The 61,002-nt window shown below is 40.2% G+C and overlaps 1 protein-coding gene and 1 long non-coding RNA gene across 2 annotated transcripts; one reads left to right on the top strand and one right to left on the bottom strand.

Moving 5' to 3' along the window:
* Positions 1-881: 881 nt before the first annotated feature.
* On the bottom strand, positions 882-12,192 carry LOC119890814. Its single transcript, XR_005442309.1, has 3 exons — positions 12,139-12,192; positions 7,856-7,944; positions 882-6,547 (listed from the first exon to the last, which is right to left on the bottom strand). It is a non-coding gene; the product is annotated as an uncharacterized LOC119890814 (long non-coding RNA).
* A 1,651-nt stretch (positions 12,193-13,843) lies between these two features.
* LOC119890410 (collagen and calcium-binding EGF domain-containing protein 1-like) lies at positions 13,844-47,650 on the top strand. Its single transcript, XM_038701676.1, has 11 exons — positions 13,844-14,363; positions 16,118-16,198; positions 39,346-39,398; positions 41,071-41,205; positions 41,697-41,834; positions 42,143-42,276; positions 43,937-44,051; positions 44,392-44,531; positions 45,075-45,110; positions 45,604-45,639; positions 46,352-47,650. The coding sequence occupies exons 1-11, from the start codon at positions 14,251-14,253 to the stop codon at positions 46,538-46,540; spliced, it is 1,170 nt and encodes a 389-aa protein (XP_038557604.1). The 5' UTR covers positions 13,844-14,250; the 3' UTR covers positions 46,541-47,650.
* Positions 47,651-61,002: the final 13,352 nt, after the last annotated feature.

The following is a 61,002-nucleotide window of genomic DNA, read 5'->3' as shown; positions in this document are numbered from 1 at the left end:
AGGGATGTTGTATAGTTTGCTGGTAGTGTGAAACATATAAACATGTTAACTCTCTTCCAGAAACATTTATTAAAGGCCGACTCAACCTTACAATGTCGACAAAATTAATATCAAAAAGGCATTAGGGACTTTACAAAAAGTATTTCTGTGGGGAGGGGGCTGAAACGCATGTTTAATTGATGCAATTTGTTCAACCAATAATAACTAAAAGTGATTTAAAATGGTGAACTTTAAACCACAGCCACCAAATTGCTTGGTTTGTCTTCTTTATATATCATTTCATCTACTCTATTTTAACCAACCGCTAATAAATAAATAGTTAGCACTGTAACCAACACTGTTACCTTTAGACTAAGGGTGATGAAAGAAACTAAAAAAAGTCAGAATGCAAATGCAACAGGTGTTACAATCTACATTGTATATTCATACACATATCTTCATCAAAACAAACTGTCCCTGCTGTGCATTCAGTAGGACAGCATGGTGCACAACTGCAGCTGCAGGGGAGGACTGGTGAGAACTACAATGAAGATGTGTTAAAGACTGCAAGACCCAAATATTCCAGAGCAGCTGGACTCAGTGTGCCTCTCTCTTCTCCATGTAAACAATGGGCCCTGCAACGTTAAGTAAAAACACATGAGACTCGTTTCTGTTCAAACTATCTCCGTTGTTGTGTTTGCTGACAGGCTCTTCTGCATGAAGCGCATTTTTGAACTTCTGAAGGGTGCTGTGAAAGGGTGCTATTAGTGGTGTTTCAACCCTGGAGAATTTCAGACCATTCAATGACCACATTTTTTCAGCTGGAGCCTTATTTTCTAGATTCTTTATCATAAAAGGAATAAAAACGAACAGAAAACTGAGACTGTGACCACAAATCGATCCAGATTAGTGTTATTATTTGAACATTATGGAGTCAGTCTGATGTCAAAATCAGCAAATGTCAATGGTTTTCCTTGGATTGTTCTATTAACAGTGAAAGAAAAGAAAAGACACAGAAGAATGATAACAGTGGACAACAGATTGATCAGTATTGATACACTGTATACTGTAGCTCTATATTTTTAATCACTGCAGTATGAGACATGCTTTTTACTCTGCCAAGCTGTTGTCCTCTGCTTTTACAGCTTGCTCCATGGGCTACACATCACTCCCAGCCAGCAGACTCGCCTGCCAGGGGAAATAAATAGAATAATGGAAGTCAGATGATTATGTGACAATGATGTTATGGGAAATATTTCAAGCTCAACATGTTTCCAAAGTGATATAGATTGATTTGTAAAAAGAAAGAGAAAACAAAGAATTACACATTATTTGATATCTGCAGTAGGTTCTTAACAGGAGTCTCAGATCAGTCACGGCACCCAGACAAGGGATGAAGTTTCTGTCACACAATAATCCATTACACAGAGAGGCCAAAGATAAAAAGCTAAATTTAAATTGGCTAAATAAGGCACTTAATGTGACATACTTTGTGTCTGTTTTCATGACTATGTTCCTATAGACCTGAAAGAGCCTGTCCCAGATCCTATTAACCCCTTTGTTCCTTATCAACCCCTTTTCTGCCAATGCTCTATCTCACGGTGGGAGGTTAACGTCAGGTTGCACAAGGACACAGACCACACAGATGTGCCTATTCATTCAGAAACACACACACACACACACACACACACACACACACACACACACACACACACACACACACAGAGCTGGCTGTTTCTCATAAGAGGTGCCAAACTCTCAAAAACAGCCCTTTCGGTGAATTTATGTTATTAACTTCAGTCAGTGCTCATGTGAGAATGCTATCTCAGTTTGACAGAACTGGAAAATCCCTTATTTTCTCCATTTCTCTGCTATCTGCCTCATTCTTGTAAAGCAAATATTGTGTGTTGCTAATAAAATAAGGAGCCATCCACAGCCTGGTGATTAGAGAGGAGGGGCATTTGAGGTATCTGGTTATCAGGCTCAAATTTTGATGAATTTTAGCTAATGCTACAAGAAAAGTGGGTACAACTGCTGCTGAATTGCCCCAGAGCATTAATTCTCTAAATCTCCTCTGGATTTTTCCACTGAAGAGACAGGGAGCCCTAACAGTACAAGACAAGAAATAAAGAAATTATGGCAACAGTATAATTGTTGCAGATAGGCATACAGTATATTTTACATTCATTTTGTAGATAAGGAAAATGACATAGAAAAGTCCTTATTTACCAAATGAACTGTATTTTTACTCCCACAGGACATCTTTACCAACAACAAAGAACAGATTACTATAGCAACCAATTTTCAATACGATATAAATAAACCTTAGAGGCAAATTCAGTATTTAACAAACCGAAACCAGGGACATGCACAGACATTTAATGGGCAGTGTCCACATCATACATCACATACTAGCATTGTTACAGCACCGATCACGTTACTGAATAAATGTATAACATCATTAGTGCATTCTACAATAATTAATTGATTAATGCTAATTAATTGAGACTAAACTTGTACTGTAATTTGCCTACTGAATATTTCCATTGGCCAATGCCTGAATAGACTGTAACAAGTTGTGTACCTCTTGATTTGACTAATTGGTGCCTTACAGTGTAAAAGTGCTCCGGGGAGTTTTCATATTTTTTCTTGCCTTTCTCACTTCAAAGGTAGAGAGTTAAAAAGACAATTACATTGTGTTACAGACCTCCACTGTCGGCTTTCAACAACAGATAGTTCACTCTTCAGCCCTCTCTGCAGTTGACTGACTTGTTTGTCATCAGATGGTTTTGATTAAAGTAATGAGATTGAATACTTTTAATTCATCCCTGCTTGCTCAAATCATTGTTTGTTCATGACACCATCTCCTTGGTACTTGCATTCTGCATTTTACCGTGATGACGACCTTCACAATTCCAAATTTACAGGGAACAGTAAAGACAGCCGAATAACAAAAGCACGTGTTGGACATTTACACAGAGCAATTGAGGGCTTTACCACAAGAAGCTTGCCCGCTGTCCCCATCTGCTCCTGCTTACTGGTACCTTTACAGTTTTAAAATCACCACTTCCCAACCATTTCCAAACAGCCTGTTCTGTAGAATAAAGCCCACCTTGTTAAAAACTCCAGAATTTATTTGTTGCCTGAAGTCCAATTTGTTCAGTATTTGTTTATATTGCATCTCAAATATCTTAATTGGGCCCTCAGTGCCTCTGTCAGGTCTCAAGGTTAACCTGTATGTCTGCACTGCCTAATCGTCCTCATAAAAGAATTGTGAACGATGGCTTTTTATTTGGGTCAGTGACCAAGGGAACACACCCGGTCTGTCTTATATTTTCTGCATGTATATTCTTTTAGCAAGGCGAGGTAAAGGAAACTGTAAAACAACAGGTATTTTCATCCAAACAGTTTGATTGGCCAAGGACGTGTTCCAGCCATACTTACAATTCCTCATAAACAAAGCTGATGTTACTTTAAAAACAAGAAAGTGGTTGTAAGGCTAAGTTCTTGTGGTAACCAGGAAACCTTTGTTGATTTTAATGTCGGTTGTAAATCCCTATTTTGATCAGCCACCCTGTGGTGATTAGAGAGGCAGTTTCAACTGATGCCTTTATGTTTAGGGATACAAAAACGTTAACCCGAACTGACGTTTACCACCAGTAGTTTTTCATTATTGAAGGCTGTGATACAGCCTCTTCATTCTGAATAGGATTAAACTACAATAGCTAGTAACGACTCCAGGTTTCTGTTGATGGGAATTCAGTGTGTCCTGTCTTATACTCCTGTCCTGCTCTGTGTACACTTGTCTGTAGACTGTCCTCAACTGCAAAAAGACATCACCAGTTTGTTCAAATGCTTAAAATGATAGTGTAACCATTTTCCAGAGAGGTGAACTCTTGAGTTAGTGCAAAAACATGAAGCAAAGAAGCAGCGAAAACTGTGGCATGTCATGTCATAATGCTTTTATAACGCTGTAGTACCTTGTAAGAAGGTGTATGTAGGTGTATATCAGGGATACAAAGTGTCTGAATTTTTGCACCATAGACTGTGGTTTGTATCCTGTCTCTTACCATTTCTTTCCACCACTGCTAAGCAGCATCATCACCCTTTGTGGAGAAAACATACAAACACACAAACAACACAACAAAGGCTTCCCATAATCCAAGTGACAAAAAAGAGGGGCTCATTGTAAATGGGTGCAGTGACATAAACTCTGTCACCAGACACAACAAAGGGGGAAAGCCCCTTACCCTAACCTTAACAATCATAACTACGTGCCTAACCTTAACCCTCACCCTATCCCTAATCTTACCCTGAAACCTAAAACCATGTCTTAAGGACCCTCTACCCTCAAAAAGCAGTCTCTACCTATGGGGACCTCAATATTTCCCCTCTAAGTCCCCATCGGTTAGTGAGCATTCAGGTTTAAGCCCCACTGGGATATAAAAACATGGAACATGCACACACACACATATATATCAAGATTTAGTGTACAGCTCTAATTAGAATTACCTGTCATCATTATTCATTCAGTTGATCAGATTAGCTCTGGGTTCCAAGGAAGCACATTGTCCATTTAATTAAAACATAGCGATTAACTTGGGAAGCCTGGTGCTGAGTGGACAGTGAGCAGACCTTCGCTTTGGCTCAGTGCGCCATTAATTAGAGAAAAAATTGGCCCCATTAGTCGCCCTGTCTATTTTCCCTTTGGGGCAACGTCACCTCCAAAGTCAGTGAAAACATAAAATATTTCCCTTGAGTGTGAATAGAATGATGAATAATGCTGTCTTTTCCATTGTGTGTGTTCTACCACCATCTCTGTAAGTGACTTACTGCGTGCAGGAATGTTTGTCCCGGGCCACACAGCTGTGCATGGTGCAGCCTGATTCATGACAAGGCTTTCACATTATCTTTTTAGAGCTGATGGTAGGCTGTAAATTAAAAGTCAGCTGTGCGAAGGGAGCGCACACTTTTTCATATATCATATCTGACTTTTGTCTGCATGTGGTCCCATTTAGCTAAAGTGGTAGATTAATACCAGGCGTATTCCTGATTCCTACTGTGACAATGCATGCTGGAAATTCAATGCAATCATGCAGTATATTTGTTTATGAAGTACTGTTGTGCTCTCGGGTCAAGTATTTAACCATTCCTGGCAAAGAGGACTAAATTATGGACATCCTGATGCAAAGAACTAAATGCAAGTGTTTTCCTTCCCCCCTAATCTACAGTATTTGTTTTGTGGGGCAGTCGGACTAGAGTCAGTCAGGGAGTCTTTGTAAACTTTGTAAGCCTGCATGTGCAGAAAATTTGTTGAGGGCAGCATCTAAAAGTCACAGAGTATTTTACTTTGTGGGCTTGTGATGTTGCTGATCTGCAGGTCTGACCGCAGGATCTGCCCAGTGTGTCAAAAAAGGTCCGTCTTCTCCAACAATCTTGTAATTCCTCCCGTCCGAGGAGGTCATGGCTATATTGAGAGGAATTCCAGGCATAGCCACCGTTTCTACCCCATTAAACTGATCACTGAACACACACAAAGTGTCAGCCCTCTCCGCCTGGCTGGGTCACGGTGCTACGCAATCCTCCTTTGACTGAGTAGGATGTAGTTGAGTGTTATTATACACAGCTTCTCATTTATCAAAATACACCCTCCCACTAAGTCAGTATAAACCTTTACTCTTACAGAAAGTACCACTGGCATGACTTATGTAGGTCATTTACGGGACAGGTGTTTTTTAGAAAGTAAAAGTAAAATTCCCTCCCAATTTCAAAAGAAGAACTGGGCTAATACTGTAGGTGTTGTCATTAGGGAGTATTTGTGCTATTGCAACATTTGCTGCAGGTGGTTTACCTCAGTAACTCAAAGTTTTATCTACCACTTGAAGTTCTTTAGTTACTTTCTGTCACGTTTCTCTCTGTAAATTAAAAGTGCAACCTTTAAGTTCCTTGCTTTCTGACTTTAGTGATATCTCCCTGCGTTGGTGTTTCTAATCTGCACTTCACTTCTCGGAGAACAGTGTTACAAATGTTGCATTACTAAAGGATTTGGGTTTCTGCAGGTAGTGCTTTTTTTATTTGTCAGCCAAGGTACTTCTATTGCTTAAAAGAATTATTCCAACTAATTCTTAATTTCAATAACTAACACTCTGGCATTCCTAGCAGCCTCACGGTAACATCAAGTCTCCAGGAAGTTTCTGTGCCTGGTCAAGAAATAGTCCTGCACATAACATCCGTCAACTTGTAATTTTTACACTTACACTATCATTAGATCACAGCCCATTGTCTCGTATCATCTCACCTGTGATAACACAATGGTCAGACTTGAAATAGACAGTTATTTTGTTCATTTGTCTCCAGAATCATTGGTCCTATTGTTGTTCTTTCTTCTTATGTAGGCTAATATATCACGTCATCATCCGCAGAGGCGAGCCAAATCCATCACAGTTGACACAGCTTCAGCACATGGCTGCAGTGCTACGTGGGGCAACATTTGTTGAGGTCTGAGTCCTGTCAAAGCCGGACTTGCTTGTGAGAGTCTGTGTTTTCAGCTGCTGACTGTTGGGTGCACCTGTGAGAGCAAAAAAACAACAAAAATGCTCTCCCTTTCAAAGCCTCGTACAAACTATAAATCATAGCTTGTGCGGGTACAATAGTGACAGAATTTAAAGGGGGTAAAATGGTACCATAAGTTCACTCAGGAGGAATGGTGTGCTCTGTGATCAAAACTTATAGCCGGAAACCAGCTTTTGATTATGGCAATTTTTCTCTGAAAGATTAGATGTATGTGGTGAGGTTAGGACAACAGCAGAGTTTCGTAATTTGTGTACTTTTTCCAACATTAGGCTACTCCATAAATGAGGATTTCATAAATTGTTTTGGCTAGGAATGTATTTCACACTGAATACAACTAAGGAAGCGTGCTAAGCAGGAGAGTAGAAAACATGTTGCCACTATGTCATGATAGCTTACAGAATATTGCACTTTTCTGTATTTAGAATTTAAGCAACCTGCTGGAAACCTGGAAAGTAAAATTACTCTTTATAGATGAATATGTATACAGCTGTCATTTACATTTCCAAAACTTTTTCACTACATACACAGCATATGCTGACAGACTGTCAGCATATCTGTCCGTTCTAGCTAACTATCATGACGCATACACATATGCCAGCTAGTAGCACTAATAATGCAAACAGAAACAACACAAATTTAGCTCTAGCAGGTAGTGACAAATTACTTCTATGTGTCCCAAATCATCAACAGGGGTCAAGGGTGAAAAGCACCAAAGCATTAGTTTTTAGCATTAAAAACAGTAACGTTAGTATGAAATCCTCTTGTTTTCTTGCAGCCCATGTTAAGAAGATAGAAGCCCCCTCAATCTGGATATTAACATAAGTATGTATGAACTTTTCAACAGTTTTCATTTCTACCTACTGGATGCATGCACCTCACAAAAATTTTGCTTGGAAACCTGTGTTTATAACCCCGACTTAAACCCGCTAGGGTGATGTAAACGAAAGACACGAGACTGGATTTTAGGATTGCTAGTGCTTGATGTACTGCAGACAAATGGGAAACTGAGATATTGGTGTGGCAGTAGTGACAGTTCCCCGGAAATGTGTGTAATTAGCAACCTGCAGTTAAGAAATATTAAAAACAACATTTTCCGAAAGAGGCTTTGTTCTAAAGCTTAAAGTCAGATGTTGAACAGCAGTTGGAAGGTGGGAGGACATAACTTTGTAAAGAAAACCAAAAAATAATTTTCCATTGGCTTCTCTAGAGCTTTTATGAGCAGGAAAGAAATCCCTTTTTTCCTGTTTCATGAATTTCATGACACAATAAGAGCTGATGCTGCTGTGTTTTTACAAGTTCATACCTTGTCCCAGTGGAGTCCCAGGTCCATGTCCAACCTGATCTTGTCCATGTCAGTGTGAAAATAAGGCATGTACCACACTGAAGCTCCTGCTGAAAAGTAACAATGAGACCTGTGGTTGTAAACCAACAAATTGTCAGAAGTGATGAAGGAAAGAAAATAAAAAAGCAAGCCAAAGCATTTGTCCAAAGGTCAGCCAAATGTCAATTTATTAACTTTTGTCTCTGCTAAACATAAACCAACACCAAAACATTTGAGTTGTGCAATCTAAGTCATATCACAAGAGTTTTTCCTTCCACATGATCTGTTCTGACATTGATGGATCGCTTCTATGTTATTTGGCTTGAACAGTCAGGTGTTTACTATGATAAGAGAGGCATGCAGCGCTCATATTTCCTCCGTTTCCAAGCAACAAACTACAATAAAAACAGAACTGCAGCATTGTATCCAACTGGAAGACATGAAAACTTTAGCCAGGTTTGTTTCATACAACTCCCTGTCAGTATTTTATTGACAAGCACCGTTCAGTGGGAGTGTTGCTAATGGCAGTGGAAGACTACAGTTATGAATAAATCACACAGATGAAGAGATGTTACAGAAATCTATTCATCTTCTGAGTATACATGTAAGTTATCTCTGTGCAGCTCTGTGACATGAGGTCACGATACTGTGTTAGTTTATCAGTCAAAAGAGAACTGAATATTTTGCCAACACAGAGACTGGAAAATGTTACTTGTCCAGTCTTTTCATGATGGACTGTAAGGACAAAAAGCATTATGAGGAAATAGACTTAGTCACAGTTTTTTTTAACTTGCTGTGTAAGATTACAAATATGTCTCTGATGTTTACTTTATGTCAGTTCTAATATGCAGCTGTTTCAATGGATTAAATATCACTAATAGGTAAAAACTGCAAAAGTGCATGCAGTATTGTATCTCTTAACTCTGCAGTGTATAAGACCATGTTTTTCTTACTTTACAACAAGGGTCACCGGTTCTTAAATTGACTGACAGCACAACACTGAAAGAAGCAATGGTGTTCTGAGACTGACAGATGGTTTGAGAGTATATTCAAGACAATTATTGCAAATTCAAGTCTACCGTATAATCTTCTTTATGAAGGTAACAAAATATCAAAACCATCCAATTTTTTAAAAAGAGAAACGCGTCATACCTAAAGCTCATCAGAGCCAAAGGTTAAAGACTGCAGTGTGTAAAAGAGACTGCTGGACATGCTTAGTCCTGGTGGGGGGAGTACTTTCTCAGATTCGTTTGAGTGAAGGTCAGCCAGAGGGTGGGATGCATTCATCATGTCCTTAAGCTGAGAGATTGCTGCTTCATTCCTTTGGGGCAGTACCCTCTTTGATTATCTAAACTTGCACCAGAACCATCAGTAGGTCATCCACTAGCATACTTATGTGGGTCAGTACTCTTAACTGACGAAGGAGCTTTGATTCCTCTCCACCATGTGACTTAAGAGTGGAGTTCCAAGACGGATAACTAGCCATTGGAGCCATAAACTCTCCATCACCACCCAGATACAGTAACAACAACAACAACAACAACAACAACAACAACAACAACATTAGCAACAACATGTCTCTAATGAGAGGAATTTGTAATTCTTGCCCCCTCCTGCCATTCGGGGTCATGTTCAAATGCTGAACTTCCACCTGCATGGACTTGTCTGAAAGAAGAGATGAGGTTTCTAGTGAGGCTAATGTCGTCCACATACTCAGCACAGATAGTATCTTCAAGGGCTGTGCTCCTTGAGCTAATGTAGGCAAAAAAGTTACACACATCAAGTACTCTCTCTGTCATTTGAGTCGAGTTGATGGTGTGTTGCTGCTAAAACCTGATTGGGTCCTGCAGTGACGGTACTTGAAAGTGGGAGAATAATGAAGTGTGGTCAAAAGCCTTGCTTATTAGTGTGTTTACCCAGGACTGGTAGGTTCTATTAAAGACAGTTGTGGTTGAGCATGTATGGTGGTGGACGAGTTGATAGTTAACAGCTAAAATGATCTTATTTTTATTGAATGCACACTTTCCCAGGAGTTTTGTTGTGATTCAGGCAGGAAACCTTGTCTGAAATGATTTCAGTTGATTTTGCCTTTAGGTATGACAATAGCACATATGCTAGTCATTACAAATTTGTCTTTGTGAACAAATGGCACAATTCTTGCAAGTTAGGGAGGAGCTTGCTTGTTAGCAAACATCATGTGAATAAGCAACCAAGACTTGCACTAACAATGTGACTTTATGCCAAACAGCATTTTTTTTTGTTTGTATCTGGAAATTTGGAGGCAAGGGATCCCAGAAACTCCACTAAACTTCCTGACCCACAGCTGCATCACTTAGTCTTTTACAGTGTTTCTGCAAATCCCTGTAGCATCACCAGTCAAATGTCACCCTAATCAAATCTTTCAGCTTTTAACCCCGTACCTCTCGTGTCCCATAGAAAATGAATAAAGCTGAAGTTTGTGCCGTACTCTGTTGGTCTGCTTGCATAAAGAAAGTACACGTTTGGCTGATCTAGAAAATGGCTTCATTTGAACTGTCATTTCCTAATTAAAGTCCCATGAGGAATAAGTGCATTTAGACATCCACATTTCTGCTCAGTGTCTCAGTAACAGGCATATGCAGTAATCAGATGAGTATAAACAGCGCATGTCTTAAAGTACTGGGAAATGTAGCTGTTAAATTAGCTGATTAGTAGAAATTAGATAATTGGTGTGCCTGTAAACATAATCATTCAATGCTACATTTCAAGCAATGCTAAGGACTCAGTGGTAAATGTATTCTACTTCAGAGTGGCTAAAGGTGATGAGCAACAGAGATGTTGCCCCAAATTTAAGTCCACTCTAACTCCTTCGGGAAGTTAAGAATAAATGTCTTTGCTTTCATGTGTTTCACAATTGGGCAGTTTTGTCCATGAATGACAAGAAGTTGGTAACAATACAGAATGTGGCCCCAGCTCTCAAATGAAAAACACATTTCTTCCAGCATGCTTACATGCAGATAGACAAACACCAAATAAAAACCACAACCAAAGTAAACCGAGAAAGGAGACTCTCCTTCATGGGAACAAGAGAAACCATGGCCTGTGTGGTCGTAATAATGAAGCAGAGGCTGCCATTTCTACAGCTGCCTTTTGCTGCGGTTCTTTAATAATGTTGCTTTATATATTTTATGAATTTATTTGATTCTAGAGGGAATGGAGCCAAAGGAGACTGTGCAGTTTAATTTGATGTGCTAGACCACATTACGGTGTGCATGCATGTATACAGTATGTGTAAGTGAGTGCATGTGTATTTCTAACATGATTCATTTGTGGTGAATAAAACCAGCTGTTTCTATTGAACAGTGGCCAAGAACCCCATGCACCAGGGGGAATAGACGGTGTAGGAGACCACTGAGTACAGAGTTACCTAACATCGTCTGACCGTCCACTGACCACTGCGCCGGATTTTCCACTGAGGTGACTATTGGTCAGATCTACTCCCACAACAATAGAATAACCCTTTATTTCTTTCAGGGGGTCATATAAAACTTCCCACAGAAACTCAAGTAATGTAACTGGAAATCAAGTCACCCTGAATAAAACCTCACTGCAACATTTGTATCATATTCAGGGACATTTAAAGTGTTTTTATGCAGGTAGGGACTTATGTGTGAAATTATAATGACCTTATGTATGCCATTATTAATCTCATATGACATCATTAGTGGACGAATGAATGCACTTACAATTTTGTAGGGGTATATCTGTAAAATGTCACTGAAATGTTTCTTCTCAGGTTCTGCAAACAGAAGATGTTAAGCAATACTGTACAATTCATCTTGGATTTCACTATTAGGTCAGACTCTAATTTGTATTAATGTTGTTTTATATTACCCATGTGTCAAGAAGAGAAATAAAGTTACAGCGTCTTCTAAGCTGGCCACCACAGAAATTTCCATTTCACAGTAATATGAAAGACCTGTGAAAGGAATGAAAAATATTCTTTTCAGCACTGATAAAAAGAAACTAAAATGTACAGTTAATAAGTTCATAAATGTCATTGATTCTAGATAGTTAATTTTATATTGCAATTCATCAAAATAATGGGGAAATACAAATTGTGTACACATTGTGCGAGGTTAATCAGATGCAGAGCAGTATGTGCAGTCCAGATTTAAAAGCTCATGACATACTAATCAGTAAAGTAATCAGGCTGAGATTGCAAGTATGATTTTAAAAAAACACATAAATAATGAGAAGATAATTATCATGCATAGAAAACTGACCTGGCGGTGCGGTGGTGCAGCAAGAAGGTCGTGGGTTCAAACCCTGGTTGCCCCGGCCTTTCTGTGTGGAATTTGCATGTTCTCCCCGTGTCCGCGTGGGTTGTCTCCGGGTGCTCCGGCTTCCTCCCACCATCCAAAGACATGCAGGCTAGGTTAATTGGTGTCTCCAAAAAATTGTCCTTAGGTGTGAGTCTGAGTGGCTGTCTTTCTATGTGTGGCCTTGCGACCTGTCCAGGGTGTACCCCGCCTTTCGCGCGATGTAAGCCGCTTATCCTGTGACTCTGTACGCAGGATAAGTGGTTGATGATGGATGGATGGAGAAAACTGACCTCTACATGGAGGCGTTTTTAAAAATCCTCCTCCCTCCACCTTTAGACTAATTTCCAAACCAAACTCGACAGATACTGTTATAAGGTTTATCTCATTTTTATCAAAATACATAGCAGATTGTGAGATCAGACATCAACACGAAGTAAAATCTCTTCTATTTGATTGGCTGTGAGTTTGAAAAAACATGCACTGAGCACCTCCTGGGTGAGACTGGGATTAGCACATCTTTCACTTCTTCCTAGTCCTGATGCTTGCGTGTGGTTCCAATAGCATTTTGGCAACAAGTGGACCCTACACCAAGTTTTGTTTCATCTGGATGCAGCACATTAATTATTGCTATACTTACTGCTCTTTTCTAACTTTTGCAAAGATCAGAGACAAATTGCTCTATTCTTCCTCAAAAATTGGATGAGTCTTCAGAAATGTATTGCACTGAGGCTGCCTGTAACCTGTTAATTGACAAACTGTCTTATAGATTGCCTGATAACATGCACTGACCAAACTCAGTAGGTGTACACAATTTCCTATAAAATGGATAAATCTTTGGTGCCAAAAGAAGAAAAACTAAAGCTCTCTGTCACTAAATCATCAAGGATTAAGTTCTGAACAGCTACCCAAAATTCATGTTCAAACTCGATTTAGAAAAGCTGATCCATGCCTGTGTTTCTAGAATACTTGTTATGATATCATATACTTGTTATACTTTTGTCTGCTCTCAGAAAGTTGCATCCCATTCAGCTCAAATCCTAAATCCAATTATCACATTTTTGCATCTGTCAAAGACCACATGTCAGGTTACTGCTCTTTTAAAAATCACAAAGTGGTTTGGGACCTTGGGGGTTGGCTCTGGTCTGGTTGTTCCCAAAATGAAATCCAAACATGGTGAAACTGCTTTTAGCTGCATGTATTTGGAACTTTTAGAAGAGTTGCCCAGTCTGGGACTTGCCTCAAAATTTATAGTTTTTTAATTAAATCTGATTGACCATGGTTTTTATTAAATTCGGGGCCAATTTCATATGTATGCTCTTATTTCACTCTTATTATTTTCTTGACTTTTGCTTTATTTTTCATTTAGTTTGCAATTTGATTCTCTTTTGTAATTTAGTCTAGTTTTAGTGTCTTAGTGTTTTCAGTAAGCACTTTGTATTAAATGTGCTACACATTAAATTTGAGGTAAAATTGTATTGTTATCCATAGAGTGTGTTGGCATTCTGTGCATTTGTCATTAGTCAGCCTTTTCTGTTTAATGACATTAACCCCATGTTTCAGGGTCCAATAGCGCCCACCCCCACAGTCAGAATTTCCTCCCACCTCACTGTGATATTGTTATACGCAACCATGAAATGTGTTGACTTAGAAAATATCAGCAGTATAAGATTAAGGGCGCCATTTAAGTTTTTTTTTTTTACTATTATTATAACGCAATACGTCATCACCACCGCTGGGCAGTGCGGCTGTATCTACTTTAAGTCTCTACTTTTAAGTCAGGAATGTAAATCCAGAGGGATTAGTGACAACACACTGGGCTGTAAACCCTTCAGTAGCTCTCCAAGGGGTCTCTGCTTCAGCGCGTAAAGTTAGGACGGGGCTCCCGACGCACAGCGCAGCACTTATTATCCACAGGCTCCATGTGCGTCACCTCTGCGGGATACTTGACAAGGATCCCTGATATTTTGATACCAATTGCCGCGCGGGTCACTGACAGATGAAAACGTCGGCGTGTTGCTGATGTGAAGTTTTTTTCACTTGAACAGATCATCTGTCCCGGAGCGCAGAGGGGACATGGGTCAACTTTATGGTGCGACTCTTTTACCATTTGGCGCTATCTGTGTTGTTTTCCTGTGGGAATCTGGTGCCAGCTCTATCAGGACGACGCTCGCAGTGGACACCTCGAGGTAAGTCTCATGGACTTGATTAGAGGATCCCTGAAAATATCTCGATCTTTTGAGAATGAACGGCAGCTGATGACGCACGTCAACCTCATCCATAATGAGTTTATTGGGGGATGTAGTGGTTTACAAATCTCGGGGATTTCATCATGCAAAACTCAACGAAAAGCCTAAAGAGAACGTCTCACAAACAACAGTAAAACCACAAAAGTCTGAATAACAGTTTACTGATGATCTAGAGCCGTTTTTAAGCTGAATATGAGACCAAAGTTTTGGGCAACACCCGCTCCACTTACATTAGGCTATATGTGTTGGCATTTCATTTAAACTCAAAGCACCTCGCTGTCAGATTAGCACACAGTGCCAAAAACCTAAAGTTTAGTCTATGTTTTACTGGTTTCTGCTATTGAGAGCAGGCTGTCAAAGAGGAGACCCCTGGATGAACCGCTGTAGCGCGTCTAATCTAATGTGATTTTCAAGGAAATGCAAAAGGCAAAGGGAAACTCCAAATGGTTGGAATCGGTCGCGGTGCATAGAGCCAAATGTTTCTTGTGCTCAGACATAACATGACAGATGCTATTAAGGTGCCCGGAGACGGTAGGTCAGGAGGTGAGGAGAGGATGTGAGTGGAGCACATGCACAAGATATTCTGAGGAGAAGAGGAAACTGCTGAGCAGCAAGTTAAACCCGACAATAAGCCAACAGTGTTGTTTTTAGGTAGACCTATACATTCTCTACACCATGTCAAAGTTACCTCATGCTTCAAAGGTTCAGTGTAAACTAAACCACGTAAAGTCTTCACATGGTTGAGCTGAAGACTGGAAGGCCTAGCTGTATTAGTGATTTTTCCCCGGCTGTAAAGTTAATAAATAAAATCAGACTTGTAGGTTTTATATATGTTATTTTGGTCTTGATATTCACAATGTATAATGTCATGTTCATGGCATGTCTTGCTGTATAACTACAGGAGAGACATTTAGTAACAGTGTACATTGCAGAGTTTGTCCAGCAGAGAGCACTGACAGGTTTTTCAGCTATAAAATGTAAAAGCCTAATTTCAGCTATTTTCTGGGCTGCACCTAACATTATCGACTAATCTGCCAGTCATTTTGATTGATTGGTTAATCATTTGGCCCATAAAATATCAGAATATAGTGAACAGTCATAATTTTGCTGAGGCCAAGGTGAAGTCAAAGGCAGTAGTCCAAAACCCACATTCATTTAACGCTATTCAATTTCCAGAAATCATCACATTGGAGAAGCTGGAGCATTTCAGTGTTTGGCGTCTTTTCACCCAAAACAATTGCTTGAACAGTTAATCAGTTACTAAGTCGATTGACTTATCGGTTCATCGATTAATCGTTTCAGCTTAAATGTGTTTTTGTTAAAAAAAATATATTGTTATCTGGTTTCTGAATCTCTTAAATATCTATATCAATATCAGCCTCAGATCTCCAGGATCAATCGGGTTCTAGTGTGATGCTATGTATGTGTAATAGTGCATTCTGTACAGAGAAAATGGGGACAATTTAGCCATTCGTGTCAAAGTACTATTGAGGTTTAACCCCCTGATGGTTTGGACAGCTGTTCAGAAACTATCGGGGAGCCCTGGTGGCCTGGGGATTAAGGCACCGACCATGAACCGCAACGTACCCTGTTTCCCTGTGTCCCCCCCCCCCCCCCCCCCCCATGAGTATGTGTAGACCTGCTGGAAAACTGTGTAAAAAGTGCCAGTCACATTTGTGTCTTTCTTTTGTCAGAACGGAGTGTCCAGATAATAAAATCTTGACCGTGGAGTATCCCTGTGTCAGAGCTGGGGGGAAGAACAGCACTTGCTTCAGGTAAGACTCACAACTCTCCCTTGTGGTGACCCACAGTGGTGCCCTTGGGTCTAATGAGTCTGACCCACTGAGTGAAACAGCAAGGAGTTACTGCACATTATACATATTTTGTTATTTAGCTGACTGCCTTTCCCAGAACAGTGATTTGTTCAAGGATACAGACGGGACAAGTGGTTGCTGATGCCTGATTGAACCTGAAACTTTCTTGGGCTTTGGAGCAGTTTCTGTAACCACTAAACCACCCTGCTGTGTCATTTCCAGAACTTCATGCAGTACACCCCCTTTTTGGAAACTATATATCCACTTGGGAGAGAATAATAATAATTTCCTGAAGATCATCACTCAGAGACTCAATGATGATCTTCACTGAAGAACTGAAGTTTGTTGTCATTTGTCAACCAACAGCAGCTACACTTGTTGTGAAATGTTCACTTATCTTGTCCTGCAATTTTCATCTGCACTGAACTGAATTCCACCCGCCTGGCTCTGTGACAGTAAAGGAGAATTTGAACTTGAGCTCCCACTCTCTCAGCTTGAGTCCAAAGCTTAAACATTTAGGGAAGGCTTCCCCCTCGGGGAGTGAGGCCTGCATCATAACCTAAAATGTAGAAGTAGTCTGACAGGGTTATTTTTATTGCACTTATCCATTTAGAGAAACCATGCTACAGACTCCATAAAGTGATTAACAACACCAAATTTGGTTGAACTGTTGACTCATCAGTGAATAGAGAAGTATTTTTTTAATTTAGAAAAGGGCAAACACTAAATAAATCAGGGAGGAGGGGAATATCGGGAATTGTTTCCTTTCTTACTCTTCTTTCTCTATTACTTACAGTCTCCAGGGTCTAATTTATTAACATATCCTTTGATATGAGCATCTTGAAATATAGGTCGAAGGAAATAAATTAATTCAATACAGACGTTGTGGAAGGTTGTAAGACTTTTAGCTCATGATACATCATACACAACATGAGAAAATCAATGTAAATCACTCATTTTGACGTTTAGATAACTTCGTTCTGGAGCCAAACTTTGGCATGGATTTGGTTGTAGGCGTAAGAAGATCTTTTTATAAATGAGGCACCAGGTCTGGTGTGAGTCCAGACCATCTGATCTGTTTACTGTCAAGGTTAGACTCTAACAGGTTCTGCGTCACATTTAATTTCTGGCTGTAAAAGAGATGTGCAGTGCTGGAGTAGGTGGATTAGATGAGGCTGCCGTTTTCCTTGCCATGTTTCTCAAGGCAGTTCAGCACAGACCTGGAGCAAATTGATTTTGCAAATAGCTTTAGGGCAATCAGCTTTATCTATAGCAGTTTTACTTTTAATTCATGAAAGTCATATTCATGAGAGCAGTGTGTTGTGTGGACAGGGCTGATGAAGTGGCCTTACATATTACAATCTTTTCAGACAGTCTGAATGTTTTAGTCTGTCGGGATGGATGTTTACTTCTTACTGTAGGTCTGAGGTCAGTTTCACAAAGGAGGTTTGCTGAGTTATCTAGATAATTGTTCTTTTTACTGTTCATGTTCCAGATTTGAGGAGGTTCTGCAAAGTACTCCAGACTCAGCTGACAATTGACCTGTAGCCTAAACCCTACTCCCCTCAGTGCATGTGCTATGCCTGTCAAGCTTTCCACTGCAGGGCATAAGCAGTTTGCAGTGATTTTTTGAGCATTTTTTAAAACAATTGGTCCGTGATTTCAGGCAAAGGAAGACATTCTCTTCTCATTGCTAGTCAGCAACCAGCGATTTTGCCAGCTAAAAGTCACTGAGTTTTATGTTACAGCTATCTCATTTTGAAACAAGAACCTTGTGAAAGAGGTCTTTAATATGCACTGGATGGCTACTTACATGAGAAAAAAACCCATAGTCTTCACCAGTTGATGATCAATGTAGAAGACATGCAAGACACACCATTGTTCTTGTATTAGTAAGTCATGTTATTATAACCAGACAAGGAAAAATATCACATCAAAACATTATTATGCTGCAAAATAACCCTGTTTGGCTTGTTATTCTTGGATAAAATTGGCGTGGGGTGTCGGAAAAATTCCCCAAATCTAATAAAGAGCAGATCAGAGCTGCTAATGTTAGCACAAACTCCGAACTCATCCATGTCTGCATTTACATAATGGGGAATTATTAATGCAGTTAGTTAATGATGTACTCATTGGCCTTGGAAGTAGGCTACTGCCTGGTTACTTATATAGGTAGTAAAGTATTTAGCTGGGAGCATCTTTTTTATAGTAGATTTCTTACACGTTTGCTTTTGTGTTGTTTGTTTTGAAGAGGAAATTTAAAGATCCCAAGTATTGTTTTACGACAGTAATGACTGCAATGCATGTGGTAAAATCCCAACCTTGACAGGTCTACTGTGCCTAGTTCCTGTTGCCAAGATATGATTGGACAATTATTTTGTAAATGGTATTTGACCCAGACCTGGTCAGTCTAAGAGTCTCTTTACCCACAGCTCTGTCGTGTCCAGACAGGCTGGACATTTTCCAATAATTTCTGGTTTTCTTCTCTTATTTCTTCAGCTGGCACTACTCTCTCAAACACTCTGGGAAAAAAAGTAAGATTTCTAGAGTTCTGATTGAAGATGATATGTTAAAAATTCACACCTTTCGAAAGAAAGTGGTCTTAGTTGCTATCAAAACAGTGAAGCAAATTATGGTACTTATGGTACTTAAATTATGGTAGCACTCAACACAAGACAGATCTTATGAAAATGATGCTTTGATGTTTAAGAAAAGTCTAACAGTCATATTTAAGAAATACTGAACAATTTCTTATGATGATTTATTTGCCCAAATAGAAACTGCCTTAATCCAATTATGCACTATGACTCTGACTCTTTCCACTTCTTGCCTTTGGTTCCTGATCTTCTCAGTCTTGCCGTTGTCTTCTTCTGCTTAGCGTGTGTTGCTGTGGACAAGACTGTTTGCTAAATTTAAAAAAAATGTAATGTGATGTCTTTGTCTCAGAGGGTTTTGTGGTATTGTGTAGAAGTAAACCCTCACTGCTCTCACGATCTAAACAACGGCCTTACTGGCTGTAGGTTTCATCCCCCTTCTCCACTGCGGTTTTCACGAGGAGAGTGAATCAGATAGATTTCTACATTTCTATTGTCCTGGCCTTTTCGTGTTTTTATTCTGTCTTCGCTGGAGGTCATATTTAAGCCGTGCCAAACCACATGGTGCGTACCCAGATTCTGAGGGATGTGAATATGTGTGAGGTTGCATGTTTATGTATGTGACTGTATTTATTGTTTCTGTATTGTCTGTGCTGGCTGTTACAACAAGTTTATGATAATGAGAGTTCATTTCTGCTGCTTTCTGTCTCTAAACACTGTCAGCTGTGGCATCCAAATTTGACAGAACTGATGGGCTCCACTAAACCATCCTTTCACTTGATTGCCATGTTGTTCTGGTTTAAATACCCTGCAGAGCTCATTACTGCAGTAGATAACACCATCATATTATGCTACAGTAAGTCTCTTACTCAGAAGTAAGGGATGATGATTGATATCACAGAGGCTTTTTATTGTTTCCATACTTACTACTTTTGTTGTTACAATGATCCATCTCTCCCAGTAGGATCATTTTAGTTTTGTATTCCATACTATCCTATAAGTAGTATTTCATAAGCAGTGTCATCTTCTGTTATAGTATCATCTCACAGCAGGCAGGGTGTCTTAATAATTTCTGCTAGTGATTTGAGTAAATTAACCTTTCACTTTTTCCATTTCCGCATAATACACTTGTGTGTTCTCTACTGTTGCAGAAACAGAAATGGAAAAAAAAGAAGAGAACAGACATTTTCCAGCACCTGAATGAGTCATCAAATAGCAGCGCTCACTGAGATTAGCAGTATTTCAAGTGTTCCGCATTTCACTGCTGTCAAGCTGAGTCAAATTTGAATTTTCAGTCACAAATCGAGACTAGACGTCATCCTGGCAGCTACATTTGAGCATGTGTGGGATGTAATGAGAGGAACTTTAACAACATCAAATTTCGATTATTAAAATGAATTGTGAGACTATGCAACTTTTGAAAGAAGAAATAACACGATTCAGTTGAAAGTAACATAAATCATTGACTGGAGACTGACAAATCCACTGGAATATGCGCTGTGGACGTTTTATGGTGAAAAATCTTCCCGAATGTACATGTTTGTCCTGCAGTGTCAAACACAGAAATTGAGAAATGCACAGGTAGAGCAGCGTAACTAAATCCTCTGAAAACCCTGTGTCTGATATAAAGATAATAAAATTTAGATAACAAAACAACATAGTAGCAATTTACAGCAATTTCTAAGAGCTGATGGCAAGACATCATACACAATTAACACCTATTAAGGTACAAATTCACTTTGTACTTTGTAACCCTTCTCTTTTTGTGTTACTGTTACGCTACATTTGAGCATTTTCATTATTCTATAATTGCTACATACATTAAAACCAAAGTGGCAACAGTTCAGCAAAAGTTACATTGGCTATCTTTAAACAAGAAAGCCAAATATTGTGTAGTTCCTGCCTCTAAATTGTGAGGATTTGCCGCCTTCCTTTGTCTTTTATGATACTAGTCAGGTTTTGGACTGATGGTCCAAGACAATAGTAATTTGAAAATGACACCATGGGCTTTAGGGAATTGTGATGGGCACTTTTCATATTTTTTGACATTTATAGACCAAAGATTAATCAATTAAGCAGCAGATTAATCGATGATGAAAATAATCTTAAATTGACAGATGTGATGCCTGTGTGGACAGTACAGTATGTTATATGTGCAAATACATAAAGAAAATATGCTGATCCAGGTGTGCAGCGATCATCAGAAACTGACATCAATTCAGATGAAGCTGGGGGGGGGGCATGTCATAACACATATAGTAATATCGCATCTGTTTCCTCGATTCTTCAAATTTTTAAAGCGTGTCTTTTTCTTGTGCCTTAACTGAAAAGATCTTACCACGTGAAGAAAGTTATTGAATTATGATGTGTCCATATTCCTCACACTTCTCCTATTTGACTTTCTGCAGTACGATGAAGTGCAGAGAAGAGTGGTCTGATGAAAACAGTACAAAAAATAAGGCTTAGAAAAAAAGCATTGCTTACAGTCAGTGTGTCTTTGCCTCCAGGAAAATCTCAAGGCTGAGTCACACAGGATTTGGTCATTTTGGCAGAATATCTGTCATAGATAGAATAGAATAAGTTTCTTAGTGGGGGTCTCTGATATCATTACACTGTTGGCCCATTCCACACATTTTTGTTTCAAATTCGCTATCCATCTGTTATAGATGAAGTACTCATTTTCCACACATACAGTACACAAATACAGCTGTGCTTACCTGACAACATCTTTACCAGCATCACTAGACAGTACGGCTCTTTGTTGTTGACATGATCTGTTTCTGATCTTGTGTGCCTACTGTACAAAAGAGCCCGACCGGTAAAAGGCATAATGCCAGCTTTAATAATGAGACGTTTAGTTTAAGTCAACCTCAGATTTGAACCACAACCACACCACTCATGCTGGGTTTGCCTCTGTGAACATGTGATTGCGTGCTGACTGTTGGTCAGAAGGCAGGAAGGCCTCTTTACAGCTGGCATTCACATGTGTCTCATATGTGGATAGTGTCCACATCAGATATGCTGCATTCTGTTTCTTCTTTCTGTTCAAAATACAGTCTGGATGCGTTTGTCTAATTTCCTCCCTTTAAAATGATACACATGTGTCCTGAAAATCCATTATATTAAAGTATTGTTCTATCCAAGTTGTTTTTTCCCTGTTTTTCCTGGTTGAATGTGGATGAAGAGTTTTAATGTGCCCAAAACCTTTAGTACTTATGCAACAAATGGTGAAATTGGAAGAATGCTGGCAATTTTTTCCCACATGAAGCAATCAAGTGAAGAACCACTGTTACAAGCCAAGGCAGAGTAAACCACAATTCAACCAGAACAATCCAACTTTCTCTGCAACTAAAGTGGTATTCTCAGGCAAACCATCAGTCCCAGACTGTGTAGCACCCCTCATAAGTTCCACCAAACAAGTTCGATTTTAGGGTTTCAATGTCTGTCTTGTTGGTGGGTATTTGAGACACACAAAACCTATATTGCCATTAAGTTTTGTAGAGACATTCATGGCTCCCTGAAGACAAAACCTACTGGCTTGCCTTTGGTGATCCCCTGACTTTTCCTCTTGTGCCACCATGAAGTTCGTGTTTGTGTTTTTGAGTGAAATATCACCACAAATATTGTAACTATGGCATTCCCACCAGTCTCAGCTGTAATTTTTTTTTAATGCTAATAAAGTAATGTTAGCATGCTAACTGGTAGCATGGTACATGGTACTTGCTAAATATAAGTATGTTAACATTGTCATTGTTAGCATGTCGGTGTTAGCATTTAGCTTAAAACACCGCTGTGCCTAAGTACAGTCTCAAAGATATACTAACATGTTATTTATGGTTCTATAACCAAAGAGAGACTGACTCAAAACGTTTTGTTGTCAGTTTGGCCAAGTGTGTCTCTAACCACCCATATAAGATATAATCAACAATCTATATATATATAAATTAAAGGTTTTAATTAACAGTCTGATCACTCACAAACTGTAAGATACAATATTGGCATCTGAAGCTTGTAAAGTAAAAAACGTGCTTTGTATGTGACAGACCCAGAACTGCCAAGTAAGCTTCAGATTTGTACTTGGTTGCTTTCAGTCTGTGAACATTGTTGATGGCTTGACTCAGTGAGTTCAAATCTTTCGTTGGGATTTTCTTATTTCACTAAGTGAACCACTGTGTGATTTAGACTTTGCTTTGTGTATGGCTTCCTGAAAGGGATTATTGAAGGTTAGCTATTTGTTTGCTGATCTCTCCAGCTCACACAATCATATTTAGTCTCGGACATGAAAGCCTGTCATGAAATGCCTAGAGAGTGGATACCAGTGGTTTCAAAGGTCATGCCACATGTTTACAGCATAATTTGAACATTCTGCCAAACTAAAGTTCAGCATGTTTCATTTGTTTTTTGGTCAGAACGTACAATGTACCATGTATGGAAACTCTGAAAGGGGTCTATAAGACTTGTAGATTCCCAAGCACCAAGTCCAAGTACAAACCATTCACAGTTGCCCTGTGTGTCACCCAGAAACATTTAAAGTGTTCATTAATGAAACCCGACTCATGGCCTGGACTCCATCTCCACTCTACAGCTTCTCTTGTTCATGTTGGACTCTGTTTTGCTCTGGAGAGACAGAAGCCAGGCCTCCATCTAGTAGCCTTAGTATTAACCCTGGGGTTGAGGTCGGGTCAAATGAAATAAACAACAAGTTTCGTACATGCTAAGTGTTGTTTTGAAGTGCGCATTATTACAGAACTTTGACAGTTGTTTTGTGCTAAGCAGAGAAGGTCAGCAAGGTTGGTGTTCAATCAAAAATCATCATGTCTGATTATTTATATATATATATATATATATATATATATATATATATATATATATATATATATATATATTTATTTTTTAATATATTTATAAGTATGACAGAAAACACTTTAGTCTGTCTTGATTTAATCTGACCAGCAGCAGCTGATACTTGTGTCATGTTTATTCCACCTCTTGAGAGTAGACTGTGGTGTCTTTGGATGGGGGAAGGATGAGGCCACAGGGGAACATCTCTGGTGTCATGGTCCCTCTGAGAGATGAGGATGTGTAAAGTTTCAGCAGTTAAACCTCTGAAATAACATTGAGATGGGAGACACAGAGTCTGCTTACAGACAGAATGATATCCTGATGACTGAACGTCTAACTGACTGACCAATTTGCTGACTTCCTGGGGTGATTGATTAACATACTGACAGCTGAAGATCCAAGCTTGTATGGTGTATTTTGAATTTTGTGATCCTTGTGCGAGTGTGTATGTGAACTTTGCTTCATGACACTTCCAACACAGGACTTGAGATAAAGCAGCGTTATCTCAGTCTTAAGCTCCCTCTCATCACCTTTGCCTCTCTCAACTGTGGATCCTTGGCACATACTTTCAAAGCTACTAACCTTCACCCCCCATAAACACATACTCTCACACAAAAACATCCTTGTGAAATCTCCGTGTAAGTAGTAATGATGCATCACTAAGTAGCAAACGTGCCAGAGAGTGTGAAAAAAAAAACATTCCAAACCCGGCCAACTGAAGCAGGACTTTCAGTCAGAATAAAGTACATAAACATAACACTTCAGAAAACAGCGACAGCACAGCAGATTAGATATAAAATAAACTGAGGTAATGAGTTATCCAGCTTACCAAACACTGACATGATAATCATTGAGACTAACAAGACACATACCAAGTTAACAAGGCAGATAAAGATACGAAAGCCACATGAGAGACGCAGCGTTCCGGTAAATGAGGAAAAGCATAACATAGTATGCTGCTGTGAGGGGTTCTTCACTCTCTGACGTTATGTTGACTCATCAGTTTACTAAATTAGTTTACTAAAAATGTGCAGTTATTCCAGCTATTCAACAATACCATGCTATCAAAAAGCTGATGCATGTTTCTTTGATAGTAATCTGATACAGTAAACTCCACAAACTGGGGAACAAGGAGGAGAGCTAGATGACAGAACTCTATTAACACAGTCCCGATTCCAGTTTAGGCTTAATGTCACCAAAACAAATCCATTGAAAATAGTTTCTCGGTCACTTGATATGTAGACCGAGATGTCTTTTGTCTTTTAGGGTGACCTTACCTCCACTTTTTCCCAGACATGTCCTCTTTTTGGGACCTGAAATATGCGCAAAATGTCCCGGATTCGGCTTTTATACAGGCAATTATTGTGTGCGTTTTTGCATCACTTTGACCTCTCTGTTTAGGTCTCACCTTCTTGCACGCCACCATTGGTCTGTCATGTAGGTCTACATGTTCTTCCCGCAAACATTGCTCAACCTGCATCTCAATCAGTACCCTCTGCACACAGCAACAGCCCAGAGACAGAGCAGCAGCTTGTCCATAGTGGCACATGGCGCCTAAAAAATGCCCAAATGCAGTGCTTGAAATGGGCCGGCAGTCAATTGCATACAGGCACTTCTCACAAGCTGCCAGTAAGGTACTCTTTTCTTTCTTCTCCACCAGCGGAGACGGAGTAGGGATAGCACTTTTTTTATCCAAGCGTGTGCACGTGTCACTTTTTGTGAACCGACCACAGTCTGGATGGGGCAGGACATTAAAAGAAAGACTTCCACTGTCAAGCATTTTTCTTGCCCAATAATTTAATTTATGAGAACAATGTCCCATAATGAAACTGCTGTAACTGGAATTAATATTATACTAGTGGTATAGGACACTATTATCTGAAATTATAATGATTACAGTAATATTAGCCCTAATCAGTTTTATTTGTAAATCATATGAATTGTTGAATCTCAACTTATAAGTTGTTAAATGTTTAAACACATTAGCCAGGTGGGTCTAGTGGATAGAACTCATTACATACTCATTACATTATTACACAGTTACTCATTGTGTACCTCATACTCAAATGTTGTTGTTTTGTTTGTGTAGATGTGTGTACTGTATACTGTAGTTTGTGTGTTCTTGTTTAGCTTGTTGTCCTGTTTGTTTATGCTTGCTCTGTGTATGTACACATAGAGTTATGTAAGACCGGAGTCATATTCCTCGTATGTGTACACAAACCTGGCCAATAAAAGTGATTCTGATTCTGATACTTTACATGACATCTCCTTAATGGTCATTTTTGGGACCTGAGAATGGGATCCTGGAATGTTTGTGCAGTCCTGCATTATACAATCATCCCCCAGCAGGGGGTTTTCTTGCCTTTCCCTCTCTTCATTTAGATTTTATCTGCTCAAAAGCACAAAAATGAAAAGCAGGGTTAGGGTAACAAGTTTATTTAAAGTGTCTGACTGTGGAGAAATGAAAAGAATTACATTTGATGCACATTTTTATGCAAAATGATCCCTCCTTACCATTTGGACTGTTCTGCGTTGCCAGACCATTTACATATATTTAGTTAAAAATTAAAACGTTGTTTCTATGAAACACATGGCAGCTCCTGGGGCGCTAACAAACAGAGGAGTGACGTTAATAATACAAAGAGATCATAAAAAATGTGCACAGCAGGGAAAACTACAGGAAGGTGGCAGATGTAGAAAAGGAAAGAAAGTATCGTAAAGGAGAGGGGGACTTTGGAAGCTGAGGAATTTTTTTGATCCAAACGAAATAAAGCTGTACCACGGCAGGCCTATAGGGCTCTCCTCTGTGGGGGACATGCCTGGAAAACCACATAAAGGTCTTTAAAAAGAGCAAGAAGGGAAAATCAGAGCAGGGAAGGAGGCTGCTGAGTGTTTTTCTCTCTCTCCTGTAATTGGCATCCCACCTAGATGAGGACATGTGGTGGGATGCAGAGTGAAGCTTCGCTGACAGGCACAGTCAGTGAATCAGCCGTTCAGCAGCAGAACAGCAGCTCCGCTCTGTAGACATCAACATTACATTCACTTTATGCTTTCTCTCGCATTCCCTCCCACTCTTGTCTATTTTCATCCATTTCTCTCACTTTTTCTGTTTTATCTCTCTCTCACCCCATCCTATCACACCTTCATCAACCTGCCCATCTATCTTCTTTTTTTGTCAGTTACTTTTTGCATTTTCTCTTTTATTCATCTTTGTCGAGTCTATACTTTCTCTCTCTCTCTCTTCCCGATCACTCGCTCTTTGACTCACCTTCACTCTTCCTTGTGTTTTTCTCTTCTATCTTCTTTTCCTCACATCCCTCCTCCTCTTTGTTTTCCTCTTTGGATCAGTAACATCAGTCAATTGCTCCCAGATTGCATAATACAATGCTGTTTAGTCTAACTAGCTGCCTTGTGTATAGTCTGAGATAAGTATACATACAGTGCACAGGAACGGGATTGCTCCTGTCCCACAGCACCTGAAGTCAGTCAACGCGACACACACAACAACGAGATGAAATCCAGAGTGATGGAAGTGCATCAGTGCAGCTGAGCAAAATCCATCTGTGATGTTGTGTTGCAGAACTCTGCCCCATGGCTTGACAAAGCGATTGTATGGATGGCGGTATGATGGATCTCCATTTCTCATGCATCCACGTTGGAAAGCCACCTCACTGTATACTCAGTTTACTTAGTTACCATAGCAACCCATGCAGATAGGTTGATGATGTCTGGACACACAAATCTGTTTTGATCACAGTAAATAACAGGACGGACAGTCCGTCTTAAAGATCTGATTTGAGAAAGAAATCTGATTTCCCTGCACTCTGAACAAAGAATTAGTGAATTCATTATTTGCAGTATTATTTACACCTGTGCTTTTTGTGCAGAGGGTTATCATCACAAGAGGGAATTGACAATTTTCAAATCTACAATATGCGGAGCCTTAAATGGTAGGATTGTAGATTGTGCAGAAAGTTTTTCGTTCACTGTGGGAATTCTTGAGGGCACTGTACACACTGGAAATGAGTTCTGAATGCAGAGCAACCTGTGCAAGCTAACATTAGCACTGATAACATTACTCAAGATGAACAATGCTTTGATAACTTTTTTTTTGTTCAGTATTATTTAAGTGCTTTACCATACTGGTTAGCTAATATATATGTCAATGAAATGGACTGCAAACTGGCAGTGTCTCTTTCTCTCACTGCGTCTAAGAGACAGATATTCAGAGAGAAACAGGCAGAATGTATCACATCATCCAAGTGCTATTCATCTGTATCTGGTTGTAAAGACAGATGGCTGCTTTCTATAGCAGGTGATGAGAAGCAGGTGTGTGTGTCCACATGTTCTCTCTTCTGTGCTGTATGTTGGTGGCTCATACTATACACTGCAGGGCTGAACGTTCAGGGCCTGCTGGGATCCGCAGTCAGAGGTCCCCTCTTACAAGCCATAAAACAAGCTATTATGTTGCTGCTGTTGCTGAAAAACATCCTACTCCAAGTTTTTCTCACTTGAATCAAAAATGTGCATCTGTATTTTTCTCTTCCTTTCTAAAGAAAAATTGGCAGTTTATCATTGCTCAGTAATAATATAATTCACACATTTCATCAGCAGCCCCAGTGGCTTGTCCTCCAATGATGGGATTAATACAAAATGGACAAACAATAAACAGTGAAATTAGGAAAGAATTGAACAGCAGGAAACTGCTGACCGAAGAATGAAAGGAGGTGATTTGATTTTGGTCTGAAACAGGTAACAAGGACCAGATGCCTGCATCAGCTTGTGTGTCGTGTGTCTGGACATGTGTTTATGAGTAGTACATGAATATATTTGTGCATGGGTACATGTGTGTGTTATTATACTTTGTAGATGTCTGGATTGAATATTAATACATATGATACTTTTGTGTGTGTGTGTGTGTGTGCACAGGTGCACATAAATGAGATCATCCATGCTTGTAAATGTGTGCAACAACAGTGCAGTATGCAGTCGTACTTTATAGATGTCTGGTGGTATTGAGTGGGACAACTTTTGATAAACTGTAAACATATGTGTGTGCATATATGGAATGTACATATTGCCTGTGTGTATGTGTGTGTGTGTGTGTGTGTGTGTGTGTGTGTGTGTTCTGGTGATTTAATTCCCTCTATCAGCAGCCTACTGTATATCATGCAGAGCATTTTAGTGAGGTGCTGACAGCTCTGTCTTCAGTTTGGTCCTCCTCATTAACACAGTGGATAAAGTTTTTTTTTTGCCTTAAGTTCGTGAGCTCAAAATGTTCAAGTGCTTGGTGAAACTCTGCTCTCGCCATGTGGAAACAAACAGTCGATTTGCACATGAGGGCAACACATTTGGACTGAACACGATCCGCCTACAGATTGTTTGCACTGCATCCAGAAGTCCACAGGGGCATCCTATTCAAACTATCACTCTCTTTTCTCCCTTTGGCGTTGCCTCTCTGTGTACTTTGGATGGTGATCAACAAACCCCAACTGTGGGAACAGTAACCTGTTCATTTTTCTCACACTTGGAGCTGACACAAGATTCTTTCAGCGAAGCTATACTGCTCTGAGTTTTGCCATTTCATTACACTAAGAAGCACTCATTGCTGTCCTCTGTCTTCATTTTCTCAGTGAAACCCTTTACGAGGCCTTCGAGTTACGCTTCCTGTGTTTAATGGAGGTATAATTGTCTTCGTAGAGCTGTGGACCAGAGTCGGACCTCCCGAAAAACTCCAGTCACCATTTTCCATCTTTTTCTGATTAGTGCGCACCTGAATGGCCCTCTAGACAAGCACAATGGCTGTTTTTTCTCTCTGTTCTGAGTACAATCTGCTGTAGATTAGCTCTTTTTAGCCCTTTTATGGCTGTGCTGTCACCTCAACAAAACTAATCACTGGCCAATTGATAGACTGGAACGACATTGTTGTTGCAGTATTGTTTGAAGCCCAGCGGGGTGCATGTTCCTGCATGCATGAAGCTTTGTCTCATGTAACAAAATTGAAAACAGGGGATAGAGGAGGTGTGGCATGTAACGGCTGGGGAATTAACAACTGAAAAGAGCTATAAATCTCTTAATACCTCCAAGATTTTTCAACATCAGTGCAGTCAAGGCCATTTAGAAGTCTTATCAGCCCATTACTGTGAGCTTCAGTTACAGTCTCTATAGTGGAATTTTTAGTAAAAGGTCCTCCTTTAAAACAGCTTTCCTGTCTGGCATGAAAACTCAACCAGGCACATCATTATGAAGGGTCTGTCGTTAGCTTGACTTTAGCTGCCCTCACCTACCCTAATCTTGCACTAACCCATTCCACTTTGGTCATTGTTTCCCCTTCTCTCTGTTCCCTTATCTCTGTATTGGAACATCAGCCACTATCTCCTGCACAATTCAGTGAGCTAAAGTGTGTTTAATTGGCATTATATATATATATTAAAAAAAAAAAAGCCAGGTGTTACTTTTGACAGCTTCTCTCTTTGTCACACTTACACAGTGATGTAAGCCATTCTACCAGTCCACAGGTGGGTTTCCATACACTTATGTTCATGCCAATATGTAATGCCAAAAAAATTATAATAATACAATGAATAATGATGATGGAAACATTGGTCTGGTAAATAGCAATATTGCAATTTTTCTTGTGGCTTCCCAGATACTTTCACAATGTGGGCAGCAGACAGTAACATCTGGTATCAGTGGGCCAGGGAGTAAATCAGAGTCTTTGTGGCCTAAAACATGACAGCTGTTACAGACATTAAAATGCCATCTGTAAACTCTTTGACAGAAAAACATGTGTTATGGTGACATCTAAGATCAGTACTGATCATTACAAAAACCTGTGTTCTTTGCGGCCAGGTACAGTAGAATACCGGACCTCTATATCCCTGTAGACGTGGACAGAGTAGATCACGTGTGTGTGTCACAGAAAGCACTTCATCACAATCATGAAATGCTTCCTTTAATCTTGAAACAAGTGAAAATCAGGCACCAATAAACATGTTGCCCTATAAATGTTCCCGTCTCTTAATGGCAGTGCACTTACACACCCATCTTGTTTTGACCTAAAACCATAGCATTTTGAGCCTATTTGAAAGGCTGGCATGAAGTGTGAAGATCATTCGCCTGCAATTCATTCAAATCTGGTCAGTGGTTTCTGGGAAATCGTGGTTGAAGAAACAATGTAGGGTACTTTAAAAAATGTCATAATGAACTGGCGAGATGCTGCATCATTATCCATCATGAGGTTTGGTTGGAAGTCTGGTCTGTGGTGTCTGAGGTTTTGTGTTTAATGGAACAACAAACAAAAAGGCAGGGAAGGGGTCTGGTCTCACACCAACACTTTAAACCCAGCCAATTAGATGATTCCAATTGTTTTCTTTTTTTTATGTTAATCACATTTTAAGGATATGACTGGCTTCTGAAGACAAAGTTCATTATTTTTGGGCAATCGGGACACGGACGGTTAGCTTAGCTTAGCATAAAGGTCAGAAACATAGGGTAATAGTACCCCTAAAGCTCACTAATTAACACATCTTTATCATGTTTGTTTTATTAGTACATAAAAAGAAATGCAAAAACATCTACTGTGCTTGTAGGGAGAATTATGTGCTGTGACTAACGTTCATGAACAGTGACAATCTACAGCAAATCTGAACCTGGCAACCTGCTCTATAGCCAGAGATGCTGCACGGGAGTGCTGGGCGGCTGGATCACCTGTTGTTTGTCAATAAGAGTGACAGCATGAAATTCCATCTAAGATAAACGCTTTTCCCAAAATATTTAACTATTTGTTTAAGTGACATTCTTTAAAATAAATTATAATATACAGGATGACAAGAAAATGCTTTTAATCCAAGCCAATAGGGATAATATATAACATTTTGAGATATAACAGGATGATGAGGCTACTTTAAAAAATATTCTTTAGGCATTTATTTATGTATTTATTTTTAGGAAAGAGTGAGATGCTATTAAGGTCTACAGCCAGAAGCCCACAGAAACGTGTTTCATCCTTGAAATATCACTTCTTGAAGAAGAAGAAGAAGAAATACTTTATTAATCCTGCATGGGGAAATTCTATGTTTTCACTCTGTTATTATTATGTTAGTATTTACACACAGGTCCGAAAGACACACATGCACAAAAAGGACCCATAGCAACACGGAGAGAGTCAGAGTGAGGGGGCTGCCACTCAGTGCAGTTGGGGGTTCAGGGGCTTGCTCATAGCCTCCTTCGGCAGTGCCCAGGAGGTGTACTGGCACCTCTCCAGCTACCAGTCCACGCTCCGCAACTCTGGTCCGAGCTAGATTCAAACCGGCGACCCTCCGGTTCCCAGCCTAACCCTTATGGACTGAGCTATTGCCATAAGGAAAGGGTTGACATACACTTTCTTGGCAAAATTTAACTGTTGAGAGTCTCTGATTTCCTGGCAACCTCTCGGTGACGACAAGACTCCAGGAAGTCAATGCACCCAGCCAAGAAATAGTCACAGCATGTCCAACTTCTCGTGAAATAAATAATCTTTCTGTTTGTATACAGATTAAACAAAGTAGATGTAACGTGTTAATTAGTGATCTTTAGAGATCTGGCAGGCGAATAATTTATCTTCGGCATGAGCTAAACTAGCTGTTTCCCACTGTTTCAAGTTTTTATGCAAAGCTAAGCTACAGCTTAAATTAGCAAGAGAGATGGAGGGACGGTGAAGGAAGAATATGTTCAGCAAGCTCCTTCAACTTATTTTAAATGTCTGAATGTTTTCACAAACACTGAAAACTCAGCACTCGTAAGCTAAGAGAACAAAGGCAACAGGGGACCAACGGATGGAAGAGAGAGAGAGCGGGGGACGGGCATTTAAAATAGCAGGTAGACAAAAATGTTCATCTGATAATAGCTGACTGTATCTGTTTAGATGTTCAATGGTTGTATTGAAATATTCTTATGATCCTGCAGTGATGACAGTGGGGGAAATTAGAGCAAGGTTAAAAGGTGTTTTTAAAGAGGCGGTCAGGATGGGAGAATGGCAGGAGAAATGATGGAAAGGTGAGGCATAACGGAGGGGAGGAGTCAGCCTGTATTCTGGTGGAAGTGGTTCAGACCTCCTGTGCTCCCAGTCAAAGCTTCCTCTGTTAGGCCAGAGCTCTGATGTTTCCCCTGAGGCCTGGGTCCTGGAAGTGGGCTGGCAGAGCAAATAAACAGAGAGGAGGTGCTCACGCTCGCCACACTAACACCTTCACATATGTATACTCACACAATTACACGCTAAACACTAAAGAAACTGTAGATGCGGCTGTCTGCAACACCTTCACACCTGACGCAGAGGCTGGTTTTGTTTAATTTGTGGAGACGAAACCTCAAATATCATGAGGGGAATTGGGGTTTAAGTTTAATCTTCAAACAAGTAATCGCAAGTAGGAGTTCTTTTTATTTCTTGGTTGTATTGTGAAACAAATGGGTGGAAAAGCATCACTTACTTTAGCCTTCTTATGAAGTATATAAAACTGTCGTTTACTGGGGATTTTTAAAAAAAGGACTTTTGGAGAGAACACCTTAGCTCTTAAATCTCTTAAAATCCCACCAACAGCAGAAAATTAGCAACAGATTGAAAACACACAATAATTTATTTAGGAAATGGACATGGCAGCACTCCAAAAATGTGTTTTATTGTCGGCCTCATCATGCTAATGTGTTTCAGCGTAATCCATCACCACACCATCATCCACACCACGACCAGCCAACTTTTTGAACTGCTTGCGACTGTGAGGGTTGCTGAGCAAATAAATCAGTTACAGCATAGTTGATGAATACAGCATGCGACACGTATAGGCTACATCAGTAAGAAGCATCCATCAAAATGACAAGACATACACACAGTCACACTCACACACGCACGCACGCACACACGGCCAATCTCCTGTCCTGACGTGTCAAAAGGCCATTGACCTCCACTGAGCTCCACTTCCTCTGTTCCTCCCACCAGAGTCCCAAGAGGGAAACTCTGATCTGACAACAACCTTCATCGCTGTCTTTTAACCATCATCCTCCTCCTCCTACCAATGTCCTCCTCCGTCATTTCTTACTCGTGGCATTTCCTACCCCCATCATCTTATCATCCCCCTCAGATCATCCCATGAGTTTGCAATCTGAGGCGATACACAGGAGATGTAATTCATTTCAAAGGACATCAGAAGAGAGGGAAACTGAAGCCTCGTATAACCTCACGTGTAAAAACTCTACTTACAGACTCGGGGAACAAAACTCTGTAATGTGAATGGATAATGCGCAGTGACAGCATCGTCTATAGAAAGCATCATCCATACTGTGCCCTGCTCTCAGGACCCCTGCACAGTCTAGGCTGGATACTTGGGGAGGTAGTAGGGTTTTCTTGGTGTGCTATAATGAATATCCTGTCTTTGTAGCAAATTCCTGTCTGTGAATGCACAAATAAATCATACTAATGCTGGATGGGGAAACCATAACAGTGAGCATTGCCCCCCTGGAAGGAGACCCCTTGCTAAAGTACATTATCTTCAGTGTAAAGTGATCCAGGCCTAGGTCTGCCTCTGGATCCTGTCTCGGTGTTTCTTCATTTGCCACCGTGCTGATTTTGGCAGCAGCTGCCGCAGCAGACTGGGATCATACAGGAACCTGTCTGCGCTCCTCGCCGGGCAGGTAGCTGCTGGGTCAGCCTCCACCAGCACAGGGGACTGGTGGGAGAAAGTAGATTCCCAAAGTCCAGAGAGGAGGATGAATAGGGTTGGAGTTTAGGATGATTTGAATGGGAACAGGTCAGTGTGGCATGCAGACTCAATATGGAATAGTTATGACATGCTGGAAGTTGCCTTCAGACAGCATCACTGGGCCATGTCAGACGTCTGTCCCTCTAAATAAAGGCATTTTTTTTAATGGATTGATTAGAGCTATGTAATGTCCAGTCCATTTCCATTTCTTTGTTGCACTCTGTGTACACAAGTTGTCAGAAACAGCAGCCAGCGGTCACAGTTAATGAGATCCACACTGACAGTGTGTCGGCAAAAGACAAAAGACGCTGTACAGATCCTCTCCAAACCTTTCTATCATATCCATGCATCTTCTTAATGCAGAAATAATGAATTGTGAAACATATACAAATTGTTAGTTGATTTCTTGTTTATGCCACCATGTCTGGCTGTTGATGAAACGTACAAAAAACTGAGGCTTTAAGAGGTGAAAGAGAAACTTCAGAGTTATACAACTCTCAAATGGCTGCATTTTTAAACATTCACTCACTAAGAACACTTACAAATCTAAATACAAAGAGATTCATGTACACATTCACAGTACAAATGCATAGATTGAGATACAGCCTATATGATACCAACACTTTTCTTCATTGATCTGTCTTATCTCTGCTGGTGAAGAGGTGGATAATCCAGGGGACTCAAACTTAACTCAACTTAAGTACAATTTTTGAGGTGCTTGTATTTAACTTGAGTATTTCCATTTTATTCTGCTTTATACTTACTAGTTACTAGTTACTACACCAACTTCTGAATTCTGATTTATTATTATAGGTTAAGCTACCCAGCAGTATATTAAGTTTAAAGATTTGCCCCACATTTACCAGCTGCAGCATTAAAATGATGTACACGTTAATGCATCAATAATTAGAGATTGTACCTTGTAAATTGCAACCTTCTACCTTAATTATAATCCAGTATTATAATATACATTATTCTGTAAGTATATTTTGATGCTAATACTTTTGTACTTTTATGTAAGTTAGATTTTGAATGCAAAACTTTTTCTTGAGTATTTTAACACTGAGGCACTGCTACTTTTACTTAAGTAAAGTATCTGAATACTTACATTGATCGTTTCCCTCACAGTGGTTTCTGTGGTTGCCTTGGTCACACGCCAAGCCCCGCGGCAAGTTGAACCATCATAAACTCAGAATGCAGCGACGACCTCAGCAACACAGCTGCTGGCTTGTTTAGATTGAAAACAATGGAGACGGCAACCGCTCGCTATCTGAAAGTGCCTTTATGGTATAGGAATTGCTCCTGAGATGTGTATGAAGTGTTTTGGTTACATTTGTGCATTTTCGATGTGATATTAACTGAAAAAGGAACTCGGTAGAGACAGATGCCGTGAAGTTAAAAAAAACAAACAAAAAACTGCAGACAGATAGTCCTGTTTGATGCAGTAGTGGCTGTTAAAGGCTTTGAGCAATCCTCCTGGTCTCAGCAAGTCCACAGCAAGGACCAAAAAATATTAATCTGAATGAAATAAAGATGGAAAAGACAGACACCTCATCAGGTTTCATGGACAGGGGGCAGCATGAAGCATGAATATAAATCGACATGTTTCAAATCAAATGACTGGATGTAAGGCGACTGAAGTAAAGTGCACAGAGAGGACATGAAAACATGAAAAAGGAGAGGGGGGTGAGAGAGAGCTTGCTAGCGTCACGGATCGCTCTCACTAATAAACCCTGACTGACATTAAAAGGCCGTACCCAATTACTGGATGGTATCCCAGCCCTCACACAGACTCACACACACACACACACACATACATGTTGTATGTGCAGATGTATTCTAGCAGACATAAACACACACACAGATTGTTCTTGGTTTTGAAAGGTAGGTTACTGATATTTTTAATCAAGACTGCTAAGAGCATATATATATATATATATATATATATATATATATATATATATAAAAGAAACACTCTTGTATTCCCACCATACAAACTTTTACACACATGTACATATGATTCCAATTCCACTGAATGAAATGGTCTGTGTTTTAGAGGTCGTGTCATGCTGACCAGGCCTGTTGCCAGTCTGACCAACATACTTTCACATTCCAAAACAAAAACACACGGGTCACCTCTCCCTCCACCCTCATCTGCTTGTCCTTGCACCCCAGCCTTCCTGTTCTGTCCATCACAAACACACAGGGGAGACTGCTGAGGTTGCTGCATTTCTGACTGACAGACGGCTTGTCGATGTACATGGATGCGTAGAGTGCTGTAGTGAGATCAGTTTGCTTTCGCTGCTCTGGGGATCTTTGATATGAGTTGTTTTTTTGCTAACTGTAGACTCTTAATCTTGTTTCTCTACTTGGATGATCTGTCTCTGGCTTTCGTGTCTTTATCTTTCCTGTGTATATGTTTATGTATATGTTTCTACTGTGAGAAAGACGTTAGTGTAATTGTCAAATGCAGTGACTGTGTAGTTAAAGAGGTGAGTTCTGAAGCAAAAACAGTCAAACACAGATATTCAGTAGTTTGAAACACTTAATCCAGTTACAGTGTGATCTCATTGGAATCCTTTTCATTTAAGGTAACCTATACAGCCTATGAAGGTAACATGAGGCCAGAGATGGCTGTGGCACTAAAATAATCAAAATGAAAGAAACTTTAATGCAGATTCGTCACATCATGGCTAGTCCGTGTCGACAATGATACCGATCCTGAGTATCTGATTGGTGCATCCCTGGTTTTCTGATGTCTACTTTAGAAAAGCTAAGTCCACCTTAAACTGAACCATAGTTACTTGGTTGTGATCATCTCAGCAGTGTGGCTTTCTAAAGTCTGTGCTCCTTAAAGTAAGAACTTTGATATTGTCATGTGAACAATCCTAAAGTTTAGGATGGTCAGGAGGAATCAGTTTTCTGTGTAGTCCTGAATTGTTGGTAAGAGAAATGAGGGTCCTCATCTTGAATAAAGAAGACTTCCATTTAATAGAAATTGTGACTGTCATACCGGAACCAGATTGACTTGAATCTTTTAAGTCAAATAAACTTTTTAGTGGCCTTTATGCAAAGGAATAAACTTCTGGAGTTCCTCCCCAGACTCGCATCTGCGAAGCATTAACCCAACTTGGATCACTGACTGACTGACTGAAAGAATGAGTGACAATGTTCATCTCAGCATTCAGTCTCCTTCTCCACCTCAGCTCCAGACCCAGCCTTATCCATCCCTCTCAACACTCCAAGCTACAGGCTGCAGCTTAAAGCTGTTCTCATCTGGATCTCATCAGTTTATGCCGGCATCACCGTTTTATAGGTTATTTTTCATTCAGGAAAAGGAGGCGGAATCTCAGAGTGATTTAGGGTTACACTGCATGGAGGCTGGAGGAGAATAAAAGAAACTTGTTGTCTTGAGGGAGACGTGAATGAGGCAGCATGCTAAATTCCCTCCGGTAACAGCATGCTGTTTTTAGGACAGGAGACGGACATTCTTCCCCATTTTCTTCAAATGTGTGTGTGTGTGTGTGTGTGTGTGTGTGTGTGTGATATTTGTTGCGTGGCTGCCCTGCTCCAGTTTCTGAGCCAGTTCCTCTGTTTTTCAAAGTGTAATGTCTGTAACATGTGTTGGATTGTTGAGGGATGGCTGGACAAGTGTCACTGCCAAACACCATAAATCAATTTTGGGAGAAATAGTTGCCCAATATTCATTGCACAATGCCACATTTCAGAAATACTGCATCCAGTGAGCAGTTAGGGGCTTACATCACAAATACAGAGACTGTAAAGGAGTTAAAAAACCTGAGTTTGAGTAATAGTTTTTAGTTGTTTATTTGGTCAGAGTTCAAGTCTTAGCCCAGGAACAAAAAGAGAAGTAGGCCAAATCAGAATAAGTCGTGCATTAACTGCTGCTACTCTTTCACTTGTGTTTATCAGTGGACTTTTTTACTGTGGCGTGAAAATGACAGAACAGCCCAGAAGTTCACAGGCAGCTGGAGTGATGCTGAGATGCTGAAATGTTTGCAAGTAATTAGTGTTTTAGTACTCGAGACCAGTCTTGAGACCACTTTTTGATGGTCTTGGTCTCGTCTCGGACTCGACCGCCTTTCCACTCGGTCTTGTCTCGGTCTCGGACATTGAGGACTTGGAATTTTATTTCAAGACCAGTCAAGACCATAACTTTGGGAATATCAATAAATTGCTTTTGCATTGTCTGACTTGTTAACATCCTGACTTTGATTGGAAGTAAAACTTATTGCACCCCTCCCCGCGATGCTTACGTTGATTTCAGCTCTTAGTGTTTGTATGTGGGTGATTTAATGGGAATGTGGATCTTTCAGATTACTTTGAGAAGTACCTATGATCTCGTTCCACATTTTATTGCGTGCCATGCAATGCAGGGAACTGGTCTTGGTCATGACTCAGTCTCGCCCTCCCTCGGTCTTGGTCTCGACTGCACTCAGCCTCTAAAAGTCTTGGTCTTGTCTTGGTCTCGATAAACTCTGGTCTTGGTCTTGACTTGGTCTCGGTTTGGGACGTCTTGACAACAACACTACAAGTAATTATACAATATATAAACTGGCTGCAATGCAGAAATGGCAAAAAAACAAAAAAATTGAACACCACCTGTAGTGCAAAATCCTGTTTGTCAGAAGTGCTTCAGTATATGAGGCCATGTTGATAGAGACAAGTCTTTAATCCAGGATATGATGGTCTCTTTATTTGGCAGTCCATCAAGCTAACCATTTCATGCTAAGCTAAGAAACTGGTTACTGGCTGTAGCTTTATATTTACCATACAAGAATGAGAGAGGTATCAATATTCCCATCTAACTCTTGGCAAGAAAGCAAATCAGCCAATTTTTCCCAAAATGTCAAATTATTCCTTCAATGATGATAGGCTGAAGGGCTGGTGGTATTACTTTTTTCTCTTTTTTTTTCAGGAGGAAATGCTGTGAGGGCTTCAGGTTTGTGATGGGCCAGTGCATACCCGAAAGTAGGTAAACCATACACACTCTCCTTGGCTCATGAACTCTCAGATCTGACTCACATGCTCCAAATCTGACATAGTTTCTCCAATACAGCAGTTTATATATTAAAACAGGCTGCACAAACACAGCCTGCAAACCACATTTGTCTGTTTAGACCTCCAAAGAAGTCAAGATAATGCACCTATTATGCTCAACTTTTGTCGGTTTGGAGTTGTTTCAGATAACTAGCACTTTGCAGTGCAGTGAAACAAACTACATAACAGCCAAAAAAGAAACTGCCTGCAGTTTTGGCACAGACAGCTGCCACGTTTTGTTGTGGTCCTTCATATGAAAAATCCGATAATTGTGAAAATTTGACATAATCATGATCAGGAACACTGGTAAGTGTCTATGGTGTCAGTACTTGGAACAAAGACTGTAGTGTAGACTCCATAAAATAACAGTGATTCACACTGGCCACTAGAGAACACTGTTCCTCTATCATCATAACAGCCTTTTAAGGATGGATGTCCAAGAAGCAGACTCAGCTGATGCAACAGTCTGTGAAAATCATATTTTCGGATTATATATATATATATATTGCGCAAATATGCGCAAAAATGATGTGTATATATTTATATATTTATATGTATGTAATGGCCATTTGCCAGCTGGCTTCCATAAATTTACACAATTGTGGACCAGTTTCCTACACCATCTAATGTTCCACTACGTCTTCAGATCGATGTATTATTTGATGCATGTTTTTAATTAGACATTTTTACTTGATATTTACAGCAGGTGTGCCTTACATTTCATGCCCCAACATAAACACTGTCAACCCACAGAGCACAATATATAGAGTATTATTTCATTTAAATAGTGGTGAAAAGGCACCACTATAACCTTAGTGACAGTTCTTATGGGTTGAGTACACACAAGAACTACAAGTCTAATGTAGTTGACCCATCTAATGAAAAAACAGTAGTGTCCATGGGTGTAGATTGCTATCTGCTAACAATCTCACATTGCCATTGGGTTGTATTTTATTGATGCAAAATGACGACCCTACATTGGTCAGTGATGATGCAAATGATGATTCATAAGTGTGCAACAACTTAATTTACTGCTCACTATAGAGTACACTACTCAGATTATTCACTGGGGAATAATGAATGAGTGAACAGGGGAGAGATTTCGGACACAGCTTTTGACTTGTCATAGCAGGAGAAGCACAGGCGTTACTGGCTTTTATTTTTCATTTTTGTCTCAGAGCATTTGAAATTGACAAACAAACAAACATAACAAAATAAATGCTTCTGAAATAATTTGCCTACTCCAGCTGTAGCAACAGCTCTGTTCTCTTCCAGTTTCCCAGTAAGTAAGTAATGTGACAGTGAGACAGGACCCTGAAACTGAAGCAGCCATTATTCATTTTATTATTCACACCTCTGGTTTTCTCTTACTGTTACAACTTAAAATATCTTCTGTGAGAAAGGGCCTATAGTGCTGGCCGTGGACAGCACAGATTGTACTGGTCAGTTCCTAGTTGTAGATTTAGAATTTTATGAGTGTAAGGAGGTGGTGATATAGACGAACAGTGCTCCTGGGTGATTACAGTGATGTTGGTATTCAGACAGTGATCCTGAATATGCTCAGTCTACGCACACTCTCTGCCTCCTCTCCCTCTATCTGCAGACGTGGATGTGTGTGCAGCATCGCCCTGCGAGCAGCAGTGCACTGATAACTTTGGACAAGTTGTCTGCACATGTTATCCCGGTTATCGCTTCGACCGAGAAAGACACCGCAACCACAAATCTCCTTACTGTCTGGGTCAGTACACCACCTTCTCATCCCCTTGTTAAATACTTTGACTATCATGTCTATGATTGTCATTTCATTTCATCACACCACAGTCTGTTATTCCTTACAGTCACCCACATGCATGTTTTCAAACAAATAATATCCTTTTGCCAATTTTTTAGGATTTTTCTAAACTAGAAAAACAGCGCCCTCTTCCTGTTGTGCATAGCAAAGCAGTTTCCCTCTGCCATGAAGCAAACCAGTGGCACACAATGTAAAATGCCATGTGGATGCAATTATATTATAATGAAGTCACAACAGGTTTATGATACATAGTTTGAATCACAGTCTCACAGCTGTCACATTATGCAAAAATGCTGAAAACAATCCAATGCTGAGAAGTTAGGACAAAGAGTTCCAAACCATCAAAGTTGATTTTTTATTTGTTTGTGATCATGTACATTTTCTTTTGTCTCTTTCGCCCCCTTCGCACGCACACACACACACACACACACACACAGACATTGATGAGTGTGAGCACCCTGGCAGCAGCATGTGTGACCATGACTGTGTGAACACAGTGGGCAGCTTCCTGTGTCGCTGTCGCAGCGGCTACATACTCGCACCGGACCAACACTCCTGCATCCCTGTACATAACTGTGAGTTTATTTCTTTCAATTTCAAAGTCACACTCTGTGTACGTCAGTACATGGGCTCATTGCTCCATCAGGTTCCTGTACATGATAGGATGCCTGAAATATGGTTGTTTTAATGCTTGTATAGTAATTATTTTACTATTTTACTCCCTGGAAATGAAGTGAATTATGGTTGTGATTCAGTTTGATTTGGCCTGTATTGCGGCAGCGTGACACCAGTAATGTAAATGTTAGGGCTTGGATTCCCAATGTGGCCACTCACACTGAGAATGTCTGATAGAAACATTTGAAATGTAGGTTTTGTCTTGCAGTGAGTTCGTCTGGGAAGTCAGACACCTTGATGAGTGCTGGTACCTGCTCGTTCACCTGTCAGGATTTTATGAACATGAAAAACAACCTGCTGCAGCTAAAACTTAGGCTGGGCAACACACCGTCAACCAACCAGGTAACTACTTTAGAAAAGTGAAGTCCACTTCAAACTGAACTACAAAATGTTTACCAGTAGCTTTTTTTTTTTTTTTTTACCAAGATGCCAACTGGAATGGTTGCCACCTTTTGGTATCCATAATACTTCAATGTACTTGGAATTATAATTTTATTTGTGTATATATATATACTGAGAAAAAGTGTGTGTGTATGTATATATATACATACACACACACTTTTTCTCAGTCATCCAGGTCATAGTATAGCCTAATAGCCTGGTTGTGTGTAAGTGTGCACAGACCCTTAGACTAAATGTGAATGCTCCGTATTTGTCTAGCGCCTTTCTAGTCTTTTCGACCACCTGTGCACAGCCCTCTTCAGATCACCCCACAGATGTTCAATTGGATTCAGGTCTGGGCTCTGGCTGGGCCATTCCATAACACTAATCTTCTTCTGGTGAAGCCATGCTTTTGTAGATTTGGATGTGTGCTTTGGGTCGTTGTTGTGCTGAAAGGTGAACTTCCTCTTCATCTGCCTTCAACGCCTGAAGGTTTTGCCTTGTATTTGGAACTGTTCATAATTCCCTCCACCCTGACTAAGGCCCTGGTTCCAGCTGAAGCTGCCACCACCATGCTTCACTGTGGGTATGCTGTTCCTTGGGTGATGTGCAGTGTTGTTTTTGCTCCAAACATACCTTTTGGAATTATGGCCAAGAAGTTCTACCACATCTAACACATTTTTTCACATGCTTTTGGGGGGAGTTGATGTTTGTTTTGTTGCAAACTTCTGCCGTGCTTGGATGTTTTTCTTTGTAAGAAAAGGCTTCCGTCTTCCTGAAGAATACGGGAGATAGTTGTCACATGTACCACACAGCCAGTACTTGCCAGAAATTCCTGCAGTTCCTTGTTGCTGTAGGCCTCTTGGAAGCCTCCCTGACCAGTTTTCTTTTCGTCTTTTCAAAAATTTTGGAGGGACATCCAGTTCTTGGTAAAGTCACAGTTGTGCCATATTTTCTCCACTTGATGATGACTGTCTTCACTGTGTTCCATGGTATATCTAATGCTTTGGAAATTCTTTTGTACCCGTCTCCTGACTTATGTCCTTCAAAATCCTCCTAGAACAGCTGAACTTTATTTGTGATTAATCAGAGTCACTTTAAATGATGGCAGGCGTGTAATGACTTCTAGTTTACCTGAGTTTGAATGTGATTGGTTAATTCTTAACACAGCCACATCCCCAGTTATAAGAGGATGTGCACACTTATGCAACCAGGTTATTGTAAGGTTTTTATGTTTCATTTTTCCTCCTCGAAGATTTCAGTATGTTTTTCTATTGAATTGTTCACATTATAGGTCACATTAAAGGTGGAAAAAAGTTCTGACATGATTTATCTTTGTCTCATTATTTCACATCATAAGAACCTGGCTTTTTAACAGGGGTGTGTAGACTTTTTCTATCCACTGTATATACATTTTATCATTGATAACATTCATTCATTGGTTTCTAAACTTACTACAGCCAATGTTTAAAACATTTCAGCATGTAGCAGAATTAGATGTTTAGATTTGATTGAACTCCTTTAAAAAACAGTCTGGCAAAAAGCAAAATGTGGGGAACTACACCCCTTACCTTGATTTTCTCTGTTCATCCTACTAATTTGTTCCTCTCTGTGTTTGTAGGTACCAGGCTTGGCCAACAGCAGTGACAAGCCATCTCTGGGGAGGGCAGGAAAAAGTCCTGATAGCCCTTGTCTTCCTGGTCTACCCGGCCCTCCAGGAGCACCTGGGGTCCCAGGTAATATGGATGTAAATTACGGTTAATGAAGTCAGCATCTGCAGCAACAACAGTGTTGCTTAAAGTTGGTAGAATAACAAAGAGGAAGAGCGTAAAGAGGTAAACTGTGCTGAACTTCAATTTTATTCGATTATTTTTGATGCTTTACACTAATTTAAAAACGAGAAAAGTGTGGGGTTTATGTCACCTTTAAGCTTAATTTTGGTTTGATTATTTCCAAAACCAATGCTTTAAGCATTGCTCTATTTCTGTTATAATGTTGCAGTTTCTCACTCTGATGCTACTGACTAACCAATTTTAAATAGTTCTCTTTATCGCTGTATTCATCTGTCCTCACCAGGACACCCAGGAGAACCGGGAGAGAGAGGGGACCCAGGGGAGAGGGGTCCGTCTGGCCCCCGGGGTCCACGGGGAGACATGGGACCCATGGGTCCAGAGCCTGACCTGAAGCACATCAAAAGAGGCCGCAGGGGGCCAGTGGTAAAAAAAAACAAACACAACAACTATTCCGTAATGTAGGGGTTATCACATCTGTTGTGTCTTCAGAAGTTTTAAAGTGTAGTTCCTATTGTAGCCTCTCCAAACCTGGAGCAGGTCATACGTGTCCTTGGTGCCACTGGTTTTAAGAGAGCAAGTGTGTATCCACTGTGAAGTCAGCCATCAACCTCCACTTTCAACTAAAGGTGGAGAACAGGTGGCCAGTGTTCATGGTAGAATTATGTTTTGCTAATCTCTGATAAAACAAACCCAGAGCAATCGTGCAGGGCAACGTTGCCGTCAGTAGTAATGAGTAAAGATTACTACCGTAATCCCCTTACCCCACCACTCCGCCCCGTGTATCATCAGCTTTAAGCAGGACACTGTTGCTACGATTGAAAGGAAACCTGCGTCTCTGCAGCTGTAACAACATACATGAATGTGTTTACCAGAACAAGAAGTGTGTCCATTGGTCAGCATCACTAATTCCTACGTCCTCATTTTATTAGCTTGATAAAGCTTCTCTGTGTCTTCTCATTCATTCAGGGACCCACTGGGGCACCAGGAAGAGATGGACAAAAGGTCATTATTATATATCTGTATTTTCCTCATATATGCTTTGAATTCTTGTCTCTATGTGTGTCTGTGTACAGTATGCATGAGTGGAGCTGCACTGTTGCCATCTAGTGTCCACAGTGCCTTTAGACACCTGTCAACGAGTGAATGGAGTCCACTAAAGCCTGGGTTACATACAGTGGCAAAATAAAAAGGCTTTATCAAGTTATAAAATCGAACTACAAGCAGTTCTGAAAAACTAACTTTGCTATATTTCTGGTGTCTTATATTACGTATGTTGACAATGATTATATTACACACGACAAATTAGTGTGTTAATGATCATTACAGTTTTAACCTGCTTGACATTCAATTGAATGGTATTCAGGACACTTTGGCGAATTGTTACTAAACAGAACACAATGGGGTTTTTTTCTGACTCAATCTGGCACGATACAGTTTGTTTTAGAAAGCGGTGTCTGTCTGTGTCTGTCTAATTTGGGCTGTTTCTTGTCTACAGGGTGATAGAGGAGCTGCAGGTCCCAGAGGTCCGCCTGTAAGTTGATATTTACTCAAAACAGAAATTCACATTTTTCCAAATGCCTAATAATTCCTTAATTTATCTTCTGAGTCTTTTTTTTCAAACAAATGTAAATGACAAATGTGCACAAGTACCTTTTTGTAAACAGAGACATATACAGTCAGAAATGTACCTTGTATTTACTCACTGAAAAGTGAAATTGAACTTTGACTTTGCAATCTACAAATTTCATTTTTAATCTATTTAAAGGCACGTTTTTGTTGAAGCCAAAAACAGCTCTGTATATACATGATGAATCTGAATTACATGAACCTGTAATGTAACTGTTTTAATTATTGCATTTTATTTTCATGTTTGAAGTGGATGTAGTGTAATCAGTGACTTCAACTTTCATAGGCCAGCTTAATTTTTTTCTGAACATGAGGACAATGCCCAAATGTAAATGAGCCAGATTTAGCCATACAGACTAATTTTCATCTGGAGTCCCTGGCAGGTTGATGTTATAAGAACATTAAAATATGGCATACAGACAACATTAATAAAAATGAGTGTGGTGCATAACGTGTATTATTTTGCATCAGTGTGACAGACCTTTTCTTCTGTTGTGAAAAAGGTCTATTGGCCCCCACACCTCTCAAAAGGAAACCCCGTTTTCTGATTGTTTGTCAAACCCATGGAAAATGACGATGCAGGGCATCTAATTCCTTAATTTGTTCTCTCTTCCCAGGGACCCCCCGGCTCCTTCGACTTCCTTTTGCTAATGATGGCTGACATTCGCAACGACATAATTGAACTGCAGGAGAAGGTTTTTGGGGAGCGGCGAGGCATCTCTTTGGACAGTCCTCCTCATTCCAGCGGGGAAGTGGAATTTGTAGAGTGGGGCTCTGGACAAGGAGATCTCATGCTCAATACCTGACCTTTGACATCCCACACTAACAGTCTCTCAAACACAGAAAAACTTAACCCTTTGTTTCTTTCTTGATAAAGGATGCTACTGGTCAAAGTCCCAACATGTAAATAATTCCTAACCTCACAGCGGGGACGATCTGGGCATCTTCGCAACACTGTCACAGACAGTAAAATAGAGAGATACAAGGTTTATATCAACGGAATTAGACCACAGACTCTCTTAACCACTGCAAGCACTGCCTGAAATATTTCAGCTGTGGTGTGAGTGAGGGATGTGTGTGCAGGACACACAGAGAGTGAGAAAGATGCAGTGTGTGCCTTTATGTCTGTACATCTGAGGTGAACCACTTCAAACGATGAACTTTATCGTCCAAATCTCTTCCTGTTCCTGAGTCCATCCATGGAAGCTATGCTGCCACAGTTTGCCTGCAGGGCGATGGTACAAAGACCCAGGACGCCTCTGTGAGCCTCCTCTGCACCTGTTTGCAGCAACCAGCCCTCAAGTCTGAGCTCTGCAGCTAGTCTACTCTCAGGCATGTTCAGAAACAAAGTCCTGAGACTCACATATTGAGTATTACAATCCCAGGCCTGTACTGTGGAACAAAGACAATTATGCCTGATGTATTTTTGAAATTGTACAAACAACAACAAGTTCAAGTATGGAAACAATGCTGAAATATGTTCATCTAAATATAATCAAATATTTTGACTGTACATTTGAATAAGTAAAATCTGATGGCATCAGCTGCTTAGAAATACAATGCAGTATTAAATATTACACTAAAAGTTTGTAGACAAGCAAACATTTTTAATTAAAAGGATCAAATGGATTTATGAATTGTACTGGGAAGAAGAGAATTACTTTATACAATCACTTTTATAAACTATATAGCCTATGATCAGGAAACATGTCCGTGAACATATTCTTAATTAGAGAAATGGCGTGAAGGGAACTTCTTCATGGGAGTGAGTTACACTTATTCTACACACTTTAACTTGGGAGTTGACCAGAAACAAGAGACATGAACAAGTAAGGCTGCTTGAAATTTTCATAGAGTGAAGCAGCTGCCAACAAGGGGCTAACTCGTTGCTCAATAAAGGTTTGTCTAAATCTAGATTTCCATCTTTTCATGTTTATTTTTTGTTAAGGGATCATCAAACTTCGAAGAAATAGACATATATATAGACATATTCTGACAAAGCATGGCAACATTAGTCCATCAAAAAAATACAGTAGGCCTAATGCCTTGCGTCACGCAGTTCAGGTTTAGTTTAGTTAAAAAACAATGAAATAATGAATATGGAGTCATAAATTAACCAATTAAAAGAATATTTCAACATCTTGGGAAATAAGATAATATGATAAGATACCACTGTCATGTCTGTCCCTTAAATATGAAGCTACCACCAGCCAAGCTTAGCATAAAGACTGGAAACACAGGGAAACAGCTAAAGTTTACAGATTTAACAAATGAGATAGAAGTAGTCAGCTTTGGAGGCGCTTATAAGTGAATTTTGTTGACTTTGGAAAGAGACAGGCTAACTGTTTTCAGTCTTTATGCCAATGTTAGGCTAAGTGAACCAGCTGCTGGTGGTAGCTTCATCTTTATCATACAGATATTATAGTGGTATCAATCTTCTCATTTAAGTCTTGACTGAATAGCGCAGTGTCACTTCGAAGTGTCAACAAACTAATGCCAAAATGACTGCAAAGCCATACAGTTCATTCAGCTAAGCTGGAGAAATCATATGGCCGTCAAACATTTTTCATATCTTCTCATAATTAAGGGGCTTATTTGATTTTTCCCACGTGACTACGTATAATTATGGTTTATACAATATGATCTAAATGCTGCATTAGGCCTGCATTAGGCCTAAATGAGCTGTTGTAAATGCAGTGCAGTTCACCAAAGTGATCAAAGAGCTGCACGCATGTGTTACAATTTTGGGATTCTGCATGCTCACTGTAAGGGCACTGATGTTTCTGGTTCTACAGCACAGATAACATGTGTAATGTACCTGTTAATATGGTGGACAGCTCAGTTAGACCAGTTGGGGCTCGAATGTATTGATCAAGGGAATTTTGGCAAAAAAAGGCAGTCATGAGACATGTGCTTATCTTTCTCTGTCATTTTTTTAAAGCACTCAGAGAATTTAAACCATGAATACAATAAGTAGGCAACAGATCCCCAGAGATCGAAGGTCATCCATTGAAATCCCAGAAAGAGCAGGGATTTAAGGTTTGCTGCCAATTGGGTTGTAAGGTCTACAGAAGCACATTTTTCTGACTACCCTGGAGGCCTTTTCCTGCTACTAAATATTACCTTAATCTACACCTGCTACCTGAAGTGAAGCCTCTGCACCAGCAGAGGGTGCCAAAGTTTTCACAGCAGTACATGCTCCTATCATTAGCAACAAGAAATATTAATTTCCCAAACATGCAACTTGTGGAAAATAAATAAATGATCATATCATTTACGTGCAAGGCACATGCCTCCGCTCATTATCCTCAGCACACACTGTTGAACTATAGCGTGGCTGGGTGTCATTATGAAAGGTGTAACTATCAGAGGTCAGAGGTCAAATGCCTGTGTATAAACAGCTGGAGGGATAATTAAAGAGCACAGGCTGTCAGAGGGGGCCTGTCTGGGCTCATACCTACCCACCACCAAGACATGGTTGAAACATGACACGCCGCATGTTTGATCTGCTGTGGTGGAGTTCACACTGTCTGGCCTTTGGCTGCGTTTGATCCTTATGTACAGATCTCACTAAATTCTACTAAATTCTGCTCCTGTGTGTGAGAGAAAGTGTGCATGTGTGTATCACTGTTGTGTGTGCATCTTTGTACTGATGAATCTAGGCCTAAGTAGAAAGATAGATTACATCGATTGTGTGTGATGTTGGTTTGTATCTAATTCTCTAATTTATATATTTATGTAGTTATCCATACACCTATATCAATGTGTGTGTGTGTGTGTGTGTGTGTGTGTGTTACTTGACAGGCTTCTCACCTAACAGCTCCGCCCCCTGCCGTGCGGTCACTGCTCACAGTACAGCCGTTGCTGGAGCAACCAGGATCAGGAAAAACAACATGAAACAATTTAAGAACCATGTCAGTGAGAGAGAGGTGAGCGAGCGAAAGAGATTATCTAATTTTCTTCACCACTTGTCATGCAATTGGAGGCTTTCCTCTCCGCCTGTAGGGGACAGCACAGGGCACAATGAAGTTGAAGCAAAAACTGCCTATGTTAAGTAGGTCTCAACACTGAATTATCTTGCTTTTTAATATATTAGGCTGCATGTACAATTGATATATATACATACTTAAGTAAAGTAAACTTTATGTTTTCTGACCTCGTGGATGACAACCCTTTAAAACAACAAAAAATAGAATACCACATCTCTTTTTAAAACTCTCCATAAAATCTTATCTCTGACTATCTTTGACATTACACATTTCTCAAGTGTTTTCATCCAGGATGTTGGGATGCCAGACTCCATCGATGTTGTACTGTGAAGAGAGTTGTGTAAGCATTTGCTGGCATCTTTAGATGAGAATTAAGATACAACAGATACAATTTGGCCAGATGTTTCCTAGTATGAGAGGAATTTCCGTACTGGCACACTGTAGCCATTCATAAATAAACCTCATGCACGACAGGGCTGTCACTTCAAACAGTCTGGGCCTCTGCATGTGTGTGTGTGTTTCCGTGTGCGAAGGTGCTTATGAGAGTGACCCGTGTGTATTTGAGTGTATATTCAGGTCAGTTAATTAAGTTATTATGTTCTCTTCTAATCTGTGTTCCGACATATTTTTCTTTTGGGTGACTTCAGGAGAGCGTCAGAGCAGGTCACTGTTTTCGCTCAAGGATGAATCAACAGGTTAGAAAGGTCTCCAACTAACTATGCCCCCACTGTTATTAAAGGACCATATCATGTGTGTATATCATAAATGTTGAGATTGATACATTCCAGGCAATCACTGACTTCCGGTCAATACAAAATCACATGCAGAAACTTGCTTAATAGGTCTATAGACAGAAACCATTGTAGTGAATGTCGTTTAAAGTTACGCTGTCATAGCAAGGCAATCTACTTCAGACGTTTCAAATCAGGCCAATGCAATGACTACGTGCTCTGCAAGTTGATTTTCTCACTGTTCACTCTCAGCTTTGAAGGTAGGAAAAGTGTGAGGTGCCATTGTGGCCTAGAGGCTGAGGTGCCGACCATGAACTGCAACATCCCCGGTTTTTGTCCAACCAGGAACCTTTGTTGCAGGTCATTCCCCATCTTCCCTCATTTCCTGTCATCTCTCTTCTGTCGGTTCTGAAATAAAGGCACCAAAATGCCCAAAAAGAGTTATTTAAAAAATAAATCTTAAAAATGTGCTAAGTTAAATGTTAATGGTAAAGTGAACTGTGTTTCATTTGTAGTAAATGGGCTCAAACATGCATAACACTGATATGTCTAAACTATACATGAAATAATGTGTCAGCAGATACTGTAACCACACTTATGATGATGGTATTGATGGCTAATAAAGCTTCTGAATCTTTTCTGACATGATTTAGCAAGCAGGCATCAACACATGCAATGGTTAACAGGGAATTCATAGAGCGCGTCAGCTTTTGGAGGCTAAGTGTCGGATGAGGTTCTCTAAGGAAAACAGAGGTCAACGGACAGCCAGAACCATCAGCCTCTGGGGAAAAACCCCTGCAGGAAATCCAAACACATGTCACAAACATTAGTCTTCAATATTAGGTTTAGTTCTTTACCACCTCCGATCAACAGCCCCTAACTGACCCCATCTTTTTATTCTAGCCAGAAAGTATTCGATCCTGATCTAAATTCTCACAATGACATCAGAGACTTCTAGCGAATTTGTGTGTGGGTTTCCTGAAACTTCCCTGCCCTTCTTGTTTCATTATATGGAAACTGCATTCACCACATGAGAAGGAACCAGTAAGCTGTTTTGTACTTTTCACCACAGTTTCATGTTATAAAGGCAAGAAACAGCTCATTCTCCCTGAATGGAGTAAGCTTCCTTCACAAAGGTCTAAAAATAGTTTTCAGAATGAATGCGGGCTCCAGTACAAGGTCAACATAGCTGCTGAAGTTTATCATTCATCTCTTCTTTGTAACCAATGAACAATCTACCTTGTGACAGAAAAAAAGAGGCATGTAGAGATGTCGAAGATAAAATCAGGTGCTGGCTTTGGAGACTGGCAGAAAATCTTATCCATTGGCAGGACACGAAAACCTAAAAGAATGAAATAAAAACAGTAGCGAGTCTTCCAACGAGAGGAAGCTGGAGTCACCTATGTAACATAAAGCCCTCTGGTATATTAAGGGATATGGAATGAAAACTTTAAAGCTGCACTACCTTCCAACCCTCCCTACAGACACATTTTTTGAGGGGGGGCAAGGGATATTTAGGGAGAGATAGCAGGTCAACAGTATATGCCACATAAAAGTGGTATGCATCATCTTAAAACTAGGAACCTTAAGATAAGTTTGAGATGCAGCCCTCTAGTCATATAGCTGTAATAAATGTTGTGTTTTGGCAAAGTCCTGATTTAAAGTTTGATAGTTTAGAATGTAAAGGGGTTGGAACATTATGATGGAAGTATATTAGGGCCATTCCCATGCTCAGTTGTGTCCCATAAGTTGATTTCCCATAAGTTGAACTTTTGTTGTACATATTTGGTGCAAAATATTACCATTTTGACCACTCACAAAATTTATAGAAATGGTCAAAATCCCTACCAAATACCAAATTAAGACACCAAGACGTTAAAGAACATCACAGAAATTGTGAATGCCTGACATCATCATACATGAATATAGTTGGGCTCATTGAATCCACATGAGCCTCAGCTTTCCAGCCATACCAAATGTACGCAGTTCCAACACTGATTAGTCACTATGCAGAAATATACAAATACACATTTCTAAAATAGGTGAAAAAACAGTTATACCATATACAAAAAAATACATGGTTTTGCCCATACCTGCACTGGATTAGGATAACATGGGCATGTATGTAAATGGGTAGGCCTACACATAGAACCCATTTTCATTCAGATATCTTGAGGTGAGAGATCAAGGGACCCCTTTGAAAATGGCCATGCCAGTTTTTCCCATGCCAAATATTTGCCTAAATTTGGAGCATTATTTAGCCCCCTTCCTGACAAGCTAGCATGACGTGCTTTGGGTTCTTTAGGTTATCTAGTTTCACATATCTTCACTCTATATTTCAATCTTCCTTGAGCCCCCTACAGCCTCTGAAATGCAATAATGTTGGCCCGAAGAGATAGACGTCCTAGGAGAGTTTTTAAACATGGATTACCGGTATGTAATGTGAAAACTGTGACCTCATTTCTCAATTACAACACAGGTCTCAGTCAGAGGTCCATGAGTCAAACCCACAGGCACAGGTAATTGGAATAGTTGGAGAATAGAAATCTTATCGTTTATATAACCAGATTTAATGTGTCAGCAAAAGGGTGAGGTAGTCCAACAGGTGAACCGCTGCAATTCTTGAAAAATATTTCGATGTTTCCAGGGATCCGTAGCCATTGCAGGCATAAGGTAAATCACAGGTGTCTATCATCGCTAGAGTATGCAGCTGCGTGCAACAAGAAGAGGGAGCACACACGCATATAGACATGTCTTACTATCTAACATGCAGCCATGCACACATATGATCTACCGCACGAAACACAGGCATGCCACAGAACACCTGACAGGTGCAGGCGTGGTCTGCTGCAAGACACGCTATCTTGACACGCTAACTCATTCTTAAATCTGAGTTACGTGCCTGAGGCTGAGTGCTAAGCACCCTAGTTTACTCTCTGAAGCCTGTTCCTCTTCCAGTCCTTGTCTCTGGGCACACCCTTTTCCGATTGTAGGCCGACTTCTGTCATTCTGTTCATAATGGAGCTGCTAAGAGGCCTGAGAACTGGAGCTTGTCTGATGAGTAATGGACCTATTAGCCATGTGAAAAACATGCTACCTATCCCATGATCAGTATGTATTATCTGTTGTCCTTCAAGTGTTTGTTTATGAAGCTACTGCATGAGGCTATTTCAGAGGCACTGATCCCTCAATCAAGACCCGACATTACAACAGTAGTGAAGCTGACATTCTTGCAGAGGAAGCTGTGTGCACACTGTAATTGGTTCTAGTGTGTCTCAGAATATGTTTCTGTGCAGATCCCTCTGAGGCCCACATGCAAGCTCAGATAAGCCCAGTGTAGGTGACAAATGAATGGTTAAAACACAAAAAAATGGTTTAATGTAAACATTACTATAGCCATGACTGCAAAAGCACTAGATTTCCACATTTTCTCAGAGTAAGAAAAGTCTAATTTATTTACCATGTGAATGACACACATGATTTGATTCTCCAACATAGTGCTTCTTGGCGGACTTTACATAGATACAATATCACATCTGTCAAAAATGCATATCAAAGAGGTGCCAAATGCTTCACTTAGCTTCACAGAAAAGTTGCACTTGATTGGCATTGTTATGGTAGAATTGAAGAGAAATATCTGAGAGGGCGGATTAATGGCAACACTCTGTGTAAACTCCCCTGCCCTGAGGCACTTGGTCTCTATACACCTTGGCTTCCTCTGTCATTTACAAGCTGTTCGCATGCACGCAACAGAGCCAACAGTGTGAAAAACCGGATGAGCAAGTCCACAGCTCTCTTGTTTTTAGGTGAAAAAGAGCGTTGCCTCCGGTTGCAGAGTTGCCTTGCGTGAGGACAACAGCTTCATCTTTTTAGACATACAGACCTCCTCACCTGGCCTGTGGCAGTGGAGCTTTTTTCATTTTACATGCTTGGAGGCATACAAATTCTCATGACAGAACATTTATATGTATGCCTCCGACTGACTATTTGGAGCATCTTACCATGAGAGGTACATTTCTGCACAGTGGTCAACACCAGAAATAAAACCTCCAAGTTGTGCAGTGTTAGTAAATGTAGCCAGCACTTGAAGTTAGTGGAAACCTGGTGTAAAAAAAAGCTTCAGTACATACTTATAAAGGTTCCGGGGAAAGATGCTGTTAATAATAAATTAGGTTTTAGAAAAGCCTATTTATGTTTGTGGTAATGCAGATATTAGTTACATCCAAAACGTAGGAAAGGTTGTTAAAGATACCAATCATATACCAGAAAAACATGAACCCATGCCAGTGTCAATCAATATTTTATATCAACAATGCTGTATACTACCAGTCCAGCCCGTTCTCACTCCCAAGTCGTCATATACGGATGCATGGTGAAGACCCCTTTGTGGGTCAATACACTTGGGGGAATTTCTGAATGCTAAAGGTAGCTGTAGGATATTTCACAGAAATGTCATGGTAAGGAGGTGGCTGGTGTGGACAGGTGGGACAGAAACTGGATTTTCACCCAGGAGAACGGTGTTCGTTTCCCGTGTGAAACAAAAAGTCAACACTGAATGTTTTTATTGAAGTTACCTGGGTCATGTGGGTCACGTGGGTTACATGGGTTGGGTAAGTAAAGTCATGTAAGCGGCATTATTTTCACCCAAGCCATGATGTTTTCCTAAACCTAACTGAGTAGATTTGTTGCCTAAACCTAACCAAATTGTATGTTTACCACTAGTTTTATTTTTAAAGTCTAACTGGACGTTGCATATTTATTATTGCTAACTTGACCACATAGCCCTACACATCAGAAAATAACACTAACCCAGGGCATCAAAAAGGGGTCTTGAAGCATCCATGTGAGGGGTTGGGAGTAGAGCCCTGCACGGGCCCAAAACTCCGGCCCTGGCCCGTGGTATTCAAGCCCAGCCCTGCCCCAGTCCGATGACATCTGCAATCTTCAGCCCAAGTCCAACCTCAACATCAATTTCACGTTGTCTACTTCAACTTCTCACTCCTCTGCATCATCAACTGTCGCCTGTAAAGTAGGTCTAATGCACAAGTAGCCCATGTTTTCTGGCTATTTAGAATATAATCCCGATACACATTACAAGCCAATACAAGCCCGATCCACTAAAAAAGAAACTGACCCAAGCCCGGCCCGAATCAAGCCAGCGCGTCGGGTCCCTACGGGACTTGCAGACCTCTAGTCGGGAGTACGAATAACTCATTCTGCACTTGTTGTATTCATTTTGGGTCCAATGAAAAGATTTCTCAATATAATGCTGCTGAAGCAGAGTGTTTCTTGGACCGACCCCACTGATTACTGTACAAAAACACAGGTTTTTTCACTGATGTTGGTGAAACTAAATCATATGTGACAAAGAAATATGGAGAAAATATATTCTAGCTTTCTGGGAACTTGGAGCACAGGGGGAGTGTTTGTGTTTTCCATCGACTGTATGAAAGTGTTTACACCTTTACTCAAGCACTGGAAGTTATCAGGACAGGGACGGGGTGCCCAGCAGGGAGTGATGGCGGGGTGCAGTGCCTAATTGTAAACGGCACCTGGCTAGTGGGCAACCAATCCTCGTTGGTCTGTTGTTTTGCCCTCCAGGTCACTGTGCATGTTACCTGACTGAAAACTATGAATACCTGCGACACGTCCCTCCCCAGCTTTGTGTTTTTACAGAAACCATACATACAAAAACATGGATAGAGGCAAATAACACAGCGTTTTCTGTTTCGTGGAAGCATTTCTGCTTATAGTAATCCCTATGAGTAATCCCAGATTTTTCCAAATAAACCTGTAATCTGATTACATCTTTATTTCTGTACTGTAACGGACTACAGTTACTTGTGTTTTGTGTTTAACGCCGTTACACCCTGCCTATTTGTCAACGAGATGTAACGTCACTTAGAAATTAACCACACTCCACAATTTTCAAAACAAAACTTTTGTGGCATCTGTGTCATCCCAAGACGCACAAAAGCCTCTTGGAGCCATACCTACAACCCAACAGGAAGTCTGGCCTTTTACAGGGTCTGTCCCTTAACAAACTCAAATCGACTTGAAATTTTGGATGTAAAATCTAAAGATTTAAAATTGTGCTGTCTGCGAGTTTTCGTCAAAGCTGTGTCTATGGCATGGCGTCGAATTTTGATGAAACAGAAAGTTGTGATAACTTCAGTGTACATGCTCAGATCTGTACTAAACTTTACATGGTCAAGAGGAGTCCCAACATGAACACATTTACATGCCAAACTTCACTAAATGTCATAGCGCCACCTACTGGCAACAGGAAGAAAGCCCTGTGTGACAATAATAATGTGATTTTCATGGCTTTTTCTCAGCCTGTTCCACACTGCATGTAGCCTACTGGTACAAAACGTATAATTAGCGGGTGTTCTCTAGCACCACTTATAGGACACAGGAAGTGACCAGTTCAAAGCACGCGATAATTCACAGCTACATCTCAGGACCTCTTGCCGCTGCACTGCAGCACGCCCCGACGTGCATCACGGCACAAGGACCCGCCCAGCGCTGCTTGCAGCTTTAATCTAATTAAATATTTTTGACTTTTCAAATTAGTAAACTCATCTCTCACACCTACCAAAACCTCATTGAATCTCACGCATACCTTAACCGCAACTGAATCATTTTTCTGTCAGCAACATAATAGCAACATTTTACATGGGCTTGTTTTTGATTTAATAAAATAATACCATTGCTATAATGACGTGTGTTCCTGCAGTCTTCACATTCTTCAAAACAAATGCAAGTTGTAACATCTCCTGTCAACAGTGTTTATCTTTGGCAATGGCAGTTAATCTCCTATGTCTGCACCCCTGTTACCTGTTGTGTGAAACTGAGGACTTGTTGATATTCTGGGGCCAAACCGCAGCTGGGTAACTGTGATAGCATGCCAGCGAACCACTAAATCAACCGATGGCACTCATCTGGGCAATAGATCTGTTTAATACACCTGGAGTGTTCAGGTTTAACCCTTGTGTTTGTTTAATCTCAGTACAAATCATCGTATATCAATCGTGCTGACACTGGTGTGGAGAAATGTGCACACACACCCACACACACACACACCCACACACACACGCATAGCACAGCACAGCACAGCACAGCACAGCACAGCACAGCACAGCACAGCACAGCACAGCACAGCACAGCACAGCACAGCATCACAAGCTGTTGTTGTTGACCCAAGCAGAGTTTTCTGGCATGATAGTGATATCTATGATAGTGGAATTTCCAAGTGGCCTGCTTTGGAAAACAGGCTGATAATTCAATTGGAGCTTGGCAACCAATACGCAGACCAGACCAGTTGCATTGCGAAATTACTCCCACCAAACAAAGGTCTTGCTTAGACAGCAGCTGCGTGGAACTGGCTGGAGAGTGGCATGGAGGCTGGTGTCTTGTGCCCTTGTTTTTGAAGTGTTATTTATCAGCAGCAGGTGTTCTCGGATTTACACAACTTCTGTCCTTGACAACACGGACTTGTATATTCCTGTCATTTTGTCTTTCTGTGATAGTCAATAGTCTTACAATAGATAACTGAATGTGTTTTTATTGCCTTCCAGGCAATGGTTTTCCTCTGAAAATTTGCAGAGACTTGACACCTGCTTGATCTAGGCACTCCTTGGTGAATTTATCTTGTTTACATTTTCAGCAAACCTACCTCACTGACATATTAATTAAAACACAGTAAATGAAAAAAAGAGATCATGTGAATTTGACAGCCCCTTGCAGTAAAAATGGTATTTAGCAGACGTGTCATGCTGTTTGCATTATTATTTTAACAAGTAATTGTACAGTACTGACAAATTTTAACGCAAAGTACGTAATTTCAGCCGCTAGGCGTCTGTCACTCAAAACAATAACAAAAGAAGGAGTTTCATGATGTTGTGAAGATCATGGGAGTTGTTGTCTTTGTTGAGCTGAATGCGCAGCTAACAACAGTGAATAATCCATCATGCATCGTGCTCCATCACAAGAGAGCAATACAGACTATATTAAACACTAGAGTGGCTAGCTAGATAGTTTGCTGACTTCCTTTCTCACTCTCACTGACATCATCTGGTGTTTCCCGTGATTTCCCGGAAGTTATAGCAACTAGAGGGGCTAAGGGGGATATGAGGCTTTGACAGGCAGTTAGATAATATGCACGGTTACCTCAAACAATTGTGAATTTCTCTAGGTCTGAAGATTGTTGGAAACATTATGAATGATGTAAGTACACATCTCAACAAAACACATAACATAGGTCTAGACGAAATTAGACATATTAATGGCAAAATGTTACATATTATGCCTTTAATGCCAACAAAGCGATACCCACCTCTGGTTTTATCTGAAGAAATACAAATAATTTTTCTGTTTCAACAAGTATAGACAACTATATATATAGAGCATATTACTAACATTATGTCTTTGAACACAACAAACAGAAAACCACAACCAACCTATGACGTTCCTAAATGGCATCCAGTCACATGTCAGGCACTATTAAATTATCATCAATGCTATTACTTTTTATTTATATCTGTAAACATAGGAATGTTTTTATTCTTATTACTTTTACAGCTTGTTGAAAGGGAAGAAAACCAAATAAGTAAAAGCCAACACTCAGCTTTCCCCATGACCAGCTGATAAATATAATAAATGGATGTTTAGATTTGGTTCAGCAGCAGTCTAAACAAATGTAGCTTTGATAGGAATTCACAGGTACAGGAGGAGCATCTGCAGCTGTCCAATTTTTCAATAAATGTTTATGTGTGTGTGTTCCCCTAGGGAGGAAACAGGTATGGGGGTAAACTGATCTCAATATCTGTCTAATAAAGGCAGGAGACTGTGTGTGTGTGTGTGTGTGTGTGTGTGTGCGCGCACATGTGTGTGTGCGTTTGTATTTCAATTAAGTCGAGAACCGTTCCATCCAATTGACCTCACACGTGGCGGGTGTGTTGTGCGGACCCAAGGGAGTGCTGTGTGAGCTGGTCGCTCTGGTCTGCTTAAAAGTGTGAACTGGCACTGCGCTAGTAATTGTAAATGCACAGACTATAAGTCACAAATATACATTACAATTTGTAAACACAAAACACAATCTACAAATAGACTCCACAAACAAGCACTTCATGATCCACAAATAGAAATCAGACATCAGGTGCTTGGGAACCAGAATTTGAATGAATGCAAAATGATCTGTCTGTATTTGGAGATTGTTTCACATTTGTTTTCAGAATTTTGACTATATTGTTTTGCTGTTTTAGAAATCTATAATCTATAAATTGACTCTTCACAATGTGTTAAAGGCCAGAAAACTAGAAAACTGAAGTGGTACCCAAAATGAAAAACACATTTTTGTACAAAAAAGAAAAATTTTAATTAAATGAATATTTGGTGTGAACACTTTGCTTTCAAAACATCAATTCTACTAGGTACGCTTGCACATAATTTTTGAAGGAACTTGGCAGGCAGGTTGGCCTAAACATCTTGGGGAGCTACCCCCAGTTCATCTGTGGATTTAGACAGCCTCAGTCGCTTCTCTCTCTTCATGTAATCCCAAACACACTCGATGATGTTGAGATCAGGGCTCTGTGGGGCCCAAAACATCACTTCCAGGACACGCTGAAAACAGGTCTTAATGACTTTCGCTGTGTGTTTGGTGTCATTGTCATGCTGCAGAAATGCAGCCCCAAACTTGTAAGAAACCTCTGCCATGCTTCAATGTTGCTTGCAGACACTCATTCTTGTACCGAATTCCAGCACTTTGGCAAACAAACTGCCTTGTGCTACAGCAAAATGTTTCTAATTTTGACTCATTAGCCCAGAGCACCAACTGACATTTTTCTGCAACCCTGTTCTTGTGTTTCTGTCAATGGTTGAGTCACTTGGCCTTGTTTCTATGTGTGAGGCTTTTTCACAGCAAGTCTTTAATGACGGCCACTTCTGACCAGACTTCTCCGGACAGTAGATGGGTGTACCAGGGTCCCACTGTTTTCTGCAGCTCTGAGCTGATGACATTGCTGGACATCTTCCAATTGTGAAGGGAAGCATGATGCTTCATTCATCAAAAGAGCTTGGACAGCACATCTGGAAACTCCTGTCTGCATTGAAATGTCTGCCTGGGAGAGACCTTGCTAATGCAGTATAAAAACCTTGTGTCTTGTTGCTGTGGACTCAGTCTGCCATGGTGTATGATTTTAGATTTTTTTTTCTTCAGAAACTTCATTATTAGCTTTAGTTTGGTTGTTTATTACCCAGTTGTATTCCTCCTACACAGCTGTTTCCATTTCAGTTAATGATTGTGTTTCAACCGACATTGGTATAATTGATTAATCATTCGCTTGATGATATGCCTACAAAATGCTTGACTTTGTGCAAGTGTACCATATTAATTTGGTTTAGGTCACTTTGCATTTTGTAAATTGATAAATGATATATATATATAAGGATTCTAACTTCACAGATTTTTTACATATCAGCATGATTTTTCATTCAGTTAGATCAGGCTCCCCTATTCCACTAACTAAGAAAATGGTTTTAAAAAAT

The sequence above is a fragment of the Micropterus salmoides genome, unplaced genomic scaffold, assembly GCF_014851395.1.
Source record: "Micropterus salmoides isolate LMB-PRFRI ecotype aquatic unplaced genomic scaffold, ASM1485139v1 Ms_hic_scaffold_6, whole genome shotgun sequence".
In the NCBI taxonomy this organism is placed as follows: Eukaryota; Metazoa; Chordata; class Actinopteri; order Centrarchiformes; family Centrarchidae; genus Micropterus; species Micropterus salmoides.
This window is presented reverse-complemented; position numbering and strand designations above follow the sequence as displayed.

Excerpts from the sequence above, each read along its gene's own strand:
- LOC119890410 (XM_038701676.1), top strand. The coding sequence starts at position 14,251 with ATGGGTCAACTTTATGGTGCGACTCTTTTACCATTTGGCGCTATCTGT. Across the intron at positions 14,364-16,117 it reads CTCGCAGTGGACACCTCGAG|AACGGAGTGTCCAGATAATA; the intron begins GTAAGTCTCATG and ends TTCTTTTGTCAG. Across the intron at positions 45,111-45,603 it reads CAGGAAGAGATGGACAAAAG|GGTGATAGAGGAGCTGCAGG; the intron begins GTCATTATTATA and ends TCTTGTCTACAG.